This window comes from Oreochromis aureus, linkage group 17 (assembly GCF_013358895.1).
Source record: "Oreochromis aureus strain Israel breed Guangdong linkage group 17, ZZ_aureus, whole genome shotgun sequence".
Classification (NCBI taxonomy): domain Eukaryota; kingdom Metazoa; phylum Chordata; class Actinopteri; order Cichliformes; family Cichlidae; genus Oreochromis; species Oreochromis aureus.
In genome coordinates, this window is record NC_052958.1 from 27,784,357 (window position 1) to 27,856,445 (window position 72,089).

Consider the following 72,089-nt stretch of genomic DNA (forward strand, 5'->3'; position numbering starts at 1 on the left):
AAATAGCATAAAGACTTGTGGAAAAATGTTGGACAGATGAGACCAAAGAGGTGGTATTGGGCCATAACGCACAACACCATGTTTAGTGAAAACCAAACACCTCATACCAACTGTCAAAGCAGAGTGGTGCAGGGGTGTTGATTTGGATTTGTTTTGCTCTGCAGCCACAGGACCCAGGTACCTTGCAGAAACTGAGTCAACCAAGAACTCTGTGCACAAAAAGTATTCTAAATGACTGAAAAAGGAAAGAATCACGGTGTTACAATGACACAAAAAAGTCCAGACCTCAACCTTACTGTAATGCTTTCACCTTAAGAGTGCTGTGCGTAAACAGATATCAACGAACTGAAGCAATGTTAGGAAGAAGAGTGCAGCAAATTCCCTCCACAATGATATGAGAAATTGATAAAGCTACACAGAAAATATCAAGTTTTTGCTTCTCAAGGTGGTTGTACAACCCACTGAATCCCACTAGCTTGTAGGAGTCTATGTATATGGTGCCACATGCAGGTTCTGTGTTTATACATAGTTAAATAAAGCTATTTAGCACACCCTCTTTAACACAGATATTAAATCAAGCATTTGTGTATTACTGGGTTTTTGGCAGGGAATACAAAAGGATTTACTGCAGTCTTAAAGAAGCATTTTTGTATTAATGTCTCATGAGGTGAGAAAAAAATGAGTTGATGGTAAATTCCAATGATGGTGCTTTATTAGAAGAAAAGCATCAATATAACTGACTCACAGTTACATCAGTGTGGTTTCCACAGATGAGAAGAAGATTCTGTCCTGACATTGAAAAAGCTTACTGAAAGACATGCTGGATTTCAATGAAATGTGATGGGACAATAAGGCTGCGTGCAAAGGATTAAAGCAGTACAATGCTTTAAAAAAACAAACCATCAACCATGTCTAAAAATCCTGACAGGACCATATCAGCTGGTCATCTGATCCAGTTCCATGGAGCTCACAGACTGAGATTTTGCAGCCCTAGCTAAAGGCGTATGTTTAGTTAACTTACTGAGCAATACAGATGGCACAGTACATGAAAACCATCTTGTTGTCATCATCATCATTAAAAACAATCTAGTTACTTTGACACACATTTCATTCAGAGTCTGCAGGTCCACATCCCACTGACAGACTGTTCCTGAACTTTCTAGAAACAAGCACATTAGCCACTCACTCACTGCTTGTCAGTACGTGAGTGTCCGTACATGATTAGCATACCCAACGTAACAGGGACTGTCCTGCACAGTAACAATGAAATCGACTCATTTAGTGTCTTCGAGATTAGATGAATACACACTTGTGTTTAATCGAGTAAAGCAGAAATTGAAAGTGATGAGTAAACAAAAAAGTGATAACTGAAGAGATACAGGCAAAGTTCATTAGCTAATAGATAAGACACAGACTGCTGTTTTGGGTGGTGGAGTGAATGGGATTTATCTCTTGATGGGCTGGACAGACGAGGCCTGGAAGCAGGTGAGCTGGAGCTGCATGCTGCTCTTAAACTTGTTCAGCAGCTCTTCCAGTAACCTGCAGATAATATTAAAGTTAAAGTTAATCTCAAAGACATAAAAGGAAACGCCAAAAGGTCACAGTCCCTCCAATTAGTAACATATACCGGAATCAGACTCACTTCTTATCGGCGCCGCTGTGTAACTGAGGGAGAGACTCCAAAGCCAGTTTGAAGCTGGCGCTGAAAATGAGAAGCTTAGTTAAAAATGTCACAGAAAGGAACCCATTTATTAACAATAGAGAACTAGAAAACACAGTTAAAGATGGGTCTGTGTGTGTATGCGGGCACACTAACCTGGCATACATGAACATACACACACACATGCACACGCACACGCACGCACACACACACGTACACACACACACACAGAGGCGCACATCACAGTGCATGCACACAACAGAACCAGATTACTTTCACTTCCTTTCCAAAACCCACCAACTAACATAAATAGGGATTGTAGTGAGGGATGTGTGACTGCTAAGATTTATGTCCGTGACATCCACAGCCATAAATCACTGGGCACATATGTGGGACTTCCTGTCTCTGCCACTGTGTGGATCTGTATTTGTTGTACTTACTTGCTGTCGGCGTTTAGGTATGTGGCTATAGCATCTCTCAGAGCACACAGTTCAAGTCGAGCCTGGATGGGGGTTTACAGAAAAAGGGCAACAATGGAGATGAGATCATGTAATCATCGTCAACTGACACCAGATGGTACCTTGAACTGAAATATGGCTTTATCAAAAATGACAGGTAATTCCCCCCAAGTGCGGTGGTCGACTTATGAGTCAGGGTCCTACTATGAGTGAGAAACTGCTCTGCGACTGCGGGTATGTGCGTGTGAGTGTGTACCTACCTGTAGGGCTCCGTTTTTGCTAAAGGAGGACACACACTGCATAAGACGGCACATTTCATCCGCAACGGACTCAACGATTCTAGATAAAACCCGAGGAACCAGATCCTTTGAGACTGTGAACACCTGACACAGAAAGAAAGAAAGAAAAAAAAGTCATGATGGGGGGCAAGGCGGCAAAAGCACCTAGTAGAAGCAGTGTCTGACAAATGAGTGATGAGTTTTAATGGCATTTAAGCACCTCGGCATGAACTGCAATAATATTGACCAGAGCCTCCTTCAGGTAGTTCCTTACACCTGTGAAAGAAGAAGGCACAAAGTGAAAAAGTGGATCTGTTTTGTTTATTTCCAGCTTTTTATATCTTATATATATTTTATCTTAACTATACATCATATACTTGGCCACAGTTTCCTCAGTTTAACCCCACTTTTAGCTTCCTCCCCCTCAATTTAAGCCAGCTTTCTTCAGATTGGTTGCCCCTCATAAACAAAAGGTTTAACCAGCAGGTGGGTGGGGCTTCACAGCCACATCTGTGCTTGGGATATCTGTTCTCACTGACATCATATAGAGCGACAGTAAAAAAAACTATGTGAGAGAGCGTGTTCAGCATTGTGAGCCTGAGCATTTGTACATACTGTTGACCTTGTTATTTGAAACTCATGTTTAGATGAACATCTGGAATTCTAACACTATATCTCTGCCAGAACAGACTATTGACTATTGAAAACTCATCTTTCTCTCTTTATTTGAAAATTCAGGGCAGAGTCGTTTTCACCAGAACCTGTAGCAGCTCAACAAGACTGCAAAACCATGTTTCTCTAAGATCACAGCCCCATCCACAGTAGAGCCAAGTGGCTGTTTGATTAACAGTCCATCTGGATTTCTGATAGAAATGTGCCAACAGGATTTCATTATTAGCCAAGCTAACACTGTGCCAGTGCAACGTTTTCCATTATTTAATTTCCCTCATCTGTGGGGAGGATAAGGGGCAGATGAGTTAGTGTGCTGTGTGGAAGCTTCAAAATATAACATTACGTTGACGGTGAAACAGTCAAAGGCAAAAACAGAAAGAAAGTACTGAAACCGGATTCTTAATGCTTTGCAGCACCCCACACACAAACTTGAATCCCACACAAAAAAATGCACCAAGTGAAAGTATCATATCCTAGAACTGTGGTTTGCTGTCCAAAATGTTCCTCTTTCACATGTAGTCCAAACACACAAACTCACAGGCGACAAACCAGATCAACGCTCACAACTTTTCATCAAGATTAAGCGTCCTGCTATGAACTGCTGCCCACCTGAGACGACTCGCACAGCTCTCACACAGTCTGACATGTTGCTTCACATCCTGTACTAAGGTAGACCACACATTCACAGTCAAGTTTCACCTGGGTTTGGGGTGCACTGCGTGAGCGAAAAAAGTCAAGCTACAACTCAAGTGTACACACATATCGCTGCACACCCACAGCTAGACACAAAGGCCATGAGCGCCTTGGGAAGACTGATTAAATGATCTTAGTGGTGTTTACAGTAAGCCATCAAAGAGCCGTACTTTACACATGACACATGTGAACCACAGCTAGAAAGATTAGACATGAGAGACTCTGAGCTGTCATCCCACAGCCCTGCTAGGGGCTTAAATATGATTCTACCAGGGTCAGTTAGTGGTTGCTGAAGGTGATTTCCTTCACTGTTTTATCAGCGCAGGGTAACAGGGTACCTGTAGGTGTTTGGCAGTCTCTCCAATCAAAATACCCAGCGTAGATGCCGGGCTCCAGGGAGCCTGCGATCGGATCAGCTCGTCTCTCAATGTAGGCTTCAAAGAGTTTCCGGTCCAGCCCCCGTACTGCGTCCACGCTTACCTGGCAGGTCAAGAACACACAATGTTACTGCAATGATAGATACTAGATAACAGAGTCTCTATCCCCAATCCATACATCATTAGACATGCACAACACAATATGAACAGATCCATATTATAATACACTATTTACTCAGCATTCTTTGCAATGACGCATTACTTGTTTGGATTTTTAGCAGCATTTTTATCTTAGTTGTACAGATTAGCTGAATCTTTGCTGTGTTAGCTTATTTACATGTCTGCAATTTTAGCTTCAGAGGTGCGAGCAGAGAAACCGGCCCTGCCAATTAAACTGATTCCATCTCTGTGTGCAGGTTCTAACATTAACACTAAAACATTGATAACATGTGAAGATGTCACCGTCTCCTGTTGCCTTTTTAAGTCACAACGACAATCTTGCCAAGGTTGTCTTGTGAGCCGTATGCATCAATCTAACAGCAGTGTGAATGCATACAGACGCCTACACGTGCATTAGAGAATTCCACATAAACAGAGATAACCTGTGCTTTGTAGCATTATCTCACAAACCCATAATTCCAGTTTGAAATAAGATGAAACTACTCCTCAAGGATTCATGTTCACCTTCTGCGATCCAGACTGCTCATAGGTGCTCAGAATTGTGGCTACTCTTCACTGGAGTTGTTGCTCACTCGTTACAAATACAACAAGGCTTTCGCTCAAAGTTTTCTCTGCCTCTGTGGCGGATATGTTTTATTGAAGCAGTGAGGAACACTGACGTAAAAGCATCTTCATCAATATTTAACTACCGTAGCCAGTGATGTTGCCTATCTCATGGCTTTACTTTTGAAAAACATTAAAAAGTCACACAACAAACGGAATACTTTCAAAACTGCTGTAACAGGATGCATGATTCTGCTTTACATCAACACATAACACTGAAGTTTCTGATTTCCATGCCTATTGTTTTAAACTGCAGACTGTGGTGTTAAAGGCTTGATTATGGAGTGTGGAAGTTGTGAGTAATTTTACTTTCCAGTCCATATTGAAATCCTGTATCCTTCATAAGCTGCATGAATATATTTAGACTGTGCATATATCAGTGACTTCTCAAGTTTACATGAATTCATTGAGAGTTTATTGCATTTCTAACTCTTTACAGTACGATTGCATGAGGAGGCAGCTGTGTGGCAGATGTGTTGTGTGGGAATTCTTATTTTTCAGATTTGCTTTCGCAGCTATTTTAACATTTGAAGATTACAATCTAGACAAACTGTCACCCATACAACGGTATCTAAATATAAATGACACATGAGAATCGGTTTAAAAATGATATTTCAAAGAAAATGGCTGTAAACAGTTTTTACTGGAAAACCAACAGAATGCTTCTTTGCTTTGTGATTCAGTCATTAGTCATTGTGTGCAGCTGGATGAGTGTGTACGTGTGAAGAAAAAAACTAGGGTGACAATGAACTGAGCTTCCAAGACCACGACCTTTATTTTTTTTTCTGTTGTATTTTTCTTTTAAAGAGGAGTCATCTCTCTGCTTAGAAGAGACCAGGGGACAGCTTTGTTGTTAATGACACCGCAACGCATTTCTCACCAACAACACTGAGTACTCCTTCCTTCGTGTGAAGTCTTGATCTCAAAGCACAGTTGCAGATTAGAAGTGTTGATACTGACCCGTGTGATCTTCTCTGTCCCTGTGAAGCCATGTTTCTCAAAGTGATGGGCCAGGTTTAGGAATGTGTGCCTCTCGAGGTACTGGCAGTTACTCAGGATGATCAGTAGACGCTGCTCCTATTCACACACACACACACACACACACACACACACACACACACACACACACACACATACACACTTGAATACTTTCACTGCCACAACACAACACTGGCACAGCTTAGGTTCACCTTACAGACTGTAGATCTGGATTTGGATTCTGGATGTAAAAGTGTATACAGAAGTGCCTCAAGCCTGTTTCTATTGGCCAGCAGAGGGCGACTCCTCTGGTTGCAATAAGCAGCCCTAATACATAGAAATCTCTTGGAAAACAGTCCTCACCTCTCTCGCTCTTTGACCTCAGCAAACACTCTCTGATGAGTTTCGGGTCTCAGTTGCTAGTTTCGAGTCTTACTGAATACAACACGACGTTAATTTTTATAAATTATGGTGTGCTCAAGGACTAGTAAGCAGGGTACACTTTAGGCTGAGACACTAGCATTCGAGCATCGTGACATTCACTCCATTCTCCTGATATAAAGTTTAAAACGCTAAACCAGCAACAATTGACTCAAGGGGACATCATTAACCAATGACAGTTGCAGTCCCCATCATTTATGTTCAAAAGATACACAGTGTATGTGGCGTTCTTGCTGCAAACATAGATCTTACCACCATGATGCTCACGCTGAGCTCTGTAGCCTGTGGTTAAACTTCCTAACCTGAAACCCATGACAAACCTTTAATCCTCGTACAATTCTGGAGAGGTTCTTCCAACCACAATGTGCTTTGCTTTCCAAAATATGTCCTTGGTTTAAAGTTGTGGTTTCAGTGAAGCTTGGAGCACTTTTTTTCTCACAATGCCTTTGTGAATATTGTCCAGTGTCTGTGTTTGATGTTTGGTAGAATGGTTGCCTGGTCTCCTAACTGCAGGAACCTGAAACTATTTTTAACGAGCTCTCACTCGATAAAATGCTCGTGCTTTTAATATTCACCCTTACAAACACACAATAAAGCACGCCAATTAAACATGTGCATAGAGACACTGTCAGAGTGACATTCTGATGCCTACAACATCATTGGCAGGAGTTTGCTGCCCAAAATTAAGCAAACCAACCTTCCTCCAAAAGCTTAGTGGCCTAAAGTAAACTGATGTCTTTGTATTAATAGCAGTGAGGCACTGTCCAAGTTTGCATGTGCTGGTTGCTAGATTGCCAACTCACAAAAACACCCGTTTGTATCATGACTGACACCAGTCTTAACTCTGGTCATCTGCTCGCAGTCAAGTCTGGCGGCATATTCAGGCTGGGGAAACCCCTTCTGCACCTTGCTCCATTTCCCCTTACCAGAAGCACTCTACGCCCTGCTCTTCTTCCTCCTCCTCGTCCTCCCCTGCGCTTAACCCCCTTCGCTAACATCTCAAACAAGTTACAGGAAATAAGGACGTCTCTACTTCTTGTCCATAACCAGGAAACAGACTGATAACATTTCGTGGTTCGAATGAGTGACACACATGTTTTCTAGTTGTGTAAAGGAGGGAGCCCACGCTCTGGTGTGACGCTGGCAGTCGCCACATGTGGGTTTTCGAGTGTTTAAACCTCATACGATTTAAAGAATATAATGAAGAAAAACACTGTGCTTACAGATGTTGGAGTAAAGCCCTCTTGAATGCCAGTAAACCGATCAGGAGAGGACAGGTCCAATGAAATGTTGCTGTAAACATGGGAGAGATTTTAAAATGTTGTCCAAGTGAAGCACAATAATCACAGAGATGAGAAAAAAATCATCCAAATACTTACTGAGATGTGTTAATGTCTCCATCTGTCTTAGTACTCAGCTGCTCCAAACTGTTTACAAAGACCTGTGGGGACGCATTTATCAGACATGTGAAAAGACAATTTTAGGTGCATCATTCATATGTTACTCTGTGATCAAAGCAGGTTAGTACAGACTTAGATCTAAGGTACACTGAAACACTGTGAGTTAGTGGTAAAGTGGACAGTGTGTGCATGTCAACATGTAGGGTTATCTTCACCTCATGGTACATAACAGACCAAATAAAATCTTAGCAACTGCTCTGTGACTGAACAGATGTAAGACAAATATAGAATACATAGGTTTTCAGGTCTATATATCACTTTGGTGATTAGTGCACAGGGCCTCAGGGCAAGAGGCAGGGTACACCCTGGACAGGTCCCCAATCTGTCGCAGGGCTAACACAGACAACCATTTGCACGCATGTTCACACCTACGGGAAAATTAAAATCACCAATTAACCTAACTCCACTAAGTGGACGTCTTTGGACTGTGGGAGGAAGCCTGTGTGGTACCTGAAGAAAAACCCACACAGACACAGGAAGAACATGCAAACTCCACACAGAAAATGAACTGCAGTTCCTCTAATGGCCACTTAAGGTTGACTTCAAAAATGAATCGCCATCACGGTCTAGTCTCTGTGCTAAAATGCCTCACTTAGAGCATTAAAAAGGATCTTCTCTTAATTCTAAACAAGTAGCTGATTTATTTTTTTTATATACTATTCATGTGAAGTGTTCAAGTGTTAAATGCTCAAAGTGGCTGCTTTGACTGACAGGAGAGCCAAGACAGTGAGGTGTAGCTTACAGCTGCCTGCTAGGACCCACCTCAACTAATCCAAGTACAGTAGGCCTCAGTCACACAGGCCTAGAGGCTGGTTAGCAACGCCCCTGGCAACCTCTGGCTACTAGAGGAAAAGAGAGAGCTGCCAGGAAGCCTTCTGTGGCTGGTAGCTGTCAGATGGTTGCGTTTTTGCTGTTGCAATGTTTAAAGCATTTTAAAAATAATAATCTAAAAATATATACCTGTCTTATGACAAAGATCATCAAAGGTAAGTTTTAGTAAGTTCATTTATAGAATTTTATTTAGCACTAATTATATGTGTCTCTCTATTTGCCACCAATGCTTGCTAGGAGTAGCTGATAACACCCGACTCTGTCATCCAGATTTGGCCAGTTCTGTATTCGATAAACAACATAAACACATGAAGGCCGAGGCTTCAAAATGTGGAAATCCAAACCAGTGGCAGACACCATGGTGGCTACTTCCATCCTATGCAAACAGTCTGTTTTCATAACAAAATCCTATGTATGTTCTTGGAAATAAGTGTACACGTCTTACCTTCATGATCCTCACACTGAGCTCTGCAGCCTGGTCCTGGACCTGCTCCAACTGCAACACCTGTGGAAAAGAACGTAACGGTAACGATGCTTTCTTGACGTGACTAAAGCTGTTTATTCTAAATTCATAAAGGATTTCTTTGTGTCGGATGGGTTTATACTATACTACTTTGCTTAAAGCCAAATTAAAACCAAGTTTTGATATCATTTCTGTTTGCAACAGAGGTTCAAATAAAAGATCATCACATAAAGCAACTACACAGAGTGAAATTTCATTCTTCTAGGTTTACTGCACTGTGCGACTTGCACAGAGGCAGGGAATGAAGAGTGATGAATGCAGCACCCACTGAACCGAGGCCAGGATGCACAGCAGTTATTCCTGCACTACTTCTGCTACAACAAGCTAACTACATTTTCTTCTTTATTTATTTTTTTCTTTTTGTTTTGTGTTCTACTTCAATTTATTTACTTCGTGTTTTTTTTTTTTTTTTCCTCACAATTCCAACTTTGAACCTCTCTCATTGTGCAACACAGAGTGCTGTTTTCAAAACATGACTAAAGATGATATCAGCATAATTTTTTCATATTGGTCACACAGTCCATGTGGCTAAGCTTGATTTATATTCACCAAGATTTTAATTCTTCTTTTTTCATAAAAACCCACTTCTATAAAAGTTGCTGTGTAAAATGTAAATAAATGCAATGATTTGCAAATCTCATGAATCTATATTTTTCACAAAAACACAGCAAAAACATATCAGATGTTTAACCTGAGATGTTAAGATACTACTTTATGAAAAATATTAGTTAGTTTGAATGTAATGGCAACAACATGCCTCAAAAAAGTTAGGATGGAGGAACGAAAAGCTGGAAACATTAGTGGTACTTAAAGAAGCAGCTGGAGGAACATTTTTCAACAAACTAGGTTAGCTGGTAAAAAATAAAAGTGTCTTAGAGAGGCACAGTTTCACCAATCTGCAAAAAACAACTCCGACTGCAGAATAGTGTTCTTTACTGTAAAATCACGAAGGCTGAATATAACATCATCTACACTATGTGTTATCATTTAAAAAAAACAAACAAAATAAAAACAGAGAATCTTGAGAGATCTCTGTGTGGAAGGGGCAAGTCTGAAAATCAGAACTGGACTCTCGTGCTCTATGGTTTCAGAGGTGGCACTGCAGTAAAAGCAGGCAAAATCACTGCATGGGCTCAGGCACACTTCTAGAAAACAGTTTACAATATCATCGACCAAAAAGAAGCAGCCTATGTGAAACACTGCCATCGTCTCTGGGACAAAGCTCAGGTCAGACTAATGAAAATTCGAAATTATTTTATTAAAACACTGATGCTGCGTACTCTCGACTAAAGAGGAGATGAACCAGTCATATTTAAAAGGTATCCATCTCTGATAGTATGGGTGTGCGTTAGAGTCCGTGGAACTCGGATCTTGCACATCTGGAAAGGCACAACAGATTTTATACACAGGTTTTAAAGCAACATAAACTCTCAGCCAGAAGTCTTTTTCTTTCTTTGAGACATGTTGCTGCCATCCAATTCAACATGACCTCAGCGATGCTAAAGTTTGTGATAGTGCCAGGAATAGCAGGATTCACATTCATTCATTCAGTGTGACAATTACTGCAATTGAAAGGAGGCATATGCCAGCCCCATAACAGCCTGTGTCTAGAAGATGACAAGTAACTGTCACGTCTCAGCTATTTAAGTTCATTTAATGGATGAAGAAACTCATGACTACTGATTATCATGTGAATACTTCTGTAGCGCTGATGTTTGCAGGGTATGAACGAACATTTGTTTCTCCGGGTTTGGTTTCCAGGGGCTCTTTGAGTGACTGCAGCATCTGGACCATACACTGCTCAAAGCGTGAAGGCTGCAAAAATATTAAAAACAGAGATTACAAACACGGGCTACATTAGATAACATCACACTTCAACACAGATTCGTTAAAACAGACCCACAAGTAGTGGACTAAACAAATGCAATGAATTGCTGCTAGCTAGAAAGTATACATAGATATTAAACTTTTTGTGAGACATCAAGCATTGTTTTCTATGAAGACACAGAGCGCTGCTTGATAAATTAACTCATCCTTACCAGGCTGGTGATTCCCTCATTATCTACCAACCAGTCTTCCTTTTCAGCAAGCCTGTTGACATCTGTGGGTATGAAAAGCACAAATCGAAAGGGCCATCACTTGAAACTGTGCTACAGTTTTTTGAACTCAGAGCCGTTTACATGTGGAGTGTGGAGACTTTCATATGGGGTCATAAGTAATGGAAATATGAACAGAATTAATGGTTTCTGAGGGAAAACCGCATGATATAAAATCAAACCCTTTCTTCCCAGACCACAATTTGGTGTGTGCGTGTGCTGTGTTTGTGTGTGTGTGTGAGAATGTGCATGTGAGTCGGGGGAGTTAAGAAAAAAACCAGTCACTCTTCTCAAAATGACCATACCTAACCACAAGTGAAACACAGCATGTCTGGTTTTAGTCTCATAACACTTTCTCCATTACTAAGCTGGAAGTTGAATTAGCTAAAAGTGACACTTGAGGACACTGACCACTAAGAGCTTACCATTATAGGCAAATCCACATGGTTTTATAAAAATCTGTTGTTATCTGCAGGTTTTGAGTTCATGTCCTTTCGCATTCTTGTCTAGCGGGGGATTACACAAGTAACGGATGCTAATCAAAGTGTGATTTCAGAATGACGCAGCTTTTTTTTCTCATGTGGAGATTAATAACGTGTCTATGGTGACCGCTTTTTTATTCTACTGGTAAAGATTCCCAATGCTGTTTTGCTTAGACTAACAAATGCGTTATTTGCAAGGGTAAGCAGGGCCCAGTTTATTTTGCCCCATGTATCTGGTACCAGCACATGCAAATTCACGAGATTTAATGTTTTTTTGTTTTTTTTGCAGGCATACTTTCCAGTAAACGTCTTCTTAGCACACTTGGTCAACACATTTAATATTTTTTTAAAAACCCAGAAAAACAAGGTAAAATGTAGACACTACAAATACAGATTTTAAGGATGTTATGCGCCTCTCTAGAGTAAGTTTTTCATGTTTCACTGTACATCAGCACACTAGCAGATGCCAAGCTTCTCCTCAAATATCATACCGATCTTGTTAAACTTTGACAAAACCTTGGTTTCTTGCATGTTAGCTTTCTTGCATGTTAGCTTCTCTAGGTTCCGCAGAGAAAAGAAGCCATTTTCCTCTCAGTCCAGGACTAGAGTGATTTACAGGCATCTATCTGGCTTCAATCTTAAGCAACTGGATGTTGTTTACCTACCTACCTACCTCCAGGTTTATTACTGGTGGTAATTTTAGTTTGATTTTAGTTCTCAGTACTTCATCTAATATGAAACTGTTGGATGTTTTTTGCTGCCTGAAAATTGTGATATCTTGGATGACTGGATTAGAAGGCTCTCATTAGGAAGCCATTGTACATTATTTATATACTAGATGGGTGTTCTGAGTAATAATGGGCTCAGTCCAATGATTGACTCTGTTACATGAAGATTGCATTGACAGAGCAAAAGCTGCTTTTAGTTTTTATGATCCTGCCACAATGAACATTGAAAATAAAATAAACTGTTTGGTAACTTGGGGTCAATTAAAATGGAGATCTTGATGAAAATATGTTTTGTCCATTACTGAGAGCTCTCTCACCTTCTGTTGTATGCACCAGAGTCACCATGAGACAGTGAACTCTCAAATCCAGCAGAAGATCCTGGATCACCTGCAGCAAATCATTTGGGATCTCCATAGCAGACAGAGCCTCATGACAACCCCTGGATGAGAAACGCCAGAGAACAGAGGTCTGTTATTAAAGGCAAGGTAAGCATGAGGCTCCCAAATGCCTCCATTTAGCCAAACATTTAAACAAATTAATTACAGCCAAAGTGTGAGGACCTGACAGTGTGTATGATTTGTGTATGCCATGATCCAGCCAAATCTGTCTTGCTCTCCCAGCCTCCATAAAGAGTCAGCTCCCCTTGCGGCAAGGTGGCGGGTAAGAGAGCACCCCGAATGAGCTTCACGAGCCGACTGGTCAGCTCTTCAATCATTTTCTACAAAACAGACAACATACAGTATATGCTGCAGAATTTGTCTTTCAAAAAAATATCTCAAATTAACATTATTAGAGTAAACTGGAGTTAGAAATCCTCATACTTTAAAGTCATTCTGTCTCTGTCTGGCATTCTTCTTGGATTTTTCCACTTGCCCAGATTTCTCTCCAGTCTGTAGGGAAAGACACAAATACTGTCACCTCTTAGAAGTCCAGATTACTGACGAAAAATATATTTTATGTTGCTTTTCCGTGGCTGCATTAGAGCAAACTACGATAATGCAAATGACATTCCTTCAGCTTTTCTTGAGAATAATCAAATAATTTCTCTTAAATGGAAACCCTGAAAAACACAGATATGGAATGTAAATCTGCAGAGAATTTAAAAAACAAAAACAAAAAACAGTTTCTAAGAAAAAGCTTTTATTAGCCTAGCCTAAAGTTTTCATGGGAAATATTCGTGTTCACAGAGACATTTGTGTATTACTAAGAACACCATTCGTTTTGGCCTATCAGTAGAAACTCATATTAACCTGAGTTGACTCATGGAAAATCATTCCCCTTCTCTTAATCCCAAACTAAATGCCTAACTCACCAAAGGAATTTCATGAGATAATCCTCAATGAATATGAGTGAAACAAAGCTGAACTATGGAGCTAAATTTATAGCAATTTATTTATTATACCAGTTTTTATTTTCATTTATTTCAATTGTTGTATTGATTATGTGACAAAACTAATGTCCCTTTCATTCTTTTGCAGCTGTTGTCCATAATGTGGTGTTAGCACGCGTATCGATTTGCTGGTTAAAGATTTTCGACAGGACACGGTCCCTCCTTTCCAAACAATTTCAACAAAAACACAATTTTATTTTTGCTTTCACTACACTTTAACCACACTTTTGAAGATTAAAATTTGTGCATTATATGTGTGACATCAAAATGCAGCACGCCATGGAGAGGTTTGTGGTGCTGTGACTTTCCCAGTATTTACACAAAGCTTTTTACCACCATCTCAGCCTTGCCCCTCTGACTTGAGATATTCTGACTCACTTCTAATCTTGACCCTCCAAATGACAATCACTGAATTGAACCCCTGTATTTACAAAAATAATCACACAAAAACATGCTGTATGCAGGATTTCTGTCTACTTGGTGAGTATTCACCTCGCTAAAAAGACTTCCATTAACGTAGGAGATCCAAAGCTTCCAGAAATTGGGCAGCTGGCCGATCACAACATCTGAAAGCTTCTCCACAAACTGCACCTGCTGCGGGGTCTCAAAGTGCCAGTCTAGAAAAAAAGACACACATATGATATGATAGAGGATATTGGCATAATGATTGTGCAGTTCAAATATTCACACATCAGAATGGTTTAATTCCTGGCACATAAAGCTTAAGACGTTTGTTTTTTTATTTGTGCCTTTACCGTACAGCGTGATGCAAGAAGATTCCCCTAAACACTGTACACGACCAAAAGTGTTACACACACACACACAAACAAACAAACGTGTGTACAGAATTTAGCGCAGACAGGGAAGCCCCCCTTAGAACTCAGTGTGTGGGCGAATCTGTGAAGTGCTGCACTACTCACTGCTGGATCGTGGCGTTCGGAGACTGCCCCCTCTCTTCAGAGACGCGGTGTGGCTGAGCCTTCCGAGGGCTGATGGACGGGTATCCCCCTCCGGGTCCAGAGCTCCCGCACCCACTGAGAGACATAACGAAAGTGGGGAGGGATGAGAAATGAGCTTGAAGGGAAAAGAAACACGTACTCCACATATCAAATAATCACATTTTCATAATTCCACATTCCTCAATAAGCTTAACGGGCTTTCACACCAAACAATCCCTCCCAACTTTCTTTATTTGTGTTCTGATCCATCTCAGCGGAGAGAATGTCCCCTTGTTTTCACGGTGGGGAAACAGAGCAGTGGGCTTTGTGAGTGCTGGGGTGAAGTGGGTTTACGCTGGCCACAATGTGCTCTGTCACATCTGATTCTTAAGAGCTCCTCTAGATGGCAACAGGGAGCTATGCAGTGAATGAGAAAGTCCTGCAACCACACACTCCTATCTCTGCATGTGAAACAACGTTAGCAAATTGAATCTGTGAGATAACTTAATGATAACAGAACAAGGGGTGGCAAAAAGGAATGAAAGTGAAAGACTGCGGTGCTAAGAGGATCAAAATTGCTACAATGAAAATGAAACTTTAAGGACAGGTTCGTGCAACGCTGCACTACGCCCACACCAGTTTGTCTAAATCAATGGAGACTGATGAGCCACATTTCCAAAACATGTGTCTCTCACACACACTCACATACACAGAAAAGCGTACTGGTGAGTCACAATGTTGAATGTAGTGTGTAAGCAAGAATTGAGAAATCCCCAAGCAGAGGAGAAAATTGTGGTTGAGGTGGCTGTGCACACAACACACCCATCCAGGCCAGAAAATGTAAGGAAATTCTCATTTGAGTCAGACTATCTGTAAACAGACGAGGCTTTCTTATATCGCAAATACACACAGACAGACAGACACACACACACACACCCACACACCCCATATGGTGCATTGCAGGCTCCATCTCTGTGAAGCTTTCCTGTCTTTTTACAGGGATGAGAGCTGCTGTTGACCCAGGTGGCGGCCGAATCCTCAGAATGGACAAGCACGTGCATTCTGAGGACTGCATGTGTTCTGCTGCTCTGTACGTTCAAAGGATTTACTATGCTGCTGCACTGCTTCTTGCTCAAATTTGCAGGGGGAAACTATAGAAGCCTCTGTGTATGCGTGTTGAATAAACTGACACAATGTGTGTCATTTATACACACTTCCTCATCGGGTCTGGGGCTTCTCTGCAGGCTGGATGGGTTCCTCTTCCAGAGGGGTCACTGACCTTGACCACACGCACACATACCTGCTTTCTGTCTAAGAGGACACAAACCTTATTCCCACGCTACAGAATACAAAAGCTTCAACACTCTTCTCTTGAAAAACGCCCCAGTGTTTCACCCAGATTTTATGTGCGCATAGACAACAGGACATCTTGTAAGGAAAAGTAAAGATGGGACTAACAATAAAATCACTATTATTAATAATCTGTGACTTAAAGTTTTGAACTTCCAGGCTTCATGTGCATGATGTCGATCGTCACAAAATTTCTGAATACAAGTAAAAAAGTTCTCTAATGAATCAATGAATCAATCAGTCAATACGACCAGGCAAACACCTGCCAGACGTTAACCAGTATTATCACGGCATTGCTCTTACAGCAGCATTTCTGCAGCATAAAATCCCAAACACACCGTCAAAGTGTCTGAACAGTGAATTCCCACCAACTACTCACTGAAAACCTATTTTTCCAGAGGAAAAAACTCCTGTTAATTGTGTTGACATTGGCAGAAGAAGCGCCGTTCGAGAAATAAAAATACTGCAGCTTCTAATTGGATCGGGCAGAGTCAGATTGCAACACTGGGGCACGATGGGAGTGTTTAGACATACGGAAGCAACTTGCTGTGCTCCCTCACAAAAAAACTTCAGCTTTCAGGCCTTTGTTTCTAACAAAGATGGATGGCTTTATTTCACATTTAAGGCATTTTATAGGGTAATTAATGGAATCGTGACTACACCAGAACGACCTCTGGCCTTATATTCCTGACTAGGAACAACAGTCGAAAGAGAAAATGACACCAGTTACTGCAAATATGCCTGATGCTTACAGCAGAATAATCTCTGCCACGTGTGATGCTGACAATAGCATAAAAAAAGCTAGTGAATGCATCTATATGAAGGGAAGAGGAGGCCGCCAGAAGAGTGGGTAGCTGTGAGGTACCATGGGGGCTATACAGAAGGAAGGGTAAGGGCGGGAAGGAAGGAGAGGAAGAGTGAAGCTGGGGGAATGCAGTGGATGTGGTTTTTATAATGATGGCTGCTGAAGCATTGCCTGGGTGGAGGCACGGGTTTCACACTTGGGCCAGAAGTGAGCAGAGAAGACCAAAGATGCTGAATATCTGCCAGAGGTGTATGTGAGGGGAAGAGGCGCGCTGTGTGACAACAGAGAAGACAGGAGACAGCTGTAACAAAGAACAAGAGCAGGGAGAAAAACAGGAAAGATTGCGTGTACCTTTCTGCATGTCTGTGTGAACACTGTGCTCACCAGAAGAATGACAGCATGGGTAATTTGTTTAAACACAACGGAGTGTTTTTTCACAGTAGTGGTGCTCTTGGCTTTCCACTTGTTTGGACCGTGTGCTTTGCTGGCACCCTAACCAAGCCTCAATATATCCCCGGGCTTGTAAGGTGTTAGGCACACAGCAGCCACAGTCTGAATTGCAGGTGACCAAATGAACCCCCACCTTATCAAAGGCTGCTACACTGGGTGTCAGTGGGATTACCTGTAAAAGCTGAGGTAAAGACCTTTTTTCTGGAATTTCAAAATTTTCAATATAAATCAGTTCCCCCAAAAATACAAACCCTAACTGACCTTGCACAAGTGCTGCATGCCATTTCACTGATTCCATTTGCAGTGGACTAGGAACAAGCAGACATGCAAGTCTTTTCGAAGCAACGTAAAAACGGATTTAAAGAATGCAGGTTGGACAAAAAGTTGGGTTTGCAGGACGGCTCTCAACCAACTCTCAACAGAATTGTGTACATCTATGAGAAGACTGCACAGTTAAATGTAGGTCATTTTGGTCACATGCTGACTGTAACTACTGTCTTCTCAGAGGCAGACGGTAATTTTAAATGATGTTACCTGAAGAACAGACATCACTCTCAAAGTTCGGCTCCAAAAATGCAGTTCCTGGAATCACCACTTGAGGCTGGTTCAATAAGCAAGCCATCCTACAGACCTCAATATTAAAAGGCCCAACTTCACTAACATCACTAAGAAGCTTGTTTACAGCCTGGTGTTTAAAAAATGACACTGACACACTGACAACTGATGTGATGCTTTGAGGTATGGGGACTTTATTAATAAGTTACTATACATGTCCATGCCAGCATGCGTGTTTCTGTGCTTTTTTTTTTTGCAAACTAGCAATTTTCTGCACAGTTGGGTTGGATGAGATTTCAGACTCCCTCTCCACCACATGTTGCTCTGCAGTGGAATGTAAGTGTGAAGTAAAAGGGGCCATCCCTGACATAATCATCAAGATGAAATTTAAATGTGGAGAAGTGGGGAACGAACCAATCCCCAGATCCATCAAGCCTGAGCCCCGGAAACCACTGTTACTTTTAGCATTAGACATGTTTATGTTCCAGCTGTGCTATGTGAAGCAGCCACCCACCCCACAATGCATTTGTGCGGGTGCCTCAGTTTGAGTGTGCACGCATGTGTCTAAGCAGGGCTGGCGAATCACTGGTCTTCCTGAGTGGACAGTTTCAGATCCACATTTTTCTGCTGGCTGATTTAACAGAGGAACAGCTTAATTGGGGTTAATTGTTCCAATCCATCTGTGAAGCTGTGTGTGTGAGTGAGAAAGCGGGTTTGTGTGTGTGCAGTAACATGTCAAGCGCTGAAACCTAAATCCAAAGCCAATGCTCCATCACTTTCATCTTATTCATACATTCATGAAAAAATAAACACACAGGCCTCAAGCAAGCAGCACAGGCTGGGGTGAGGGAGGCCGGCGAAGGAGCAGGGAATGTAGGCAGAGCTCTGGAACGACTGAGACACCGCTCTCTTCCCTCAGCTCACAACATCCACCAGCTGCCTGATTGGAAATGCTAAATAGGGGCTTTTCACTACATGTGCAAAACGAGTCAACTCAGACAAATGTGCATTTTTAGTCACCTCTCTGGCCACTGATGAACTCATCTCTGCAGTTCTGCATCAGCTGCAGGATCCACTTGTGCTGAGCGTCGATGCACTGCCATGCTGGATCTCCTGGAGCGTGTAGGTCAGACAGGTACCTACGAAAGTGTGGGACAGGGAGAAGGAAGATGACATGGGACAAAAAGATCAACAAAATTAAAATCCACGCTTAAATGGGTGACAAATCAAATGTCAGACAACAAAGAGTGGCCCAAAACAATAAAAGCTCTGGCTGAAGTCGGGGCAGGACAGCCCGCTAATGTCAGCCTAAAATCCCCATTAGGTTTTACTGCACTTTGTCTTTTTGCATAAAGCGTAGAGGACGGCTAATTCAAATCACCAAAAAAATTCCACCACAAACTCCTCACCAAGCAGAAAGAAAGAGAAAGTTGCATTTAAATAAAAAGCTGTTTGAAGCACTAAGCGTAAGATATGACTGACACATTATCTGTTTTTTACTTCTCGACTATCATAATGAAAAAAAATTCACGATGACGCCATCATGACATTTATAAAAAATATTTTTTTACGATATGCAATTCTGATTTTTCTGGATGGTGGATGCTCATATCAAACACAGTCCAAGTGTCAAGATAATGACACTCAGTAATGCCTCAGAGACAAAAGCTCAGTCCTCTGCTCTACATGCTTCATTTCTTGATTCTATATGACATCAATAAGAGCAGGGGTCTGGCTGTGAGCACAAAGCCCCGCCCACCTAATGTACAAACCTTCTCTTGACATGAGGCACCGCATCAGAAGCTAAAACAAGCTTGTTTCAGACAGGATGAACTGAGAGGCTGGGCAAAGGCTCAGTATAAGATAATTGAGGAACATTTTGAACTCTGAATTATGCAAAGCAACTCTAGTAGAGTCCAGAAATGAAAATGAGATGAGCATAAGCGCATATATATATGTATGAATTAATTAATGCTCTTGTTCTTTAAAATCAGGGTAAAAAACCACCAAAAAGACTACAATTTTATTTTGAAAAGAGAGTGACCTTGCGAGCACCAACATGTGTTCTTATCATCCTCTATTAAAACTAAGGGGGGTTTGAATAGCTAGGCTCTTTTAAGTTAAGATATCAGACGATTCACCCCCAAAGCTGTGGCCTGACCCCCTCTGCTGTCACTCTAAAAACCAGCCATTCATTTGTTTCTCATTAGAGGGTATCTTTCAAAAGTTTGAGAAACAAGAACAAAACAAGCGCACACACTCGCACACACACACACAGCTTCCACCATCCACGTGAAGAGTAAACAGGAGCTGAGTGGGCGTTCAGAGCTGTGCCTAATGTACCAGGATGAAAGATGTTGCCATTTGCCATGTGGTTGAGAGCTGGTCTCTGTGATCCTGACAGGTTGGTCTTCACAATAATAAATAGGCAGAGACCACAAGTATGAATGGACAGATGGATGAAGTGGAAAAAAAGAAGGAAAAGAAAGACAGGGGGAGAGAAAAATAGAAGCAGAAATAAGAGAGCCAGACAACAGAAATATGATTGGTGAACTGAGGAAAGTGAGAGGGGAAAAAAAAAAGAAAGGGTGGGGGGAGGAGGTTGAAGTTCTGGTAAACGATGACACAAGCAGACATCAAAGAAACCAAAGGGAGTGGAGGGACTTGTCATGACTTTCTGCTGGATGCTGACAGAGTAGACGTGTAAAGAAAAATATCCAAACTTGAACAGGGTCATAGAATTGTAAAGAGACCTGATGTATCTTTTCTGGTCGTGAAGCGTAGATGGGGTCTGCAGCAGTTTCTCCAACAAGAGACTCCGCAGAGCTCCAATCCTCGTCTCAACCTCAGCGTACACTGCAGTAAAGTAGAGTCAAAACATTGGTAATCACCATAACAATCAGTTTCGAAAAAGCCATGAATTTCATGCATTTGTTGAAGTTAAAGTAGTTTACCTTTTTTGAAAACAGGGACCTCAGTATTGCCAAAGAGAGACTTTGCTTTCTCATAGTCATTGATCACCACATCGTAATCTCCCTGGAAAGAAAAAATTGTTCATTTCATAATGTACAGTTTTTTAACTCATCAATCATGAGACACACTTTGCATTTAAGCCTCTCTAGCTCCACCCTCTGGTTGACAATCATTTAAGCTGTGTGTTAAAACAATAAAACATTGCATTTTGTGGGCCTGTGGTGAGTTTATAAATCAGATTAAGACACCTATACAGCCCCCCAAAAATACTACTACTACTACTACTACTAATAATAATAATGATAATAAACATTTGTAAAGATCAAAACTGCTTTAATTAACACCTTTGCTTATACAAAAAAAATGGAAATCAGGAAGTAGAGAAAAAAATGTGTGTTATTTGTGCCATTATGTGGCTTCAACTGTTAGAAAGAGCCATTGATTTGCTCTACATATTTATACACTTATGTGCTGCCTACTACAGACATTTCCACACAAACTCCAAACTTTTTGGGAGAACCAAATCAGGACAATGTTCCCAACTGTCATTTCTTTCATTTAGAAAACAGCAGGGCGCACTGTGCTTTAGTCCCACACTCACTAGTAGAAATGAACCACCACTTCTACTCTTACTAATCATTCAAAGCTCTTTATTCTACAAGCAGCATTTACTCACACCTTTTTACAGCACTTTATGCTATTCCCTGCTTTATTCTTGTCACATCCACACCAAATCCAATCCAAATCCAGGCACAGGAAGAACATGGAAACTCCACAGAGTGTGAGTGCTGTGAGGTGACAATTCTAACCACTGCACCACTGTGCCAAGTACTCTGTTTGTTTTAGAAATGAGAACTGCCTGATTAGAGGCTAAGGGAGAAAAATCTTCAGCCCACTGGCTTCCTGCGACTTCTCCTGAAAACTCACCTTCTCTATCTCCAGATGTGCTGACAGCTGGCAGCTTTAAGATCATTTAATGTCTGATTCAACTACGGCCTGACGAATCCTCGTAGAGCCTATGACGTAACCCATGTGAGTGCACCGTGTTGTTGGCAGCATTCATGCCAGTGCTTGTGTACATTTCCTCACATACATTCTGATAGTTTCAGCAATCTCCCTCCAGGAATTTGCTAACATTTGTAAGCCCCCCAATTTTTTAATATTGGGTTTTTTAAGTTGAGATGATGATTGTTTTTCTCTCACTGATATATGAAAAAAAAATGTAGATGGAAATGCACAGGAAGAATTGATGTTGGTGAACAGGCTAATCCCAATAGCTGTGCACTGCCTGGACCCAACATGCAGTTACATTTCTAGAGAGGTGGACGTTACGTTACGCTGTAGGGTTTTAGAGGAGTTTGTGGTGATGATGTTGCTATGGCATAGATTTTCCACTGAAGCTTAAACTCCCAGTAAGTCAGGCGCTTGTGTTTCCACATGCAGCTCAGCTGAGAAAAGTACAGGTCAGGGCTGCATGTGAGGAAACAGCTTAAGTGAAGTGAAATGAGGTAGCACATCTCATGGGGAGCATTAGCTTTTATTTTTCCACCAACTAAACAATAATAAGTCACGGGACAGCTTGATAGCTACATTAACTGAAACAGGATTAAACGAATGGTAAGCAAATAACCAGTCCTAAACATTGTCCAGAATTTTCAGCTGTAGACTATAAAACAGATTTTCATCTAGTCCATAACTCAACAAAAAAGAAAAGCTGGTGGTGAGGGCAGACAATCTGAGGAAAGGTGGGTTATCATCCAGAGGATGGTTCACGTCCTGTTTAGAGCTGTGTTTATCTTTTGCACTTGTTTTACTGTTTCACATTGTCCACACAGGCTTTTTACCCTCTATTTCTCTCAGTAGTTAGGTTTAAGAACTGAAGACTACTTGGTTTAGGAAATGATTGCGGTTTAGGTTAAAATGTGCCCATTAACACCTGAAAACAGGGTTAAGTACCTTCTGAATATTCCGTTCAATATTGAGTGGCAGGTTGAAGAGAAACTTGAAACGCTGCAGGACGTTGAGTGCATTGCGTGTGGAGTCAGCTTTGTCTTTCCGGCCCAAGACCTCCTGGAAGAGAGTATCGGCGGTATTGCTCGCTCCTACAAGAAAGACAAAGTGAGAAAGAGTGAGAGAGAGTGAAGGAGGCTGGAGAAAATGAGAAACTAGGATCCTATATAAATAAATGCTGATACCACATTTCCCTCTTATTGCTGGTCTCTGGTTTTCTTCCCGCTCTGGATGTTATTTGACACACAGAGAGGAGCAGGAGCAGAGACTGAGCTGCTAAGGAGAAAGTGACGGCTATCTCTTAGTCAAGCTGCTTGGTGGGACCTTTGCACAGCTGACTTGCTTCGTGGGTGGCCTTGGATGTGCCGTCAAATAGAAAAAAAACTCGAGTTCTTCTAATCAAAACAAAACTCCACCCGCAAAACAAAATCCCTGAAGGAAAAACAGCACGAGACCAAACAGGGGAACATCTAACATTTTTCCCTCACCAATCTTAGCTGTGACATTTCACAAGACTATTTCGTGATAGGCTGACTGGCGCCTATGGTAGTTTGAATCGCTTGGTTTTTGGGGGTGAACGATAGACTGGACCCTCTGGACCATGGGCCCTCAAGTCTGGGATGAAAGCTATGTCCGGCTACGAGGTTTATTTATACTAGAAAAGGGGAAAGGACCGGCTTACTGACCCTCCATTAGAGCAGTCCCATTATCATGTATGACATGAAATGGCGGACACACGAGCACGCACACGCAGGGCCTGCTGAGGGATCTGCACGCTAAAAACAGAACAATCTGCAACGGTGAAACAATGTAGACGTGTTTGGTCTGACGGCACAGTGCATCAGAGTCTGTGACAACTGCTGGATGCTGAAGGTGGGTGATCTACAGCACTGCACTGGCTCCTTACATACTCATTTTGATTTGTATTTTAATGTAGGCTATTCCCCGGCAGTATTACCAAAACTTTGTGTCACTGAGATTTTGTTAATTCTGGAACTTTCAGTGTATTATTGAGATTTCTAAATTAAAACACTCCCTAAAAAAGCATCACAGGACTCTGTTGAAAAGCCCTTGTGGAGTTTTCGTCTGCACACTGATCGAACACTTACTGTTGAGGATGTTTTCTAGCCGCTGAGTCATTGATCCCTCCACTTTCTCTGTGCCATCAGATTCCAGCTTCTGGTGGATAGCTGCAATGAATAAATAAATCACTGTTAGCTTATTTCACAAAATGCAAAAATCATAACTTAAAGCATAGAAGGGTGAGAAATATAAGACTGGTTTTGCGTTCCCAACGCTGCAGAGTAACCAATCCCCGGGAACATTTTCAATTTCAGGAACCAAAGGTAAAACAAATAAACATGCCCTACCCCCGCGGTAGATGGGAGATAAATGCCTTGGTTCTCCACCCACAGATGCTGTTACTGAAGCCACACACCCCCATGGTTGTTCCCACGCAACAAGGACCTGACCTTGTCCCGGCAAATGACTGTACTGGATCAATTCACCTAACCAAAGCCATCAACAACAAAGTGTGGTGGTCTTGGGACATTTGGAGCCCTCTGACCTGGAGGCAATGTGAATCTTAAAATGTTTCCAATTTTGGGGAGAGCAGAGCTTGAGGTCTATATACCAAAAATGACTGTACTGGGAGCGTGGTGGGGAGCAGGAACTCTCTGATGGTTTGTATCAATCACTTAGCAAGAAGAGCTTTACGCAGGAGAGGGATTTTTTTTTTTTTTTTTTTTAAAAGGAACGAGGGGAGAAAAGGAGAAAAAAAAATAGGGAGAGAGAGCAGCGGGGCTACCCCAGTATATAAATAAAGAAGTGGGCAGCTGGGTGGTGAGAGCTGCAGTGTGGGTTTATTGACAGAGTAGAAGAGAGTTGGAGAGGGTTTAGAAGACTTTCTCATACACACTTGTGAAGCAACTCAAATATGTGACAAGCAGACACCTAAAGAATGAAGACAGGATAGAAACAGATGGCAAAAAAGGACAGTACACCTCTCCGTTTCCTTCTCTTCATTTCTCTGTCCTCCCGCTGTTGTTCTGATGCTGGCTGTTAGCAGAGCTTGACAGCAGAGGGAGCGGGAGGCAAAGTGAAGGGGGAGTGTTCTGAAAATAAATATATGGGTCCGCTCTGACAGACAGAAGCCTCAAGGCAGAGACCGAGGTATTCCTAAAAACACCCAGTTCAAACATGCCATTGCCTAATCAGTATGGACGTCACTGGCCTCTTGCTCTTGACCACCAGAAAATGAGGCCAGATGCCGGTTTGGTCAAAAGCTCAGAGACGTGGGAGTGTATACGGGAGATGGCTGAATTAATAGGACTGAACACAAAAGAAGACACATGCATACACTGAAGGTCTGCTTCATGTCTCCACACTCCCCCCTTGCCCTACTGCCAGTTTGCCTGTCCTCTGCATGTGTCACATACTCAAGATCACATGACGTCACAGCTAACCTAAACATTAGGTCAGGGTCCGGATAACACACGAGCCAGGACCTGAGGAAGAGCTGCAGCTCCTGCTTAACTTCCTGGAACCGTCGAGGCAAAAAAAAGAATAAGAATAAAAATACAGTGTCCCTGGTTTCTAAAGTCGGAGATGTTTTGACTCCAGCAGGGGATGGGGACTCGGGGAATAGGCTCTGGGAATCGTGCATTTTTGGAACACGGTAGCCATTCCGCTTCCTGCGTCAATGGGAGACTTCCTTTTCACACAACAATGAAAAACCTCAAATTTCAACATTTTAGTGGCAACAACCCCAGAGTCCCTGACGGACTGTCAGTCAGTCAATCAGCCAGTTTGTCTGCGTCCCATAAGCACGCAGACAAACTGACTGACTGTGTGTGTCTGGCTGATGGCTTGGTCACATTTGTCACCGAGGCTCCATGGCCAAACCCCATCCATGTCTTTCACCAGTGTGTGCTGGTTCACAAGCAGTGGATTTTTTGTTGTTTGTTTTTTAAAACTGCTAAACAATTCCTTTCTAAACATAAACAAAATAATCCACAGAAATTTGGTAGTATCAAAAAAACCAAAACAAACATGTACAAGTGAACAGGGTTTCTTCAGCAGCATAAAAATAACACCAACACAAAACACTACCTTAACTATAAAACAGAGCTCATACATGCCAAGGAATTTGAAACATACAAATTTACAAGGGTTTAGAGCTGCTTAAAAATGTACATTTTCAGCATTCCAACTCAACTGGCCTCCAACATCAGGACTGACAGGGCTGAGTATATCTGGCAGTAAGCTTGATCACCAGGTATAGTAAAAGCAATTAGACTGTTAGCTTATGTTACAGGAATCCATGCAATTTCTGGTCATTCCTGACCCTCTGAGAAGAAACAAAAAATCTTTATTCTTCATTAAGTGAGGAAGATATTTACCTTTGAAGCTGGTAAAGCCTTTTTTGGAGGCACTGAAATTTTCCCTTTACAGAATGTAAGACTTCTACCTTTGTACTTCTTGGTAACTAGCACACTTGACAAAGTTAAGCATGACTTCGTGTCTGATACCTTATTAACCTAATGCTACGTCTACCCAGGGCTGGTGTTCACAGGGCCAGAATTCCATCCATGCATCTATCTATCTATCTCTCTCTCTCTATATATATACACATATACATACATACATATATATATCTATATATATATGTATGTATATCTATATCTATCTATCTATCTATCTATCTATCTATCTATCTATCTATCTATCTATCTATCTATCTATTTCTATATTTCTATATACTGAATTTTAGAAGTTGACAACATCCCTTTTCTTTTTTTGTTCCTTATCTTTTAGATTTCTCTTGGCACGCGGTCTTGTTATGTGTTGGTGAGCTTTTTTTTTGAGCTCCTTTGTGCAGTGAACATGCACTCTTGCAATATGCTAGTGCAGCACGGTGGTGCAGTGTGCAGCACAGCTGTTTCATAACAAAACGGTTCTGGATTTGAACCTGCTGCTTGTCTGATTAGTCTGCAGAGGTGTGAAGGAGGAAGTTTATCCACAGTAAAGTTTAAAGAAACATTTTGTTTTCAACAACCTAACAGGACTACTTTTCAGCTTTCACTTATCGTCATCACTATTTACAAGTTCTTCTCAGCTTGTTTTCAGCTGGGTAACCTTGTTTCTTGATTTGCCAAAGTCTAAATTAGATAAGGTGATATGAGATTTTATTTTGCTTTGTGCTGGAGAAGCTTAGCTGTACTGGAGAGCAATTAAGAGGCAATTATTTTGGACAAGAAGAAGAGAGGGAGAGGCAGAAAGTCCACAGATGTTCAAGTCAGAATCCTGCTGTTTGTTCTAAACATTTTCTAGCTGCCTCATTTCTTTTCCTACATTTGGCTCCTCTCTGTTGTTTCCACCTTGTCGGCAGCAGTACACTTGCATTGAAGAAGAAAAAAAAAAGCTCCAGACGTCGCCTATTAAAGTCATCAATAAAAATCTCACATGCAAGCAGAACTGAAAATAAACAGGAGAGGAGACGAGAATGTTGTAATGGTGACGAAGAGGCTTGGAAGCACCACAGCAACTTCTAATGCAGCACATTCTGAACTACGAGAACACATAAGTGCCCTGTTAAGTTTTTCTATTCACTGTTAATTTTTTTCTAATTCTAATGGACACTTTTCAGGTGAGGTTCATTTGGACCAATTCAGAACTGCAGAGAGCTGCCAAACATCGAAGAGAGACAAAGAAAGGATTCACAGTTGCTCTGACAGCTGTGTTAACGAGCCCTGGCAGTAAACTATTGCAGAGCTGTGTGGAGCTGGCAGGCTCAAAAGCAGCATGCTGGCTGGTATGTCGGTTTGGCTGACCATCCATAATGTACAAAATAGCTCCACTTGAGCCATCCGTTTTGGGTCTCCACTTCATCTTTTATGACTGGAAGCCAAATTTTGGCATAAAAAGGATGCTGCAGGCCTGCAATGAGTCATAGTGAGCAGACAAGATTCAGGAAGTTGAAAAATGAACTTTTAAGTCATAATTCCTCTTCAAATATGAGACAGTTTCTGTTCTTAGTTCTATAAAAATGTCTTTTGAAAATCAGTGGTCACATAGCATTGCAGTAACAGACATTAACTGGTTCGACACTCTCGTAACGTCTCCTGTGCTACCAAGTGTTCCTTCAAAACATTGATACGTCACTGTTAAGTTTATGTGCCATGAAGAAAATAAACTTACGGAAACTACAATCAAGTGCACAATAGAAAATATCGGTGAGGAAAATGCTAACAGATAAAGATATCATGACATCTACCAAAAAGCTTGAACATAAAATATCTCTAAGCAAAGCTTGAAAAATCTACACATTTGTTGAATTTCTTTAATAAAAAAAACGGTTCTTTAGTCAACGGGAAGAAAGTTAATATGACAAAAACCAAAAACTGCTAGTTTACACATCAGGAAGTTCAATAACACCATTAGTATTCATTTGAAGACACATTTCATGCCATCTGATTATGTAACACTATATATACTATATTCACTGACGCATACTCCCGCAGTGAAATACCTGTGACTTTCTGTTAGCTTAGAAATGCTCCACTACATTCAGTAATTAGTTTCTTGGTGTGTCTGCATGTACTGAAGTAGTTGGCCGTGTTGCGTACCGTCGAGTGAGCTGAAATATTTTGCCGTCTTCAGTCCTTTGGAGATGAAGACAGCCTAGTGCTAATCCCAGGATGCCCAAAGGTCACCACCAAGTCAAATTTAAGACTTATTAAAAGCACTTTAAATTAAACTTGTGACATATTTTGGTCGAGTCATAGAAATATCTAAGAACAGAAATATCATTGGCTGGCACACAGAACAATTTCCTTACTCAGCATTTCAAGACTTTAACTAACAAAAGTTCTTGTTAATCTCAAGACATTTGTCATTAAGAGTGATGCTTCTCATTTCTACAGACTAGCAAACAAGCAAACAAGTTCAGAGGCCAATTGATCCCCACTAAACCAACTCATGAGGGATTTTAGTATTTTGCGGGTAATTTTCTGGAAATAAGCCACAATCATTTAATTGGCTAATCTATCCTGTCAGCCAACTGTTAACTCTGTTTATAAGTAAAAAGCCAAAAAGAGTTAGTCAACCTATGAAGCACGAGCTTAACAACACAGTCCTACTGGGAAATCTAAATGTGTTTTGATGCACCAACCAGGAGCACCACTCGTAATGTCATACAATGACAATAAAGAGATTCTTCTATTTCTGTTTTAGAAAGGTATTATGTGCTGGAAATTCATGTGGTGATGTGACTATACTACAAGCATTTAAGATCCATCCAAAACAAATTAAGACATTTTAAAGGTCCATTTAAAACATTTGAAGAATGTTTAAGGGGACTTAGTCATCCTGAATTCTCTGTTGGCTACACACATATTAATTTTTGATAAGTGCTATATCCATCTCAGAAACTTCACACAAGCCAGAAAGTGTCACAATAGTATGTGCTTGTGAGTCACAGGTCACATGAGTCCACCCATGGGGTACTGCTTCCCTTCAACCCCTGGAAACTGTACATTTCCCATTGGTGCAGTGGGCACACAGTAGGCACGCTCAGTCTGAACGTGAGAATGACTGCGCATTGTTGCCACTGGTCATATTGGGTCTGTTATCAGCACTATCAGTCCTAATACTCTGGCGTGCATTGTGTTGGGCTGCTCCGTTTATTTAGATTCAGCCGCTAACAATGAAAACATTGCCTCTCTTCCAACCGCGGCACAAACATACGGAAAGCAATAATAATAATGATGGAGGCAGAAAAGTGTACATATAAATAGTAAGGGGAAGTAACTGAGCAGCTAAGGCGGGAGCAAAGGGTAAACAGACAAAAGTATGAATGATGAAGTGAACAATCGATTTGAGGTACCTGGCAGAGCGACAGCCGTCAGTCTCTGCTACCTTGGAATCTTTTTTGCACGCAGAGGTCAGTGAGTGTGTGCGTGTGTGTGTTTACGTCGACTTTTCAGAGTGAAGCGAGAGGCTGTGTGTGACAGGTGAGAGCTGATCTCATTTTGATGGAGGTGAATTAACTGTGTTGTGGTTGGCCAGTGCAACTTCAGTGCCAAGTAGAGGGCTTTCACACGGCGTCCAAATGAGCCTCTTTAATCAACTGCAGCTAAACCGCATGTGGGGAAAAAAAAATCCAAAGACGCACTCTTCCAAAAATCAAGAGCCATTTTCTAAGCGGGGAGTGAAGAGTGATGATTTGTAATGTAGTGTATTAATCAGACATCATTTGGTGCTCTTCCACAGCACACAAAAATGTGTTAATTCCCCTCACCTGACAGAGCGTCCTGAGCCTCAAAGAATGTACTGAGGCCTCCTTTCACATAGGCCAGACTCCCCTCGTTCTTCTTAGTAGCCTGCTTCTTCAGATTACTGGCTGCAATCTTCAGCTGATCGAAGCTGTGAAAACAACAAAATGACACTGTCAGTATATCAAAGCTACAATTAATGATTACTTTCCATTTTTTAAATAAAGACATAAACCATGAAGGTTTTGTGCAACCAACAGTCCAAAACATACAGTCATATTTTTGAAACTTCGTGCGTGTGTTTCTGTATGTGCAGAGACACATGCACATCTGGGGGCACTTTGAGTGCGTGTGTCTGTGTGTCAGTGTCCTCGGTGAGGTTTCCTCCGCAGGAAGAAACAGTCACCCAGTGAGGTCCAAACAGAGGCCCCTGCTAATGCTGGATCCCGGGGTCTGGGTTACTGGAAGGCTAAGCAGGGGGAGAGGAAGCCAGGAGAGTCCAAAATAACTCTCCTCTTTTCTGCCCTGGCAGCTGTTTGGGTCAGCAGGCTGCCTTGTCTACATGTAGAAACTTAGTGAAGAAAATATAACCTCATTTCAATGGCACAAAACCACAGCTGTGTTCAAACTCATTCATTACTGGCTACTACCTATTTATGTAAATTACTCTGTGGTGATCTCATCTGTAAAATTAAAAACAAACAACCCACCCCACTTTTGCATCTTCTTAGGTAATTTTCTCTATAATAATTATGTTATGTTATGTCTAATGTCACACAATTAGAATGTAACAGGTTATGATCAGTAAGAGAAAAGACAGATATGCAATTTTGTGATAAACAGTACATTAAACTTATTTAACAAAACTGACTATATAGTAAATAGTGAATGACTTCAGATTCAGCCCTTGTGTACATTTTTCAGTTTATTCACTGCTATCCATACAGGAATATTTGAATTGTTTTAGCTAATTGTCAAACATGATGGGGTCTGAGACTAGCCTGCAGACAACCTAAATCCAGCCTGAACTGCTACTTAACTCAATTCCAACATAATGATCAGATTGTTACATTGGAATGTTATATTTCTCCTTGTAACCTGCAACCATATTCTAAATTAGCTGTTAACATACTAGTGTTAGTAATGTGTGGCCCTTTGATTACTTTATCCAAGTCAGTAGTTAGTTAAGTCATAAGATCATAGCAGCACTAATCACACCTATTGGCAAGGAGTAATATTGGAAGAGTTCAGTCAAAGAGACACAACAAACCAGCAGCAGTTGCTGAAAACGATATACGAGCCTTGAGTTTGCTCCTATACCAGTATTAGTGTGAGTTTTACTGATGCACCTTATGTATTACGCTGTAAGCTCCTGTCTTGTGTCTAATTAATTGAGTTAAAGAAAATATGAGCTTCAATTTTTGGTGGACCTCTGTGAAAGGTAGAGATATTTTACTGCTTGTTTTTCTATTTTCCTTTCCTCCTTCTTATCGTTAGTTATGAGAGATGGTAGCTTAACATGAGTGACAAATTTGAAGCTTGTGTACCTGGAGCCTGCATGGTTTTCTATGAGGTACCAGGTAGCAGAGAAGTTCTCACTGGTGAAGTCTGCACTCATTCCTGGAAATGTCAGCTCCAAATCTTTTGGTGATATTTTGCCTCTGAAAGAAGTCAGAGAGAAAAAAGATGAAGATAAAACTCGACAGTAAAAAAACAGAGTAAAAACTGTGGTGGAATTAAAATAAAGAAAATACCCTATAAATATTTTTTATAGTAAACTGTGTGTGAGCAGACCTTTGTAAAACAATTGAAGACATTTTTAAATGTGATGTGTGGGAGATCAAGTTCTCCAGCAGGGGGCAGTATCCGGCGGGGATGTACTGTGGCTGGGAGAGCTTGGCGTGGGAAGTGCAGTGTGTGACGCCTGGTTCCCCCTGGAGGACCCAGTACTCATTAAGGAAGCTTGATCTTTACTAATGACCTGTGGCCTACACAAACTCAACCCCTCCCCACCACCAGCACCACCACCACCCACTCTGCAGTCACACATATGTACAAAACCCACATAAACAGTGCAGCATTTAAGTAAGAGAAACACAAAATCCATGTAAAAGAACACACTCGGTGACGTACTCGCACGCATGCGCGCGCACACACACATACACACACACACACTCCAGTGTTGCTCTCATTATATACCTATTTAAACCTAATATATATGCTTCTTTTGCATGTCTTATAACTTCTTCTCTGCTGTAGTTGGTGTTTTGTCATGTTTGCCGTCCTTATATGCACCTCTCTTATTAGTTCAGCTGGAGCCTTCTTCCTGTAAATGGGGGTTTTTCCCTTCGCACCATCACCACTTGCTCATTAGGGGCCTGTATGATGGCTTGGGAAATTTTAGCTCTCATAAAGATAGGACTTTTGCTGTGAAAGGGCATGACATCCACATAAAACTGAATTTCTTCCTAGCCCACTTGATTCCACTCGGAGCATGGATTGCAGCAGTTCTGGCTTCAACTTGTGACAAACTGTGCTCATCCTGTAATGATAAAACTTACTTCTGCTATTAATGCTAATATTTAAGTATGCAGGAATCTGACCACATGCAGATGCCGACACCATTTTCTTTTATTTTGTCTTTGTAATTTCTCCATCTTTTGTGGCAAGCAAACACTAAACAAGCAGTTTTTCAGCTCCTCATCAAGTTGCCTTTGAACATTTAGCTAGTGCCAACTTTGTTAGTAAACCTTGAAATATCACCACTGACAACAGTAAATGTTATATTTGACAATATGTTGACAAGATGCTCAGTCAACAAAGCTGCTATTAGGTTGATATGCTGGCGAACCCATAATTTACATGCTCCACAGGTAGCTTTTTATAAGCTTGGATATTAACAGGTATTACCAAGCATTGCACCCCTGGTAGGAAATACAGCACACATAACAAACAGTTAATATTCAGTGAGTGTAACCATTTAATGCTCAATCTGTCTGAAGTTGTTCAAACACTTGGAAGTTTAACTAGTCCAAGCATTACGTTATGAACAGCTGGTGCAAACAGTCCAGCTGAGTAACCTTCCAGGGACGTCACTACACAAAAATGTACACAGACACACAGACCAGACAGACAACAGGGTGACGCTTTATGGTGAACAAAAAACATCTCAACCTTCTGAGTGCCTTTGTGTAACAAATTAAGAGCAACTGCTGGGACACAGATATCAATAGCATGTTTGTATATTATAATCAAAGAGAATCTTGTATACTTCACATAGTGCCTGCTTAATGCATCCCTAGGAGCAAGTGAATGGTACAGCCTGTTTATGGGGGTCTTGTTCCTGACCACGAGCGGTCACTTGCCCCCGGCCCCCTAAACCAAACAAACACTAAGCTAGAAATGCCAGAACATGACAGCAAAAACTATACGTTACAACTTGTGTATTCCCTGCCAGGCACGTGGGAGGCAGCAGCATGTTGCCTGCTCTCAGGCACTCTACAAATGTGTGGGTTTGCTGCCTTAGCTTTTATCTCTTTATCGTCATCCTGTCTGCTTTATACACAATTATTGTGTTTCCACTGCCTGTGTGAGCGGTTAGAGGCTGTTCAGCCATTGCTGTGCTGGCATAATATTTCAAACGCTGGCATATGGGGAGAGTTTGTTTCTGTTTAGGGATGTAAACCATGACTCAATGGCTGGAGCACTTGTGTTTATGGCGGTGGGATTGTGCCGAGCCATTTTTCTGCGTGTGTATTTGTACGCTCTTGGTTCATACTTGTCTATGTCGATGCCCAGGGGGTTGCTGGGGCGCAGTGACAGCGGAGAGATTCCTTTGTTGCGGTCTGTCCTGAAGGTTAATTCATCCACCCATACTGCAGACTGATCTAGGATACCTGCGGGGCAGGACAGGCGAGACACTGTGACTGAGATATCCTTCATACTACAAATGTATTCACACAACTAGACAGTGACTCAAACATGCAAATGCACGACAAATATGCATTTATTTTTCAGTTGTAAATTATTTTAACTTAAATTTAGCGCAAATTCTGACCACTGTACTCTGAAGATACAGTACCTGACCTAATTAATTACACAGTACACTAGGAGGCTCTTGTCAAGGACTTTATAGTGACTCACAACATTTTGCAACTTCAATAAACACATGCAACGTATACAGGGCACAAAGGATGTGGGGCATGAAAAAATGACGAACGTGGCCGGCCTTAGTTAAACGTTAATGCCAACTTTACAGCCAAAAGAATAAACACTCCTTGCTCATTTGAGCAACATCGTTGATGTGTGGTCGACTTCAGCCAATCACACGTGCCTGTGCCTTTTCATCAGTTTCTGGTCAGAATGTTTCAAGTTAAATAAACAATGTGAGTTCATCTAAAAAACATCACTGATGTGTGGCTGGCTTTAGAGAATCACACATGCCAGTTATTCATATTTTTTTTTTCTTAAAAATCATTAATTGTTTTGTCAAAATTATTATTATGTTTTTTTCAGTTATGGCTATTTTTTATGTACTCTCCCTCAGGTTACTCATTTTTCTCCATGTAAGGTTGTTTTTTGCTTTATTCAAATGCTTTAGCAATGAGTGCCATTTGTGGCTAAATAACCCAATTGTTGAATATCTTCTGACATTTTATACACAAGAAGAGAAACACAATGAATAAAGAGAATTTAATGCTAAACTAATGTAAATAATCATTTGCTGCAGCCCTTGTTTAAACTTGTATCAGCTCCTTTTGTCCAGGCTAGCACATAACAAATGACATGAGGGTGATATCTCAATCTTACCAATCCTCTCTGGCCTTATTAGTTTAAAGGAGACCGTAGAGGTGCCGAGGCCTCCGGACTTGGTGGTGACGATGATCTCTCCCTTGTCGTCTTTGGCAGGTCCCACGCGGCACACTATTTTGCTGGCCGACATCCACTCGGCTGTCAGCAGGCAGTTGTGACCACAGATGGACAGACCTGAGACGGAAGGGAGAGGGAAAAGGTGGAAGGAGTGAGAAATACAGACATGCAGTGACAGGGCAAACAAACAAACTGTAGCACATGCAGACACACAATCTATAACAAGAGGAGCTCACTTTAGGCAGCTCTGACGTCTATCAGCGAGTTTAGTCACCCGGGGTCAAAGTTCAAGTTGGGGTTGCGATGGGTGTGGGTGGCCTTGATCTTCCTTCCTCTCACTCAGCTCCTTTTAGCTAATGAGTGCCACTTCAGTGCTAAGTGGCTCATTACTTTCACAATGTGCACTATGCCCCTGCATCTGTCATCCTTTTTTTAAAACCCCTTACTAATACTATTTAGGCACTAGAAGGAATACACAAGGATTAGTTTGATATTTCCAGCTGAGGGGATTCAGAAAGCTTCACGTGTGCGTAATCAAACGTTACAAAAGCCCACAAGAGCCGATCAACAAATAGCCCATAAAACCGTGAATAATATGCCTATTAGAGCCCCATTTCCTGCCTCTGTTCTCTACTGGCCACTTTGTTTGAATACATAAGCACTCACACACATTTGTGCATATCTAATTGTATAATTCCAGGCCCTGGGGCATTCATGGTTAGAAATAGACCTCTATCACTGGCCAGTTCACTGTTTGCCAAGTGTGTGAGTCTTCTGGACTGGCCCCCTCCTTTCCTCACCTCCAGTAAAATCACAGAAGTAGGATAGAGTGACGAATATGAGGGGGGGAAATATCAGCACAGAAAAAGTGTGATGACAACAAGATGGCGGTAGCCCACCTGTAAAGCTGTAGAATTCTGGGGGTTTTTAATGAAAAATAATGTGAAAACTAATTTTCACATTAGTGTACGCTAGATTTGTAAAAGTGATCGCAGTAAAATGTTTTTAGAGAGTAATCAGTCACACAAAAAGCAAAAAAAAATGTCAAAAGTCAAAGTTTAGCTGGTGAATTCAGACTTTTTTAAATGTGGCATTTTCTATATGTGTGTTTGTGTGAAAAAAGTAAAAAGTAAAGGTCATTCTAAATGTATAAAGAATTTACAGTACAAGAAACATGGATTACAACTGCACCACAAATTAAAGTAGGTATAATATTTAAATGACTTTATGAACGGTGTTGGCCTACTTTTGGAAAGACTTCTATTTTTCAATGCTTTCAATACTTGTCAGAAATTAACAGTTGAGTGTTGCTCACATGTGTTAAAAAATTGATACAATATTGATTGCATATTTGGGGATTAACTGAGTAAAGTTTAAACAGCTCTGTGCTCAACTTATGAAACTGTTGTCATGAATTTCTTATTCCAGAGCAGAAAAAACAGGTATAGTTCATGTTTTACATAATAAATGATGAAAAACAAACTCTACAGCAGCTGCTTTAAAAATAGGGATTGGGGCTACAACAATAAAAGAAGCTAATGCAAGTGACAATTACAAAATTCTCAGACCAGCAACTCTCTCTCAGTGAACCACATAGTAATACAAGTAGTAAATAAACATGAAAATAAGTCATCATTCATTATTTATAGTTTTATTTTCACTCCTGTTAATTAATTAGTTAATGTGTTGATATCTTGTGAAGACAGTTCTGTGTACAGATCTAAAAATCTCAATAAACTGTACTGTATTTCTGTATTATATTCATTTGTAGAACTACACGTGCACATTTGAGTATGGAAAAAAAGAAAAGAAATATGGATAATTAGCATGCAAAACAGGACCAAGTTAAATACGGATGTCACTCCCCATAAAAATATCAATACTGTGTAACAGACATTTATGTTAAAAAAATAAACAAACGCAGACCTGCAACATTTTACCAAGACAGAGCCGCCTGTGTGGTTAGCTATGTGGTTAGAAAATGGATTACCGATGAGGTCGGCTGGGCCCGTGCCCAGGTTCTCTCCACGGATCGTGACTTTGGTCCAGGCTGCACCTTCTTTGGGCGATATGCCCGTGACGAGCGGGGGCTGCCGGGCACGAGACATGGTGACCTGAGGTGAACAGGTAATCTGGGTCAATCAGCACCTGGTCATGGCAAAAGAAAGAGAGGCATACACAACAGAATGAGGTCAGTAACACGGAACGCTGCACACTGACAGAGCAATCTGTGTAAAAATCAATGAAGCAGCCTACTGACAGAACATTAAACAGAGGTTTGGACAATCAGTTAATTAGTTCAAATGAAAGCAGTGTTAAAGTAAAAACATGTGATTTTTTTTTTGCCTGATTTTCTACTGTTAGTCTGACACCTTTCTGTTTTTTTAACCACTGTTTATTCATCATAAAAACCATTTAAAGGAGTCAGCTTGTAATGTACAGTAAAAGTAAGCCGCTATCATTTTGACATATTTAAAGCATAATATGTTGATTTAAAGGTAATACAACTGACTGAAAATATTTACCATTTATAATACTAAATAATTACTGCCCCACGACTGGGCAAGTATTGTCAAATAACTGTAGTGTACAAGCATTTCCAGCATGAATCTGAAGATGAGGGGAAGAAAAACATCTTTGTATGTCAACATGGAACCATAGCAAATTAATGTAAAAACATTATCCTAATAACAAAAAATGTAACCCTTTTTTTTAAATTCCCAAAACATTTCTTACTAAATTTCCAGGCAGCCCAATATTATGTTATTTAGTACTGACTAGAGTTGGCAAAATATGAGTAACATTTTGGCTGGCAGCTAGGGTTCATTTTCCACCCTGAACTTCTCCAAACAATGTATGCATTGCAGCAGTTATCTCTCAGATAATAGGAAAAATAGAGAAGCTAGCCAAGAATGAAGGAGCAGACAGAGAGCAGGGAGGAAAGGAAGAATGTAAACCTCACAGAACAGGATAAATAAACCTGGCCTCCCCAATCATTCCACATAAGCCCACACAATGCTGAACAGATTATGGTACCAAAGAAGGAGCACCCATGCAAATCAGTTCATGTTGGGCCTGAGTAAAGGAAGACAAGGAAAGGTTCCAAATGAAGGGAAAAAAATATGAAAGGATGTATTTCAGCAGCACAGATGTTTGCTAATAAATTACTGCCAGGTCTCAAAACGGCTGACCAGTCAAGACTCTCTGAAACAGCTTGAGAAAGGCTTCCGCCCTTTTGCTCGGCAGCCAAAACACGTTCTCCACAAACAATGCAGGAGTTCACACGGACTGGACCTTCAGTGTGTTCATGCTGGTAACCCTTTGCACAGTTATATGGCCAATAATTAGTTGTAGGTGTACAAGTTAGAGTTCCAAGAATGAACAGAGGCTCTTAAAGTCAAGGAAATAAAAACTGACAGAGCACAACATTTGGTTACTCTGCTTGTTATAAAGACTACAACAAAAAAGTGAAACTTTCAACACCTGCAGCAGGCTCTGCATATGACACAAGGTTTCCAACAGAAAAGTTGTTAGACCTGAAACAGCAAGGGGCAACGGGCTGGGATTCGCTAGAATTTAATACTGCACTCAAATAATTTAACTCTATCTATGACTATAACGCTAACTATTAGTTGTTAGACACAAAATAATGATTTCCCACTTCCAGCATAAAGAGCAAGTACGTTTTTTTTACTTTATTCTGTTAGCCTACATAAAATAACATCCGCCTGTTTTTTAATCCCTTTTCTAATGTCTTTAAAGTTATAAAGCTGTTTTTTTTATTCACCTCAGTTTATCAAGAATAGCAAGATAATAAGATAAGTTAAAGTTAATGCTTGTAGTTTTGTTCTAAATAGAAATAAAAATAAAAACATAAATAAATATTCACACATAATCCTGGCAGGGGCCCAAAAAAGGCAGAAACCCTACATCAGGAACCATAAACTACATTTATGGGTGCAGCTTGTGCTTATCTTAATTTCTATTCATTGGTTATTGAAGGCACCTGTGAAAAACTTGATAACTGCTTAACTGTTCTTTTTGTATGCTTTTGTACAGCTTACAGACTCTCACAAGCTATTTTAACTTGTATTTAAAGTCCTTATTAATATGCAAAATAGTTGAGGCACAATAACCAGTTATAGATGAGTCTGACTCATAGCATTACTAATGTCACAATAATTCGGTGCTTTTGAGTTTTTTGTGAAAACAATATATATATATATATATATATTTTTTTTTTTACGTATTATTATTCATATCTTATTGAATAAGATTAGATATTTATTTCTGGTTATCACTGGAAGGATGAATAACAATAGAAAATTCTTAACCTTTTACATGAAATTATTTAGTTAATTAAATCTAAAGTGTGGAAACTTAGTAAAGCTTTATTCAAATCTGAAAATCTAAAACCATCCTAAAATAATAATATGCTATTGATATGTATGCTGAAGATACCAAATCAAGTTTTTTTCTTTTAAAAGATTACATAATAAAATTCAACTAAATAAAAAGCAGACATATTTATCAATTATCATTAGTTATATCTACATTCACAATAGCTTTTGAATTGACATGGTGAGTGCAAATAAACCTTTCTTTCAACATGTGCTTCATGTGTGTACTGATAGCCAGTGTCAGTAATGCACATATGATAATATTGTAAATATTATTTATTATTATTAAATATTGCAAATAACTGTATAATTGATGAGGTTTAGTAAAGTAATGACCATTTTGCGACATCCAAGCAGTTTTACTTTTTCAAACACAATAACTCTGAGTAAAAATCTAACATGGTGACAGTCCTACATTGTACAGTAAAATATTCTATGCTAACTCAGCATATGTAGCATTAAAAAGTTGTGAAACTTTTGGAATAATAATAATAATCAATAACCTAAATTAATGTCTATACATTTTCTGTAGATTAACAACAATTATGGTTGAGACGCATCATTTCAGTACTAATCACATGCACCTCAAAACTCAACAGTTGCTGAATATTCGACATGTAGCACTTAGGTTTAATGAAACTATATTTAAAAAATGGCTCATGAAAGAGCAAAAATACAGAAGCACAAAAGCAACCTCACCTCACCCCACTGACACACACACACGCGCACTACAGCCCCTGTCCCCAATTACCCTGACATCGAACAGTTAACATTAAACCTCCAGCGGGATTTACCTCATGTTGTTGCTGCTGCCCTGTGCTTGTCAGAGGAAATGGAGGGGCTATGGGTGTGACATGCAGAAGATAAGAGGTTAACAGGTCTAAAACAAGAGCTTGGTATATCCTTCATCAATCCCACATGTTTAGAGTGGGAGCGGCAAGGGTGCAGAGGACAGGGCTCTTTATTTTCTATAATTCTAATTCTGCTTCCAGGAGTGTTTCTATCCTTTCCCCACTAATCTTGGAAATACACGTGCACAAACACACAGATAGCCTGGCCACACACACACACACACACACACACACACACACACACACACACACACACTGGGCAGAATGACAGCTCAGCTAGGTTGCGTGCGAGGGGCCCGAGTTGGTGTTGTGTGGTCTCTGCAAGTGTGTGGAAGGATCTGCAAAGAGGTCCAGGCAGCTCGTATGTGTGTGTGTGCGTGCATGTGTGTGTGTGGTCTGGGTGTGTGGTCTCTGGCGCGGGCCTGGGGAGAGCCTGCTGACGGCTTGGATGAGAAAAGAGCCGCTGTGTTTACTTTACTCTGGGGGCTGTGCATGGACACGGGAACACTGCCCAGACCCCTCTCTATAACAGCAGCGTGCACGCACACACATGCGATGCACAGAGTCACACAGAAACTACAGAGACCTCTGCACAAGTCTCATGTCATGCACCACTACAAGTAAACTGCAAACAAGGTAATAGAAACTATAACTTCATACGGGCAGAGGCTTCACTGTGAATAGATTTTCCTTAAAGTAGCATGAAAAGAAAAACAAAATCTTAATCTCCAACTGGAAACTTATGAGGCAGGCAACATTTTCCGCAAGACTTACAGAGGTATCAGCCTCTAGGGGGCATTAAGATCCTTAAGATGATACCCCACTTAATTCTAGCAAGTGAGGCCAACAAACAATGATGATACATTAACAGATTTAGCCTCTTTCGTCCTGCTCAAGTCTCCTCCAACCATGATCTCCTCCCCGCCTTCAATACCACCAACTCCAACCCTTCTCTCTCTAGTACTAAAAAGGCAGGTTTGTTTTCCTTGGAGGCTCACTAACAAACAGCAGGGTTGGCTCTAATCTGTATGGAAGCTGTGGAACTTTGAGGTTTGGGATCTTCTTGCAGAACCACTAACAAGTGACCACCCTTCCTTGGCTCAGCGCTGGAAAATGCAGACACAAATGAAAGACTTTCCATTAAATCTCTAAAATAGATAAAACCATTTCCTTGTAACATTTCTTGATGCAACAAAAAAAAAACATATCAGAAAAGATATACATTTTAGAATCCCAATGGAACGTCTTGCATATAAATCGAGCGTTTGATGTTGATATTTTTTATTATGAGCGCACGTTCTGATCTGATGCATTAAATCAACAGGCTACCAGCAAGTATGTTACCATTTCCAGTATTTTTCAAACAGGATTAAATCAGGTTTTATTATGTATTTTATGATCAAACGTATAACAGTTAAAGAATTATATAAAAGAATATTGTTGCAGAATGTTTCTGGTAAAAAGCATAAACAGTCCAACTCATGTTGACTACACTTTACTGTTATTTCAAATGATGTACCAGGAAAAAAGAATCCAGTAAAATGGATTCATAAACCGTGATCTGATGTCACTAGAACCTTAGAACTGATGTGTAGCTGTAATCAGCTCAAAAGCTAAAGAATCGGTCTGACAGACAGACTCAAAAAAACGGAACAATTTCTCAAGTGATATAGTTTCACTGTACTTCAGTTTTTTGTTAAGTACTCCATTGTCTATTTTTATTGTGTTCAATTAAAACCAAAAAAATGACCGTCTGGGGACGGGAACTACAAATCACCTTAGCCTGTAAATGATGTGGTGGTTGTATACATACTGTATTCACTAACATTGAATATTCAAATACAGGAAGTTTTTATAAGGCAAAATAATGAAATTAAAAACAGACACTGGCTAATTCCAGCTCTTCAAAAGTGAGCATTTGTAGCTTTTCTGTGATATTTGGATTTTACACTGGTGGTACTGGTTTACACAAACAAAGCAATCTGAAACCATCTAATTCACATCTGAATGACTGGTATGAACTTTTTTACGAATGAATGCAAAATTCTGGGCTGATATAGATATCCGGTGCCAGTACCAAAAAATGTTATTTGCAGATATGCCAATATCAGTAAACGAGGCCGATATATCAGTCCATCCCAGACATTTTCACTATTTTGTTATTATGAATTGAAATACAACCACTAGATAAAGGAAACTGGATAATAGCTGAATGTGATGAGTTTTTAATTTAAATGATTAGCTCCATGTCAGACCCCCCATATTCCTCTCCCAATTTTTTGTCTTTGGTGAAAAAGGAACCAATATACTCCTAATAGTCTTCCTGGAAATGACCCCCCCAACAAATCTTAGGCTTCAGACATAACTGCTATTGATATATGGCAGAACAGTTATGTCTACCATCGGTGACCATCTATGGTATCTGACCAGACTTATCAACACATGCCATGACTACAGCGTTTATACCTCAGATAATTTGCTACTGAGCATTTAAAGGTGATCCACATATGGCAGTGATTGGTGTGTGAATGTGTGTGTGTGTGTGTGTGTGTCAGGGAGAGTGTGATAGGTTTAGTGGGCACAAAGAGACCCATTTAGACAGCTCATCACACTCAACCCCCCCCCCAATCATTAGAAAATCTAACTGGCTGTTCGGTACCTCTTCCACACACACATTCACCATTTCACGCTGTGCTCTCTAACGTAACCCAAACACCAGATTCCATCAAAGATCCCCCCCCCCCTCCCCGACTCCTCTGAATGCACAGAGCTGGCCAAACATCACCCAGATGACTGGTCTGATCAGACAGCCTGGGTGGATTCTGAAAAAATCCTCCTCAGTGTTTGCTCACACCAAGGCCACTGCATACCTCTAAGGTATGGAGAGGGCCATGCAGCTCAAAGCCAGAAAGGGACCAAATGCTAACAAATTGTGGAACTACTGACCAGTCATTTTGACAATGAGTCAGCGCTTCTACTGCGAGCGGCCAGTCTCAGCCCTCACGGAGACTTTTCCGTGACAGATAAGGAGAGCAGATGATCAAATGTGTGCTTCTGGTTCACTGGCCAAGCATCATGATGTCTGCCTACAGGGTCTGTTATCTTTAGGGCTATCTGTTTATTTGTTTGTCAGTCTCAAGTGCTTTACTAAGTTATGCCTAATGAAGCGGAGTCCCCAATTTCCCATATAAAAATCCTGTACTAATAAACACAAACATGAAGTATAGGCCTGCAAATGCAAGACAATGTTTTCAGAGGATTAACAGGCTGGAGACAGGCGGCTCTGCCCAATGACAAGGCGAAACTGAGCAGTTTGAACCTTCATAAGCCAGGTTATAACACTGCTGCCCCAGCTTTTTCACATTTAAAAACAACACATCACCAGCGTGAGAAACATCCACTCATATACTACCAGGAGTTATACAAAGACCGCTGCTTACACTAAAACACTTTGGTGGGCTTGTAATTAATTATTAAGGTTTACAGCATCAAGTCATTTACTATGTCTAATGCTTCAAAGAGCTGCCAATATTGTGTTGAATTTACACTCGGTCTGTCTAGCACAGGGATACAGTCAAACTCATTTTTACATTGAGGACCACAGACTGCCCCACACATTTTGATCTGAAATGCGCTAGACGAGTGAAACTGCCCTTTTTGTCAGTGTACAGATGTCTAAGTGCACATTTAATCCCTGAGAATCCCTGAGCACACCTCAGTTTTTCTACATGAAAATGTGTAAAACGACAGTAAAAGTGTATTCATAAAGAATACTTTTTTAACTGAAATATCTGTACACAGTGAAAAACATGAAATTTTTTGTCATTTAATTGTTTATTATTTGACTACTTTGGTGTACTATGAATGGCTGTGGGGAAGTCATTATCAGCAGGAAAAGCTGTAAAAATGATACAAATATAGTTAAAAGTCCACAAATTTACCCCCTCCATCACATTTCCCAAAACCATCCAGCGGGTGGGACTGGAGTCTTTGCCGGACTGATTCTTGCCCCCAGGTCTTATGTTTGACATCCCTGGTCTAGCATATGAATATTGATATATGTCTATCACAATTTCCCTATGCTCAAGTTTTTAAACTATTTTGTCTTATAAACAACCCAAAAATATTTATTTTAGTACCACAGAACAACGCTGAACAATTACTTGATTTCAAACCCAAATCATGATTAAAAACAAAATCCACTTAGCAATTTTCAAAGAGTGCAATTTAGGATTTTTTTTTCCCCAAAATAGTAGCATTTCATTTAATGTAATAAATAAAATAAGTCTAATGTTTTGTTTCAAAAATGCAATATTTACTCTTTAAAAACAATTTCCTGTTTTTGAGTCATAATTCTCGTATTTGAATTTAGGGCAAATGATGTTGTGATGATAATCCATGTTTAAATTAATATATATTTCTCTACTGTTTTGTGAATACAGAAAGGAGACTTCATTTTATAAAATCATGCAGCTAATCTAATACTACTACTACTACTACTACTACTACTACTACTAATAATAATAATAATAACAAGTTATATTTTTTGTCAAATCATAACTCACATTAAACTTTTTACCCCATTTGTCAGAATAGCTGGGGAGTGTATTTGTTAATGTCAAAAAACAAAACAAAACAAACAAACAAACAGACAAACAAACAAAACAACCCCCAAACTGACCAATTATACAGGGCAGCTAACATTTATTTTACTTTACTTTTACTACTTGGTGACTGCTGGTACTAGTTAAAAAAAAAAAAAAGTAAAATAAACCTCATAAAATAAACAAATCAGCGAGGCAGCAATATAGTAAGCAATCTTGAGGTGAATGACGGCAGCGAGTCTGAATGACGTGATTCCATCTGTGATCTGTGTTGGTGTACATGTCAGACAACTGGCATGATTTTAGGCCATTTAAATGTTCATACATTGTTGAGTGTTTGGGTTTTTTTGTGATATAATTGTAACCTGTAAACAGGTTTCAGTTCACTTCTCCAATAAAAGAGCCTTTGGGATTTTATCTGCCTTCAAGAGAATAATGTTACTCACCTCTGTTGAGTCTTATATGATGTTTAAGAAGAGTTTATATCGTTTTGGTCTAAAATAAATTAAAATCCCAAACAATCAGCATAGAGCTAATATATATGAAAGTCCCCCCCCAAAAAAGTGGCAGGCAACAAAAATGATTACCAAGCTAACAAATAATCATTGACCTATTCATTTTGTATTAAAATATGTAAAAAACAAATTAATTTAAAAAAAGAGTTGACATAACTTATGACATGTTTGTTTTCACGGGGCCACAGCCCCTTTGCCTGTCTAGATCTGACAAGGTCACAGAAACCCCGGAGTGAAGACCAGTGGCCCAGCAAGCTCTGTGTGTAGGCTGGGTAATGCCAGGTGGGGCAGAAAGCAGAAAGGGGTAAGCGAAAAGTGCTGCTACAAACAAAGTCTTGCCCAGCCCCCATCACTTGATTCACCCCGAGGTCTACGGAGCTGCGTCACTCAGGAAATTCTAAAGAGAAAAAGGAAAAAAAAAAAAAAAAACGCAGCCCACCACATTCCACCAAAACAAACAACAGGGCCACCCAAATTTTTCAATTAGAGCCCCAGGAGGGGACAGGAAATGGATCAGTGTAGCCACCCCCCACCTTCCCCTGTCACCAATGCTGACTCTGGACTAAAGAAAGAGAAGTGATACACAGAGCTCTGTAGGCTCTAACTGTAGAATTGCTACCATGGACCTCAACTCGAATGATCGACATCTTATTTCTATGACACGGCACCAGCCTGCTGTTGACTTGTCAATCAAATTGCTCTCATTCACTCTGTCATACAATCAATCAGTTAAACTAACACACATGGTAAGGAACCACTTCCATGGGATAGAGCTATTTAAAGAAAGTATGTGTAACAACATTAGACAAAAGCACACAAGAAAAAGGATTACAGAGGCTTAAACTGTGTTCTGTCTGAAAACACTAAACTTAATGAGACTGAAGTGAGAAGCGTTTACATAATATCTGGGAGGTCTTTATGTATATTAAGTTGTATCTCACTGTTTACATATACTAGGAGTGATTGTATGTGCAGCCACAGCTTGAAATGTTGAAATGCACTTTCTTGATCTCTGACTAACATAGACTGGTTAGAATATTTAGAAAACAAAAAGAAGCAATGCTCATCATTGAGGCAGCATTATGCTAAAGAATCTTGAGGTGAATGACAAAAATGATTCTGAACAACGTGATTTTTCACTTTGTAACTTTGTAGTGCAACTGAAGTGTGACAGACGAGCAACATTAGGAATAAACGCTAAACATATCGTAGGTCAGTTACATCCTGCACTGATTCAGACCCGAGTGTTGAGAATTTTCAGCACTACAGCCTTGTAGTAAAACAATGTGCTTTCCCGTTAAGGGTCAAATTGTTGCAATTGCTTAGCTGTTGAAATTCAAGATGTGCTTTCATAATATAACCACTTAAATCAGTTCATCTTACAATCCACTCAGCGAGAATTAGTGTGTTTGTGGTCTATTTCAGGAAACAAATAAAAATTCACTGATTTCACCCTCTCAATTATAAAAACTGTAATGGGTACACAAATCAATAATGTAAATAATCATTAACTAGATAGAAAATATGCATAAAAACATCACAGGTGCACTGACCTAAATCAGAACAAACTGTAGCTTCAACCACAAGAAGTGATTATCTTTGATGCGCCACATTACCATGTAATTATACCTCATAATCATCCAAGATAAGCGTGCCATTCATGCAGGGGTAATGAGGGAATATGATTCTCACATGAACTGAATGAGCATTCTGAGAGAACGTAACAATCATACCAAATTAATTCCCCAAAACAAGTCAAGTTACCTAATTTGAAATATACTAATGTTTAGTCTTATCAGTTTGTTTTCCAGTCAGTGCCTTTCTCTGTCACATGAGCTAAATGAGTGTAATCACTTTGTTTCTTTTTTCTTCTTTTTCTTGTTTTCACTCTCCAAGTTTTTTCTTTTTCGTTCTCCAAGTGCCACTAAGGTGTTTTAAGTGTAATTTCATCACACTAGCAATCACTTCTTACTACTTCAAATGCATGTGAAGTCACTATTGCAGATTTTATGTATTTATTTATAAAACAAAAACCCAAGAGATTAGTTGCAAGGTGGGGTCGACGTAAGAAAGAAGGTGGTTTCTATATGAAATCTTGATGTATCTTCTATATTTGCAGACAACCGCACCCGTTGAATATAGCGTTGTGGATTACAACATCTGGCAAGTGAAGTGCCAATTTAATGCTTTGAGCATCACATAGGTTTTCATTTTAATAATGCATCTGCTTTATGAACAACCCAGCTGTTATTCAGCACTAATCGAAAAGTAAACAAAACAAAGGAGGGGTCACAGCTAAGCAAGACAAGAAGATGAATTTTTATAGCTATTAACGTAGTATAACCTTCCCGAATTTACCAGAAGTCAATGATTACTAGTAAGAAGTTTCGTCACTAAGTGTATCGCTACATAAACAACGCAACACCAAATTTACTTTAATAAGACAGAAATTTTAACGGAGTTTGGCACAGCTAATCGTAATGTCTCTAACACTGCAGAATGACACAAATAGACCATTTCCCAGTTATTTTTTTTCGTCAGACAGGTTAAAGCCAACTGCTACAATAAGTAAATAGCTCTTTCGTTTTACTAGAGAAAAGAATACAAGCTTTACTGAGAAATTTGACAGCTGCAGTTAGCTTGTGCTAGCGTTTGCCATTAACCGGATTTGTTATGCTAGAATGATGTTGGAGTTAGAGGCTGTCATTCTCGTTCGTCATGACCATAAAAAGGGCTTAGATTTCTAAATGACATGGCATAATTATAGCGAGCTATTTGGGGTAGAAAAAGTAGAAGATATAAAGGGAAATATTTAACTTACAATTTACAGTCGCTTGCCTTCTGCGGTGTTTCCTGTATCATTTAACTATTTCCGGTCTTCCGTTTTTCATGCAGCCTTCAAAATAAAACGAAATGAACTAAAACGAAATAAAGTATGTAATGCAGTTAATTTGCTTGTGATCGATATTTTAAGTAATCAAATATGTGCCTAAAACTTTCGGGTTCTTAGTAAATGTGCCTGTTTTTTTAGTATTTATCACTTTGTAAATGCATATTTACAATTTCTGACGGTAAATGTGTTTAACTCAGCGATCTCCATAACTTCAAACAAACTCTGTAGCATAGTAACTTTAATTATTTGTTTTATACATTTCAGGCCTTTTAAATGTTAAAATTAAATAAATAATAAATAAATTAAATTCTTTGGTACTAGTTATTTTGCATTTCTGTACAGCACTTTGGTCAACGTTGGTGATGTAATTAAATGTGCTATATAAATTAAAAAAACGATGCACGGAACAATAAAAGATCAATGTAAGAAAACAGCGTGATCACTAAAGCCACTTTAGTCTCTCAGCAGATACCCTAATTACCTGTGGAAACTTAATTAGGCAGTTATATTACACACACACACACACACACACACACACACACACACACACACACACACACACACACACACACACACACACACACACACACACACACACACACACACACACACACACACACACACACAAACACAAAACTTTGCTGACCAAGGTTTTAATGTAATTATGTATCCATGGTGGATCTAAGTCTCCATGCAGCAATAAAATCAGCCTGCTCTTCTGAAGTGTTGGTTGTCCATTGTGTGAGAATTTTGAAGCCCATTGGGAGCTTTGCTCCTTTCCTCATCTCTCTTTTCACGGTGCATCATTGAGGTATTTCCACTTGTTCTGGGAAAGGCGCAGCATCATTAGAAATGCAACAGAGACCACCCAGGCACACACTAGAACACTGATGGCATTACATTTATCTCACCAAATTGTGCAGGGCAGAAAGAATTTCTGTGATAAGGCAAGGCCCAATCCCCAGGGAAAGCATATTGTCCAATTAGACTGACTAATCTGATAATTGAGGGATCAAACTGTGACTGGGGAGTTTGCACAGATGCTGATGTAACACAGAGGCTGTTTGTCTACATAAACATCTACTTAAAGCAATGATGGTGGAAGATTTTGATCTCAGTCTCAGTGGTACAGTCTTTGCCAATGAATGACTACATCAGCAGTATATCACACATATCACCCAGGGAATACAGAAATAAGTGGCAGTATATATCACATATTTTATTATATTATTGAACATATATTATATATGTTTTGTAATATAAATGTTGTGCATTTGTACATATTAATTAATATGTACATTAATATACTGACAATTTTGCACTAAATGTTTAGTTGAAGGAACATTTCACAATCTTGGGGAATAAACATTTCCTTCTCGGTGAGAAGACCACTGTCCTGTCTCTCTGTTAAAGATGAAGGTCATGCCAGCACATGGTGGTGTGTGCCTAGCATAACAATTGGAAAGAGAGGGGAAACAGCTAGTCTGGCTCAGCTGTCAGACTAGCTGTTTCCCAACCAGGGAATATATGAGTCGTATTGATCTTCTCATCTATATCCCAAAGTGTCAAAGAAATATAATCTCCATTCAAAATTATTTATTTAGTGAGGAACACGCGATTGCATGTTGCGTTTTTAAATAGTGCAGGCTTTCTGAGCAGGTGTGCTCCTGAGGGAGACGATTGGTGCCCTCATCCTTGCTTTGACCCCCTAACCTTCTGTAATCTACATCTCGCAATGGCACATGCTGGGCTGGCACCATTGCTCATCCCCGAACCCTATTGTTCATTGTTTGTCTTCTCCAGTTTTTTCCCATGGGCCCCTGGCCAGTGAGAGGAAAAGGTCACTGTAAATATTGCACTGAAATCCTCCCGCCCTCCCATAGAGCTCCTGAAGATGGAACAGACGACCAGTGGGTGAGCACTTCCTTCCTGCACAGGGCATTTCAACTGTATGACATCAAACAAGTGTGAATCCCTCAATGTCAAAGATTACTGCAGAGATCATATGCTCAGTGTTGACATTATAATAACCTGTGCTGCTATACTGTAGATACTATACTATGGTATAGTATCTACAGTACATGCAATTCCATTTGCTTACTAAAACAAAAACTGAGCAAACAAAAAAGTCTTCTATCTGTCCCAAAGCTACTTTTTAGTCTGTTTCATAGCATTAAATACTAATAATATGTTTTTAATGACCATATATCAGTCCAACCTGTGCCCGTATTATGGATCTCAAAATAAACACAAAATATGTATTCCAAAGGAAATTAAGTGAAGTTTTGGAACCCCACATGGGTCAGGGTTAGCCTGTAGCACCGCTGTTAATATAAGACAGGAGATTTTAAATAAACCTCTGATTTCTGGGTTTGTTTGGCTTCTGAGTGGTGCTCTATCTCCCCCCTTTTTCTGAAGGAGCCCAGTTCCCTGGGCTCACATTTTGGTCTCCGGAAATCCAGGCCTGTGCCAGGCTTAGCTTGGAAAAGCATCCAGATGAACACAATACAAAAATGAGATTTGAGGGGAACAGAGAGCCTTTCAGTCTGAGTGCTGACACACTGCTCAACACTGTCAATGACTGCACAGCTAATGATTTCTGTTCCATCAGCTTAAAGGGTCATCACTAGTGGGCACTCTACTTTTGGCCCTATGAATGTTATGAATGTTATTATGTTATTAAAGACATTTGTGATGAGTTCAGAAAAGTTCACTGTTAGGCTTGGGGTACATTTCCTCAGCAAAACCTTGTCACTATCCATGCAGGGCAATTGTTTCTTTGGAAATAAATTTCTGATGATGTTTTCATTAGCGACCAAATTAAATATAATTGCAGGATAGCTACGGCTAAATACCATAAGAGGAAAGTCAAAGAATATTAGTTTTAGAAATTTGGAACCAAGACATAAAGACTACGGGAGAATTTGGCCGAAAACGGTGGGTGTGAGAAGGTATAAAGGGGCATTTTCCCAAATATGCTTGGGCTTTTACCACCCAGGTTAACATAACATGTTCCTTGCCTTCTCATAACAACGCTCCTTCAACCCCCCCTTCCCCCCAGGCCAGACAACAGGCTACTGTGTCTCTAGAGGCACAGTCCAGATCAGCTCTGAGAACTAGGGGGAGCCTACAAGAGTAAAATGAAAAATCCTCATGGATGGTAAAAACAAACTAGAAACATTTACTTCACAAATAGTTTGTTGTGTAATACCACCTCTTTTGTTTTGGGTTTTTTTTGTTTTTTTTTTTACTGTTGTACACCAGCCCCTCCTCGTTTGAGCATCACAGCACTGAGGGGAAACAGCTTTCATCCACGGGGGCAAGCTGAAGCCGTCGATGCATGCTGCACTTTGTGTTCTGTTTCTGATGAGATGTGACTGGCTGGAGTGCGTTCATAACTGTTTGTGTTTATGAACAGGTGGACTTGGTTACAGCTCGGGGTTATTTGTGTGCAGGATGGGCCAATGCCAATTGCAATCAAGAGGACATTCTAAAAAATCATACACTCAGCAGGCTGATGTGATGTGCTCCAGCTCTGCTTTCTGTTGTTGTAGGTCAGATGTTTTAATTTGAATATTTATACAGTTTAATGCTGCCATCTTTTTATCCTTCGGTGGGGTTTTATTGTAGCTATTAATTCAAATGTAAAATGATATCTTATTGCAAAGCATTTCTTTTTAAAGACTTAAATATTCTCACTCAACCTTGTTCAGTTTAATCATCAGCATGTGTTTTACTGTATCAGTTTAGATATTTTTAAACATTTTTTTTTGGGGGGGGGAAGACACCTGCAAGTATATTTCCTCTAGTACAAACCAGTGTAAATTAATAACTGACCCAAATGTGAAATACTGACAGCATGAAAGATTTTTAAAAATGTTGTAAAACATAAAGAACTGAGCACGTCAATAATTCCAGAGAGTATTTGGAGCAGTATGGGACCTACTTCAAGATATTAAAGAAATTAGGCAATTAAAGGACACATCATGGATTAAAAATACCGCAGGAGAAAACGCTGAGAATAAACTTAAATCTTATGCTCCCCTGTGTGAACGGAAGAGAGGGTTTTAACTTGAATGAGCCTTCTAATGCCACACATGGGCTTTCTATCCCATGGATCCTTCTGCAAAGTCTTAACACCCTGAGGACGAACTGCATTGGCCTCAGTGAATATTAACCGGACTTATTGTGTAGCATGTTGGCTCACATAACTATGATTTCATAACACGTCTTCATTTCCGCTGCTAAATCAACGACAGTGAGGATCCAGGGCTTGGCGGGCTGCTTCATTGTGACCTCAAGATTTTTCCTCTATCTGTGCGTTTCATATATTTCATACAGAAAAAAAATGCAGCTGCAAATCAGTAGGGGGCGCCCAAGAACGTCATTTCGGAACTTGGCCTCCTTTGGCGAACGAGATCCCCATGAGGATCTCGTTCAGAAAGAAGTGAAGGTGGACAAATGCGAGAAAAGCTTTGTTGTGAGGTATAAGAACAGTGGGAAAATGTTACTGCAGGGTTACCAGCCTGTCTGTATAAACATATAAAGCAACACAACTGCCCTAGAATACAGTTAGAATAAATTTAGGTGTGAACAAAAGGAAAAGATTAATATATTTTGAATATTTAAAATAAAATTAAAGCAAAATCTTTTCTATGTTATACATTCCCTCTGAATTCAATGATATATAGAGACTGTTTTTATTGATTCCTAAGCCATAATATAGCATAAATATATTAGTTTCATGAAGAACCTCTTTCAGATGTTAAATGTTAAACAGCTGTAAGAAGCTGTTCATTCAAATGATTCAGTAAAACTATCTGAAAACTATCCGTGTTTAAATCAAGAAATATTTATGGAGCAAAATATGACAATTCACAAATTGACCATTTTTAAAATCTAAATAACCGGTTTAATTCTATTTTTAATAGTATTCAATATAAAACAATCTATAACAACATCAGTATTTTCCTTTCAAAAATTCATTTCAAGTGAGGAACAAAAAGCTTTTTCAACTGGAAGGGAAAATAAAGTCTGTTCTCGAGACAGAGGTCTGTAGAACAAAGGGTAAAAAAAAAAAGAAATGGGAAAAGAAATGAAAAATAATAATAAATCAGGCACAATTAAATGAAAATAACTTTAAAATAGATATAAAAAGAAAATGTAGTTAAACAGTGGAATAATTATACAAAGCTAAGAGCCACCTTTGATGTAGTGTCAACAAAGTCTCAAACAGTCACTCATTACTGTTCGTTCTTAAACTGCTGTATGAGAACAACTGCTGTCCACCCTACATTAAATAATAATTCAGTGAGATTTGTTGCATACGATGTAATGTTAACATATATATTTAATGGGTAACACAGGTGGGTATAATGATATAAAGTTAACAAGTGCCTTTATTTTGGTTTCAGGATGAACAGTTTATAAATATGCATATGTACAGTTGAAGAAAAAAAAAAGTTTAAAAAACAGTAAAATTGATGGATAAATTAACGTGTCATCCAATCTTCAAACTTTACCTGATTTTAATCCGCAACAGGAAAAGATTTCTGACTTATTTGGTTGTATAAATGTATACATTTGAGAGTATATGCATATCTGTACACAAATTGTCTGTGTGTGTGTGTGTGTGTGTGTGTGTGTGTGTGTGTGTGTGTGTGTGTGTGTGTGTGTGTGTGTGTGTGTGTGTTGGTGGGTGGGGAGTTTAAGTAGAGTGGCTGTTTGTAGTGAAAACAGTGAGAAAGAAGACACAGAGGAAGCTAAACACAGGCTGCTCTTTGAAGTCTGCAGCAGGGTAACGCTATTGTGAACAGGTTGTTTAACCACCACAGATGCAAGTTATATGTTAGCACAGCACGTATCTGATAATCAGAGTTCGTAAAAGGTTATATATGGTAAAAGACTGCATAAATAGCTACTGGAGGTAATATTTCGTAGTGATAATGCGGCGGCTATAAATTGTACTATTATTGGATTGGAGGGACTGAGAGATTTCCTGTGTTAAGTGGATAAGGTGCTGTGGCATACAGGAAGGGAAATAGCATGTATGTAGTTCAGCGGGAGGTGGTGTAGGGGGTATAATGAGAGCTATAGGATTGTGTATGTTGGAGAGTGTGGAGTGTGCAGCAGTGCAAATTGAGGTCAGTTTCAGCAGACTAGCCTTTTGGCTTTGATCCTTCAGCTGAACTGGATGAAAGACATCCTGCTTTCCTTCCCATGAAGAACAGGGAGGCGAGCAAGGGGGTAGTTGGAGGGTGGGCGTAGGGGACCTCAGTTTTCTACCTCAATATGAGTTAATATAGTCCAAACTCTCCTCTATTATTACAATATCTTATTTTCATCTGTCTCGCCTCTCCTCTGCTAAACTCAGTCGCACTCTCGCCCACGCTGTTCTGTAAATCGTCCCTCCTCATTTCCTGCTAGTATAAATCCTGATGAGGCTTTATCAATGCTTTGTCTCTCTATCTACTCTTCCCTGACTCCCTCTATTCTTTCTGTTCTTTCCCTTCACAGTGCATTCAAAATCTGAACTTTGATCCTCCCACAACCTGTCAGATACCGGACCCACAGCCTCAAGCAATCTGCTGTTTGCGTGTGTGTATTTGGCCTTCTGTATTCTTTTTTCACATGTGCAGTGCAGTGCTAAAGCATCCATGTCAATCACTGCTTTCGTGATCAAAAAATAATTACTTAATGGGATTATGTTGTTTAGACTTGAATCACCAAGACATTAATGTGTCTTCATAATGAGAAAGTACTGATGGGAAAAGGTTTGGAGTGCCAGTTGCATTGTTCTAGGATTGCAGCCTTAGTTTATTTTTTTTGTGTGTTGGCTATCATTTTTATTAGCTACATTAACACAATACTTACAATAGTAATTGCTCTGAAGCGAAGCAAGGAGCAAAAGCAGCCAGCTCGGAATCAGATAAACTTCAGGTGAGCCAGACTTATTTGGAAGACAGATAAGTCTGGGGGGGATGAATGGGTTAGTGAAACACTGGACTTTAGACTAGTAGCTACAAAAGTTTCAAAAATCATAAGATTATTAGTGTACGGATGATGATCATTTGCCAATCTTAGGTACTTTTTATATTTTTAAAACATAATCATAATAGTTAGATCATTTGTTTCTGAAGTGATTTAACTTATTTGTGGGATACTTCATGCAGCCACTGTGGCCAGTACTATCAGAATGCATTGACAAATGAAATTTATGGATTGTAGGGTCTTTGTTATGTGTACTGTATAGGGATAAGGCTGTCCAAATGAAAGCCAAGACAGAATATTGACTTTGTAGTGTGGCAACAAGAGGAGGAAGGCATGGCACAAAAAACTGAGAAATAACACAGAGAGATGAAGTGGTTTATAAACACTCTTTGGATATGATGATTGTTAATAACAGATGATTGCGGCATCAAATCCAAATAATTAACTCAGACAACGAGCAACAAGTTTCAGTTTATTGCTGACTGCTTGTGTTTTTAACACAATGAATTTTGTTGTAGAAATACCGCCACATTCCCAGATCTCAGAAAGTTAGATCAGCGTTGAAAATGTTTTGTTCCTTCTAAATCAATTATTTGGTAGTTTCAAAAAAACATTATTTAAACACATTTTTGCTAGTTTGCTTTTGTCTTCTTCACTGCCTCTCCTGGCTCCTTAGCTCTCAGTTAATAACTGGTGGCAGGATGTGGATTCAAACTTATGTGTACGTGCTCATGGATGTGTAAAAAGCAGAAAAAGTAAGAATACTTCACAGAGTATTGCTCCATAGCTGCTAGTAGTGGTTAAATACCCATCAAGGAGTACATCTTCAATTTTGTCCTGTGATTTGAAATACTTCAAAGACACCCACAAAGAAAAAGAAAAACAGACACATATGGAACATAAATGACAGGATGGAACTATGAGTTCAAATACAATAGAAGCTGAAAACAAAGAGGATTAATAGAGGAGCACTTTCCTGTGTTTGACACTGGACAAGCAGGCCCACAAATGCCCTGCATTTATTTGTTCTTGTCAGGGTGGAAGTAAATGTGGAAACAGTTAACTGGGAAGAGAAATTGGACACTTAAGTGAATTCATCACAGGTAGAGGGAAAATAAGGCATTCAAGGACCATGTGGGAGATATGCATGCTGGTGTTTGATTAAAGAAGTGGGAGGATGCAAATGACGTCTGTGAAGTAAATCGGAGCTACAAACAAATCTGGGAAGATTATCTGCCCTGATGTGACATTGTGGCAATAACTGAATAACTGAGCTGATCTGGCTTCCATTCAGCCTGAATCCTTTCACACTATGTGCGTGAACAAAGAGCGTCTGCACGTCAGTAAACAGTGCGTCAGCAGCAGCGCCTTTGAGAGGAGGGTGCCCTCCTGAGATAACTTTGTAAATCCCACAACAGATGTTAGATTACCTGATGAAAACAAGAATACAAATCTGCAAAGTAATGATGATTCACAGGACAAAAGGGCACATGCACGCGAGGAATGCAAGTTTGAAATGCTTTTAATCAAGATGCATGATTAACACAGGCATTAACAATCAGATCAGGAAACAAAAGCAAATATTATTTATAGTCTTGTTTACCAAGTTTTTAATTTAGAGCCCAACCTTAACTGATGGACAGGTTGAAACCTCACGCCCAAATGCCAATACGCCCTATAGAGAAACTGTTGAATGAAATAAATTCTTCTCCTCCTTTTTTCTTTTTTTTTTTTTAGTCGTAGAATAGGGACGGAATCACCGGCCCTGTTGCATAATAAGACAAGTCACAACAGCTGGGGATCTCTCTTGCTCTCTAAACTAATCTCCTCTGACAAGCTCTGCAGCCAGAAAAACACCTTGTTCAGTGAACTGATAAACAGGTTCTTCTAAGGATTAGCGCTCGGCTAAGTATGAAATTAACAGCAAGAAGGCTATTGTTAGCGGCTGTTTGTCTTGCATGCACGTTGTCAGTTATTAAGTCTTTTATTCAAGTAGAAGAAGAAATATGGCCAAAAACAAATGCTCCATTACACGTTTAAGTCATGCATGGAAAGCTTTACTTCAAACTCCACCAATACCAAACATTTTTTCAATAAATTATGCGTCGTTGTTAAGAGTAAAACCACTCCCTGTTCAGTTATGCTGCAAACACATAAGCAACAATAATGTTCTAGCTGGTGAACAACAAAAAACATTTTACGGTATGTGCACTGTTTGGGCATCTACAGTATTTATACTTTACTCACATGTTTTGGCTGTAAAATCGTAATCTACAGAGGAGGCTAATAAAATTCACTGAGAACAGCTTTTTCACACAAGTGACCAACGGAGAGGATCACTTTGTAAGTATTGTTAATAAATGGTTGATTGAAAGTTGCTTAAACTCTTAACAAACAGCAGTTAAGTTTATTTTAACGTCGGTCCTGTGATGCAAATGTGGTGACAATACTGAGACTTGGTCTCCCTGTAAACCTGTCATGCTTTAAGTAGAACCACGATCATAATTAGTGACAACAATCATTAGACTGTAACAAACAACTAGAGAAAGCAAAAGGAACACAAAGCAAAACAAAAACTAAACAGTGCTTGATGCGGGACACAAACAGGTTCTGGGCAGTGATAAAGAACGATTACTTTGTTGGTGTACTTCTGTAGATTTACAGAAAAGAGATTTACACAAATATCTGTAGTTATCACTCCTTACATTTTCAAAACACGCTTGTTGCTTCAGGTTTAACGCATTTGAGGGAAGTCTTAATTTCTCAGCACTGTGTGCCAATTTGAGCTTAAATGGACGAAACAATAACACATAAAAGACACTCCTATTCGCTGTGGCCTATCGCTTACAAAGGGATGAAAGAGACAAAATAATATAATTTATACATCATTTATACTTCAGCCTTTACGTGGAGGCATAACTGAGGATTTATTACACTGCACTGAGGCAAATTTGTGGTTTCCATACTAGAATTGAAATCAGAATTTCAGGCAAACCAAATCAAATCACTTTCTATGCCTAACTGAGATAAATAATAATCACACTGATTACTATTTTCTGTCTTATTTCTGGTAATTTCATCTTATGCAGTGAACTGTTTGTAGTATGGCACTCATCTCCTTAGAAAAGCGTAAGTGTATGACTGCCAAGACTTCAGAGCACAGTTAAAAAATTAAAGTTGCAAGCAGCGATCATGTTTGCACATCAGGGTGTGCTGCAGTAGAAAATTTCTTCAATGAGACATCCTAAGCCCTGAATTCTAATTTGGCTGTTGCATAAACTATTTCCTTATCACTTCCTGTGCCCACTAGGAGGCGTAGGAGAACACACACTGTCATGCTGTTATATATCACGGAGACTCAAGGAGGAGCTTGTGAAAGTATGAAAGCCTGAAAATGTTGAGGATATCAGGAAAAGTGCATCTCAAATTAAAAAATGCTGAGTACCTGTTGGGTTTAGAGTATGATCCCAAGAGGTGTTTTTGCGGATCTTGGGACATTACATGGACATACCAAATTCCATCCATCCATCCATCCATCCATCCATCCATCCATCCATCCATCCATCCATCCATCCATCCATCCATCCATCCATCCATCCATCCATCCATCCATTTTCTTCCACTTATCCGAAGCCAGGTCGTGGGGGCGGCACCCTAAGGAGAGAAACCCAAACCTGTCTTTTCCCAACCAACACCTCCAGCTTGTCAGCTGAGAGATATAATCTCTCCAGCATGACCTGGGTGGGACAAGCCCGAAACATCTCACCTAGGAGGCCCACAGGAGGTGTCCTTGTCAGATGCCTGAACCACTTCAACTGGCTCCTTTTGACATGGAGGAGTAGCAGCTCTACTTTGAGCCCCTCCTCACCCTATCTCCCAGAGTGAGGCCAGCCACCCTTCGGAGAAACCTAATTTCTGCCCCTTGTATCTGCAATCTCATTCTTTCAGTCACTACCCAAAGCTTGTGGAGGTAGGGATATAGATCAATCCGTAAATTGAGAGCTTCACTTTTACACTCAACTCTCTTTAAACCATGACAGACTGGTACAGCATCCGCATCAGTGCAGCCACAGCACCAATCCATCTATCGATCTCCCGCTCCACTTGGGGAGGAACTTATCGCTGCCCTGGATTGGTATCTCGACTCCTTTCCAGCTAAGAACCATGGCCTCAGATTTGGAGGTGCTGATTCTCATTCCCGCTGCTTCACACTTGGATCGTGTGAGCTGGAGGGCATCACCTGATGAAGCCAACAGAACCACATCATCTGCAAAAAGCAGAGATGAGATTCTGAGACCAACCAACATCCACCACTTGGCTACGCTTAGAAACTTTGTCAATAAAAATGATGAACAGAATTCGCGTCCAACACCCACCAGAAACAAATCCAACTTCTTGCTGGCTATGCGGATCAAGCTCTTGTAATGGTTGTATAAGGATCGAATGGTTGTATGAAGATTGAATTTCATACATTTGAATTTTTTAGGTGGCGTTATGGTGCCAGTTGCCACGTGTGAGACCCAAAACAATATGTACATCAATATCAGACCTCAGATACATGCAAAATTTGAGGGATTTTCGAGCAGAACCTCTAATAAGCAATCCATTCTTGTAAATAATGATAATAATAACAAAAGGAGCAGATATAATTGTGTGTGACATAAACTTCACAAGGTTAAAAATACTATTAGGTATAATGTACTTCTTTTTTCCTTTAAAATCTTCAGTTGTTACTCCCTTGTTGTATTTTATGTTAAACAGGGACATTTTATATACACATATTCAATATACTTATTAACAAGAAGAATCACATGGTAATGCTGGGAAGTTACACCATAAGTTGCGAACTGCAATGAGGACAAAAAAAAATAATTCCAAGAACTCCCACTCCACATTTAATTACCTTCCACGCTCACACAGCGCACCTTTAGATTTCCTTCAGGCAGCAGGAAATGGAGTGCAATGCTTTAATGTTGGTTAATATGTTTCATAAGTGCAAATATCAAAATATCATTATAGATTAGCAATTTTCACTGTATACATCCATCATGGGTTCACAGCCAGAAGACAATGCATTTACTTAACACTTATTCACACAAACACATGCTCATTGGCACTTAAAATAGGGAGAGTACAAGTACCCATGTGCTGCTGCAGAGAATTCCTTAGATTTGTATAATTTAGGCTATTCGTTTTACACAAACCTACACACAGTAACGCAGAGCTTTGTTCTGTTCTTTCAACACCCAAAGGCTGGCCATCATTGTGTTACAGCAGCACAGGAGGTGAGCAAACAGGGAGGTTTCTTAGGTCTTTAACATCTCATCCAACCTGTTTTAGCTCATAATGAGGTGACAGTTGGATTGTTATCAGGCAGTCAAACAAAGACAGGATTGAGGCATGCTGACACCTCAGTGGGCTGCTGATTGACCTGTGATCAGACTACCCTGCACATCATCAAAGAGCAAAGGAGAATAAGGTTTAATAAAGTCATAAATAGTGCCAGATAAGCATTATTGACAGGATTTAGTTAGCCATCTGGTATTCTTATCTCCAAAATTCTCCCTACTACACTGATATAATGACTTATAAACAGCTGACACGTTGTCATTTCACTGCAACACACAGTTCATTTTCCTATTTCTGTTGCTGTGGCAACAAAAGACAGCTTACTCTGTCTTCTGTACTGCTGTTCAGTGTTGTGTACAGTACAAATAATAGGAACAGCTTCAACATGTTGTTTCTCTTGAAGTAATGATGGCAATAAAAACTTATTTAAAAAAACAAATAAAAATTATTCTCTGTTCTGAATTACAATAGGATTGGTTCCAATGGTTACTGCGTTATTTGCCATTACAGTTGGTGTATAAAATAAAGAAAATCATGAACTCAGCCTTTACAATTGGGGAAAGAAAGAAAGAAAGAAAGAAAGAAAGAAAGAAAGAAAGAAAGAAAGAAAGAAAGAAAGAAAGAAAGAAAGGAAGGAAGGAAGGAAGGAAGGATGGATGGATGGATGGATGGATGGATGGATGGATGGATGGATGGATGGATGGATGGATGGATGGATGGATGGATAGATAGATAGATAGATAGATAGATAGATAGATAGATAGATAGATAGATAGATTATGTACAATAAATAAAGGTGTTTATTAGTTTTTAAAAAATATTTATACTAATAAAATCCAGACCAACCACCCCACCCTTTATAACATAAATTAACTGCAGTGTATATCATCTTTGGAAAGCTGAGCTCAATTTCTTTAGCCGCACCCAGGCCTGATTACTGTCACACCTGTTCTCTATCAAGAAATCACTTAAACAGGACCTGCCTGACAAAGTGAAATGGACCAAAAGATCCTCAAAAGCCCGACATCATGCAGTGATCCAAGGAAATTCAGAAACAAATGAGAAACAAAGTAATTGAGATCTCTCAGTCTGGAAGTGGTTATAAAGCCATTTCTAAAGCTGTGGGACTGTAGCGAACCACAGTGAGAACCATTATCCACAAATGGTGAAAACATGGAACAGTGGTGAACCTTCCCAGGAGTGGCTGGCCGACCAAAATTACCCCAAGAGTGCAGCAATAACTCATCGAAGAGGGCACAAAAGACCCCAGAATAACATCCAAAGAACTGCAGGCTTCGCTTGGGTCAATGTTCATGACTCCACCATAAGAAAAAGACATGGCAGCATTCCAAGATGAAAACCACGACTAAGCAAAAGGCTCATCTCAGTTCTGCCAGAAAACATCTAGATGATCCCCGAGACTTTTGGGAAAATCCTCTGTGGACTGATGAGACAAAAGCTGAACTTTTTGGAAGGTGTGGGTCCCATAACATCTGGCGTAAAAGTAACACAGGAACATCATACCAACAGTAAAATATGTTGGTGATAGTGTGATGATCTGGGGCTGTTTTACTGCCTGTCCCACCATCTCTTCATGACTTCAAGATGCAGACTTGGGTTTTGCAGCAGGTCAGTGATCCAAAACACACCAGCAAGTCTACCTTTAAATCAATTATGAAAAATAAACTGAAGACTTTCGAGTGGCCTGGTCAAAGTCCTTACCTGAATCCTTTTGAGATGCTGTGGCATGACCTTAAAAAGGTGATTCGTGCTTGAAAACGCTCCAGTGTGGCTGAATTACCACAATTCTACAAAAATGAGTGGACCAAAAATTCCTCCACAGAGCCGTAAAAGACCATTGCCAGTTATTGCAAATGTTTGACTACAGTTGCTGCTGCTAACGGTGGCCCAGCCAGTTCTTAGATTTAGGGGGAAATCACACATGGCCATATAGGTTTAGATTTTTAAAAATCTTTTTCCCCTTAATAATAAACACCTTCACTTAGAAACTGCATTTTGTGTTTATTTTTGTTATCTTTTTTCTTTGTGTAATATTTAAATTTGTTTGATGAGCTGAAACATTTAAGTGTGACAAACATTAAAAAAATAGGAAAACAGGAAGGGCTCGCCCATCTTGGGGTGTCACTGCCCCGAGCGCTCCGATGGTGACCTCCGATACTGGAGCACTCAGGCAGTGACACCCCCAAACTGGGTGAGTGGCTTCAGCAGATCCCAGGAACAGTATCCAAGATCTCTGTCCAGAAGAATGCAATCCTAGGAACAGCAAAGATACTGCACAGAACTCTGGTAGAGGACCCGAGCTTGAAGGATAAAGACCCCCCGAGTGGGAAATTTGTGTGTGTATATCAATAAATATGATAATATAATGCAAAAATAAATACTGCACAATAAGAACAATAAAGACAGTTTGTCTGTCTTTTGCAATTAATGCAGTTTAAGAAGAATTCATGTAATTTTCTGTTTTTCTGACCATTTTATAATACTTAGTAAAAGAGACTAAAACTGGTTTAAAAACAGTTCCTTGAAGTGCCAGTGATTTTCCAGTTTTTACTGTTTTTATATGTGTTTTTATTATGTATGTGTCAGTGTGTTGTATATTATAAATGCTATAACTTCTGGCATTATTGTGTCTTGGACAGCATTCGTTAAGATACAGACAGAAAGTGAGAAAGAGCGGCAGGAATAAAACAGTGGACATTGGAGTTATAGCATATGCCCTAATTATCTTTGGAAACGACTATGAGCACCGTCTAACATAAAACAAACATTATTTTTTTTGGTCAATTGCTGTATTATACAATGAATCATCTCAAGCATGAGCTCCAGGCTTAACATTGCAAATAGCAACCATATAGCGTAGTGTGAAACAACAAGATGCAGCTGACTTCTGTTTGGCTCAAGCCTTCAGGACCAACACCAGGACTGATGAGGTAATTCTGGCATCCGAGCCAGAATCCGAGTGAGAATTGCTGATTGTGTGAAACACACTGGCTGAAAGACCATTTTCCCCAGACACAACTGTCATAAAAGAATTGACTCTGTATATATAATTCTATAATTGTATCATCACAATTTGAACCATCAAAGAGTGCAGGAGTTTCAAACAGTAACAAATGTGTGTGGAGATGGGGGACACCAGCAATGTAACGGTTCAGCTCTTTATACAAGCACCGTTCACTTATGGGAGTACCCTGGGTTATGCTCAGACCAGCAGATACAACAGGCACTTTTGCACTTGTTATCATTCTTGCATCGAGTATGTAAAAGCTCTAAGAGGGGACACTTGTTGTTGGATGAGAGCGTAAAGCAATTTGAGGATTCCACTTGTCCCTTTAGTGTAGAAAGGAAGAATTCACTATTTGTTATATCTTTGCATTGATATAACAAACAGTGAACTGAGATAATATTTCAAGCCAGTACTCAAGGCCCTCCTTCAGTAATGTAAATCTGTTAAAACACTAGTTTCTGTGCTTCCTCTGTCTCTTGGAGCAGCAGCAGCAGCAGTGTGGGACTGCAGGCTGCAGTTAGTGTTTCACCGGAGAGGCTGTGTGGTCCTCCAGTCTTCTGCCATTAGTTTGTTTACAGAAGTTAAAGCTCTGAGCTGCTGAGTGCCCTGGGCCAGCATTCCAATACAGTGGCTCATACAAGCATGCACAGGCACACTCAGCAATGCTGTTGTCTCTTAATACAATACGTGCAAACCTGCAGCATTTAGCAGCACGCCCAAACCAGTAGTATTAGTATTAATTATAGTTTTGTGTTTTTAATTGGTTTTAATTTAATTAATTTTTTTCTAGTCAAACTATTGATTGCTTCCACTGTGGGTTTGTATTGTATAAAAATGGTTACTCTTTTTATTAGATTTGGTGTTGATGTTTATGAATATGAAAGTGTGAAATGGGGAGTACTTTTTAAGGGCAAGCACTGGAAAAGTTTGGAACAGGTCTAATAATACAAATAAAATTTGTGAAAGCATTTGTACTCTCAGCCATATAAAAATATTCCCATTTCTATCATTTCACCTCATATTTCCCAATATTATTTAAGCTAACTGTCATTTCATTTTTCCTAAAGTCAGAGTTTTGTTTTTGGTTAGCTCTAATAGCCTTGATGCAAGCACTTCCCCTTCATTTTGTCTCCTGCAACTATCCATTGTTCTCCTTTGTCACACAGTTCCTCTTTAGCTGTTACATATGCATATCTCAGAAATCCCTTGTCCCAAACTTTTAATATGATCCAAGCACGCATTATTATTTCATCAGCCTTCCATAGAAACATAACAGCGTTGTGTTAAACATGGCTGAAAAGTTGCGACCTGCTCTGTGTGGTCTTCTGATGGCAGGTGATAGCTGTTGCAGGTTGAAATGAGCCGTTACACGTGCATTTGAATCTACAGGTGAGATGTCTCTAGCTGATAGCCTACGTCTGACACTAATAGTGTGCTTGTGTGCATCATATACAAATGAGTAATCATGGCCAACTGTCATGTAAAAGTTCCCCTGGGAATAGGTTAACAGTTAATGGGATGGGTGATTGATGATATGTCATGCCGGGGTAATTACCTGATGAGGATGAAAGAACCTTAAATTTATTTCAGCCTGAGTAGAAACGACAAGCACGTAGGTATTACATAAAAAAGTCACTCTGTTTTGAAAGTATCGTACCAGCCTGTTGAAAAAGAAGCGAAAAAGAAGAAATCTAAATAGCTGGTACACTCGTAGAGTAACAAGGAAATAAAGAAACGGTAATTATTGAGGGTCAAAGGTTATTAAAAGAACACCGCCTGTATTAAAAAGTCTGTATCAACTGCTTCTGGACAATAATGGCTGTCATTTCACATGCTGATAAGAATGCCATTTGCATGTCTCAAGCTTTGTGTGAGGATCCGACAAGGTAAATCTATGAGCTACATATCAGAACAGGTGTACAAGTTGACTTGAGGTCTTAGTTTCTAATGGTTACACACCTGAGTTGGTAATGGACTCACTATATCTTATTCAAACAGTTCTGATTCTTGATATGGGGAGCTGTTCACTCCTAGAAACAAGAAAAAACACAGGTCCGGAGCTTATCTGCCATTGTTCTCGCGAAATATGCTCAGATGTAAACTATTTTCCTCATTGTTGTAAAAAACCGGTGGAAACTTGGGTAATCTGACACTAAATCCTAAATAAAACAGACCTACTACTACTATCGGACTCTTTCGACACACATTTCTTTCGAGCTTTTCAAATTTTGTTCAGTTATTCGTGACATAACATGAAAACGCGACCTTTGGAACATCTACTCACAAGTATTTCCCAGTTGCTGGAAACACTGCATCGATATTTTTTAATCTCAATTCAACAACCATAAAGCTGTCATCTTGTTTAAGTTAATGTGAACACTTAGTCATTTGCACAAAGCACAAAATTGGACAGCATGCAGACACACCCTGTGCTAATGGCACCAAACACCGTTATCCGCGGGTATTGCCGAATTCCTGGCGGGGACCCAGGTTCTTAAATACAGAAGATGACCTCAGTTTACAGTCAGAACACTTGTGTAAGCTGCAGTCACGCTACCTAGTGTAAACACAAGGGAAAGAATTCACTTAGAAACAAGCAGCAAACGCAAAGTTCCCATACATGCAATTATATTCATGGTTTAGAAAAAGCGTTAATGAGCACATCAAGTAGAAGCACCTGGGAACTGTACATATTTTTAATCATCCTTTTATTATAACACATTTGTATTCCAATAGATCATTAACAAAGTGAAGAATGCCAAACTTTATTTTTCAGTTTGATTTTACAGTTGATGAATGGCTTAATAAGTACAGATAATTTAAAGAACAGAGTTGAAATAAGTTGAAATCCACTTTTATGTATTGTTGTTTAAGATTTGCTTAGACTATAATTAATGTCTTTTTGAGAGAAAGATATTTATTTATAGGTATAGTTTTTAACCTCATTTTAAGTCTGAAAAAAAAATCTTAATTCTTGCATCTTAGACATTGGAAAAGTCTCTCAACACTCTTGCATAATCCCTTTGGGAATATTTTCCCAGAAGTTTCAGTACAAATACAAAACCTTTGTGCACTAAATGATGCAAATACAAATTATACTACATAATATAAAGATGAATAATAAACTAATTCATTAACCCCAAATTTTTAACAACAAAAAAAGAGCTTTAGGGAGTAGCTATGGCCGCACTTGCACAGTCCTACAAATTAATCGTCAACCAAGTGGGTCATTGACAACAGGAAGATGTCTAAGAACTACGAAGGAGTATTAGGGCCACGTTAAGAAAAAAATATATTATTGATCATTTTGAGAATAAATCAGAATTTTGAGAATAAAGTCTTAATTCTGTTTTGAGAGAAAAGGCAAAATGTGGAGATTGTTTCAAGACAAACTGTCACGGCTGCTAAACCCTCTGAATTAACAAAATTGTACTTCAGAATCGGTTTTAGTAATGAGGAAGGAAATGAAACTTTTAACACATGGTGTGGAAAGCTGGATTTGGTCAGAGGGAAAAACACACAAACTTGGAAGAGTGGGATCTGTACAAAATGAAATGTATGGTGATGGACAGATTCAAGGTTATCGATGGTTACGCCATCGTGCAATAAAGAGGATGTATGTTTTATCACAAGACAGCTGATGAAATTATTTCACTAACTCATCTACACAATGCATTTTGTAGATAGAGCGTATAGAAAACATGGCAGTTTGACTTGAAACAACAACGGTAATCTCCACATTTCAACTTTATTCTCAAAATTTCAACTTTATTCTCAGAATGATTAACATTATTATTTGGCCATAATATACTGTCGTAAACAACACACCGATACTGTCAAATATAAGCTACCTCAGGTAAATATAACATCTTCCTGGCATTAGCTTTTGACAAATATAAGCTCTGAAACTATTTATGACAGATAAAAATGTCAGATTCCACATGTAAAGTGAATATTTTTGGAAATAGAGTACAAAAAGGCCAATTAAATAAGCTTGTTTTGTAAAAATCGTCCAGCACCTCTTAATTTAATACAACTGTATTTATATAGCACCAGTTCACATCAATAGTCACTACTTTATATTATAAGATAAAATAAAACATCTTAATATTTGTAATTATACCATAAAATAAGTTGTGTTTATATTGCTGATCTGAGGACAAAAGAAACTGTGATACTGACCAATCAGTGGATGGTAAGCCAGTGTGTTTGTAATGCCACAATATGGATAACATTGCACAATCCCAGATGTACAGTTTCTCATGTAACGTAAATGATTTATATAACTAAGTGGACAATATCGCATGTAACAGGCACCTCAGAAGTCCACCAGAAACCGGACTGTGTAACTGTCACGTTATCAAGCTGCCTTTGTTGCTAATGTCTCCTGAGAGTATCTGTGTCTGTACATTGTGTAACTGGCATATGTCCCTAGGCGACTGTCTGAGAACTAATCACTTCTATCCTCTGCCACTTTCTTTCATGACATAAAAAGGGATGTTATGTCCTTGGGTGTGTATCTAACAGTGTATTTTGACCTAGCAGCAACCCGGAAAATAAATGTCTTTGTGCCAAAAAAGTTCCTTTAATGACAACAACAGGCTGGCTCCAAAAGTGAATGAATACCCAGAGTCCTACTTTACAGCAGGAATAAAGCCATTTGGGAGCATATGAATGTGGAGCTTAATGATAAGCTTAAGCTCCACAGCCTTTATGTCTACAGTTAATTTTCGCCCTCATTAGGGATGACTTTTGCTATAACTGATATGTTCACATTTAAGGCCTAAAGTTATGCATAATAAAAAGCATGGTTATTTGGAGTGGCATTTGGCATTAATCATCATCTTACTTAATTCAAGACACTGAACGATCTCTGCTAACAATTGTCTTTATAGTGTTTTGGGGGGATTTTTAAGGCAACAGTTTTACAAATCATTTTTAAATTAAACTCTTAGGCTGTCCGAGGTCTGCACACATATATTCCGTTGATAAAATTTGCTAACTAAGTTAGTTAACATTAACTGATAACTTAAAGTTAGAGTTGTGTAAAACAAATGACATGCTTTGCCTACATAAGTAATACAATAATGGTGGGCAATTTATGCAACCTGATAACCTGATAATTCTATAAAAACATACTGAAATTGATTTAAATATAGAACTTCAAAAATACTAAAATTGGATAGTTTCTATAGGATGTTTGAGGAGGACTCTATTAGGAGCTAAAGAACTGTGAAGAAGGCAAAAAACAAAACAACATTATTAATATAAAAGTTCAAGAAGTCATTGGATTGACTGCTCACATGTCATATATACAATTCAACTGAATCTTTGTAAATTTCCTGAAGAATTTTATGAATGTTAATACCCTGGTCTGCGTCATCCTAAGCTTCCCGAATGCTGTCATTAATGTTTTATTTATGGAAGACTCACCTCAACAGCAGAAAATCTATAACAGAAGCAATAATTAAGCATGATTTACATCCACAGACTCTTGCATGAAATCAAGACAACTCTTTTGGGATTTCAACCAACAGATGGTGGCTCTAAATAGGGCATTGCATAGTTAAGACTGAAACTGTGTGTGTGTTTTGGTCTCTAGCTGGGTAACCACAGGGCAGGTGAAGTAATGCATGTCAGTGTACCCACGCAGGATGGCGTGACTGCCAGAGCCAGCTGCTGTAGAGGTGTCGAAAACCTCACTAGTCATTTTTACTCCGTCCCTGCCCTCCAGCTTTTTTGCCTCTTTGTTTACCTCCCTGGCTCAATTTTCAGCCTCAGAGACAGCAGCAGAGAGACACTGCAAGTACATTACATGTCTGTTCTCATCATGAATGTTGCCATTTTTAGCAACTTTGCTTTGCTTTTATAGCCACTTTACTGTCATGTTTACTTTTTTTCATTACTCCCATCCATTGCAGTAAAAATCACTTAAAGATATCAACTTTTTGTGTAACAGAGGGGCTACAGTTTACACTGTCATAGTACTTGCTTTTAATTTTACTGGTATTTCTAAAATAAATGACATTAAATGGTGACTGTAACATTAACAAATGCTGAAAATGGAAATCTTTTTCTAAGAAATACATTTTCTGATAATATTCTTGTGCTTTTACTTTGGGACCAAATTGAATAACGATAAAGCAAAAGAATATTATCACAAAATGTATTTATAAAAGGTGTGCAGCGTTAATTTTGTGTGTGAGTGCGTGTGCAACGTGATAAAAATGGGTCCACTTAATGTAGCAGGAAATGCCTGCTTCATGTACTTTAGTAGGTGTTAATTAGGAAAGTGGAAGTCAATGCATCCATGAAAGATGCAGCAATAAAGCTGAGTATTAAGATTTGCATGGTGCCATACATGACTACCATGTAATCTGCACTGGAGAAAATGTGGTAGATGGGTCCAGTGGCCCACCAGTTTACGCCCCTGGAAAATTTACTCATGCACTCTTAGTTTTTTTGGGGGGGGGGGGTTGAGTTCAAGAAAAAAATATACTCCAGATAAAAATGAAGGCAAACTTCAAATATGGTCTTTAGATTGATATTATTCAAATCAAATTCAAATCAAGCAATTTTACAACTGAGTTATTAAATGTCCAGCATATTTCATAATCTGATATCAGGTTGTATAAATAATATACGAATCTGACAATTAACAATTTGCTACACTTGTTGAGGAAATGTAGAAGGGTATATGTGCAGGAAATTAAAATAATTGCCATAAAAGTGCCTTAAAATAAAAATCTTCAGGTAAAGCCTGGTGATTAAGTATTTCTGTTTCACCTGAAAAAGAAATAGCTGAACACCACTGTGAGTGTTTTTCTGCTGTAAAATGCTAGTTTTTCCTTGAAAAGTTGAACTGAGCACCTCTTCTATCACTGATTACGTTAATGACTCAGCACATTTACAGAATGTTTCTTATTTGGATTTTTTATTCCTGACCTACACGTTTCTGACCTCTTTGCTCTTTTGACCTCCATAGCTGTCTGCACACACAGGCCTGGGGCCAAAGGCTGAACCCACTGAACCATGGAGTTAAACCAGTAGTGGAGCAGCTTGTTTTCGTGTCTTGTGCTGTCTTTCTTCGTCTGTCAGTCTGAGCTTTTCACACTCCAGATGCCCTCAGACACGCCTAATATGTCGACAAAGTTAAACACCCTCATACAAGAGCACCTCTTATGGTTCACCTGCAGGACAGGGGAGTTGCGAACGTCTGGTCCAGGGTCCGTCGGCCAAGAAGGGAAACAGGGGGCTTGGCGTAGGGGATCAAAACCAAAACCAACCTCCACTTAACTGGAAAGTGCTTGAGTGACTGGCTAAACAAAGGCTTGAGGTAACACCCACGGCTCATATGAAGTGTATCTGCAGTCATTACTCAGGCCTATCTGCTGCTGCTAATACAAGAGGCCTGACCTTAGCTATTTGTGAATGTTATTGCATTATGTCACCGAATCTAGTCACGTAAGGTTTGTTAGCCCAGATAAACAGCCTTCGTATTTGATATCTCACTTTTCAACAGCCCCGAAAACACCTGAACATGTTCAGCGGAAGGAGAGAGACACAAATACATGCTAGTTCTGGGAATGCATGACAAGCTGCATGCCACTCAGAAACCTGCCTCTTATTGTGAGACGTTATAATGCCACGCATATGCAGAAAGCTGATGTCTAGCACCTTTATTGTGTTCACTATACAGACGTATTCAGAGCAGATAGTCACTGAAGAACAGGCCTGCTGTAGATTAGGCTCTGTTACAGCGACCCTTGTGGCTAATCCTTGCACGCATGCCACCGGGAATGTTCCACTCCCAAGACACAGGCTTGGATTAAAGCTGGGAGTTATCAACATACGCAGCACACACACAAAGAAAGCGCCATTAACATAGAGAACGACATGAGCTGCTCTCCTTTGTGGAGGGGCAGATGAAGCAGCACCGCTGCCTCTGCATAAACAGAAGTCCTCGGTGAAGGAGCAGCGAGAGGAGAAACAGACAACAGTGGTGACAAGGAGTGATATTTGTTCTCAAACTCCAAACCAATTCCACACAGCAGAGCTACATTAAAATAACAAAGACCGGAAACTTTGCCCTTTGTTGCCGTTGCCTTCATGTGTCCTCATGAAGTCGGGAAAACATCCTTTCATATTTAAAATATGATTCTCCCAGTTTCCCCACGGGGATCATTAAACTTTCATCCTTCTTTTAATGACTGAGAACATTTTTGTGCTCCAACAACAAAGGCGGATATTTGCAGTGTATATTTTAAATACTTATATTGGAAGCGTCTTGTTGATATTAAGTTGCAGCTTCTTTAACATGATCCAAAGTTTAAAAAAAAAAAGCTTGTCTCTTCTTATTTTTATCCTCCTCCGTGTTCACAAAAT

General features: G+C 39.7%; 1 protein-coding gene across 2 annotated transcripts; it reads right to left on the reverse strand.

The window, feature by feature from the left end:
* Nucleotides 1-689: 689 nt before the first annotated feature.
* Nucleotides 690-48,340, reverse strand: exoc2 (exocyst complex component 2). 2 transcript variants are annotated; one of them, XM_031732438.2, is made up of 28 exons: nt 48,266-48,340; nt 37,065-37,222; nt 35,015-35,191; nt 33,984-34,101; nt 31,753-31,866; nt 30,232-30,356; nt 24,041-24,121; nt 22,878-23,023; nt 20,903-20,984; nt 20,702-20,804; nt 18,969-19,087; nt 14,771-14,884; nt 14,343-14,467; nt 13,282-13,350; nt 13,021-13,178; nt 12,778-12,899; nt 11,194-11,255; nt 10,889-10,969; nt 9,077-9,136; nt 7,720-7,781; nt 7,564-7,633; nt 5,882-5,998; nt 4,100-4,241; nt 2,617-2,672; nt 2,379-2,501; nt 2,101-2,162; nt 1,643-1,702; nt 690-1,539 (listed from the first exon to the last, which is right to left on the reverse strand). In XM_031732438.2, the coding sequence occupies exons 2-28, from the start codon at nt 37,180-37,182 to the stop codon at nt 1,446-1,448; spliced, it is 2,760 nt and encodes a 919-aa protein (XP_031588298.1). In that variant the 5' UTR covers nt 37,183-37,222; nt 48,266-48,340; the 3' UTR covers nt 690-1,445. The 2 variants fall into 2 exon arrangements, with proteins under 2 accessions (XP_031588298.1, XP_039457319.1); XM_039601385.1 differs by lacking the exon at nt 48,266-48,340 and adding an exon at nt 40,269-40,405.
* Between the last annotated feature and the right edge of the window lie 23,749 nt (nt 48,341-72,089).

Bases quoted from the DNA above. Each gene is read 5' to 3' on its own strand.
- exoc2 (XM_031732438.2), bottom strand. From the start codon at position 37,182: ATGTCTCGTGCCCGGCAGCCCCCGCTCGTCACGGGCATATCGCCCAAA. The intron at 31,867-33,983 runs GTATGAACCAAG...GACTTCTTTCAG, and splicing joins CTGGGCATCGACATAGACAA to AGGCAAAATATCACCAAAAG. The intron at 14,468-14,770 runs GTGAGTAGTGCA...CTTTTTTTCTAG, and splicing joins CCGAACGCCACGATCCAGCA to ACTGGCACTTTGAGACCCCG.